General features: G+C 52.0%; 5 protein-coding genes across 5 annotated transcripts in view; 4 read left to right on the plus strand and 1 right to left on the minus strand.

Moving 5' to 3' along the window:
- The first annotated feature begins 6,968 nt into the window (after positions 1 to 6,968).
- ZNF862 (zinc finger protein 862) lies at positions 6,969 to 36,385 on the plus strand. The gene is made up of 8 exons (XM_065883614.1): positions 6,969 to 6,992; positions 13,055 to 13,166; positions 14,382 to 14,486; positions 15,984 to 16,681; positions 18,132 to 18,288; positions 31,524 to 31,628; positions 32,475 to 34,589; positions 36,195 to 36,385. Exons 1-8 carry the CDS (start codon positions 6,969 to 6,971, stop codon positions 36,383 to 36,385), a joined length of 3,507 nt encoding a protein of 1,168 aa, XP_065739686.1.
- Positions 36,386 to 39,884: 3,499 nt separating this feature from the next.
- On the plus strand, positions 39,885 to 42,954 carry ATP6V0E2 (ATPase H+ transporting V0 subunit e2). Its single transcript, XM_065884078.1, has 3 exons — positions 39,885 to 40,003; positions 41,786 to 41,833; positions 42,861 to 42,954. The coding sequence occupies exons 1-3, from the start codon at positions 39,900 to 39,902 to the stop codon at positions 42,952 to 42,954; spliced, it is 246 nt and encodes an 81-aa protein (XP_065740150.1). The 5' UTR covers positions 39,885 to 39,899.
- A 17,291-nt stretch (positions 42,955 to 60,245) lies between these two features.
- Positions 60,246 to 61,170, plus strand: LOC136127985 (putative protein ZBED10P). The gene is given in 3 exon segments (XM_065883615.1): positions 60,246 to 60,480; positions 60,483 to 60,941; positions 61,037 to 61,170. Coding segments are annotated over 3 exon segments (828 nt in total).
- Positions 61,171 to 66,128: 4,958 nt separating this feature from the next.
- LRRC61 (leucine rich repeat containing 61) lies at positions 66,129 to 66,905 on the plus strand. The gene has a single exon (XM_065884223.1). It carries the CDS (start codon positions 66,129 to 66,131, stop codon positions 66,903 to 66,905), a length of 777 nt encoding a protein of 258 aa, XP_065740295.1.
- Positions 66,906 to 67,764: 859 nt separating this feature from the next.
- The window catches only part of RARRES2 (retinoic acid receptor responder 2), a 3,195-nt gene continuing 2,386 nt past the window's right edge, over positions 67,765 to 68,573 (minus strand). Inside the window, exons 4-6 of the mRNA XM_065883973.1 lie at positions 68,349 to 68,444; positions 68,043 to 68,169; positions 67,765 to 67,845 (exon numbers count right to left, since the gene is read on the minus strand). Of these exons, the coding sequence (XP_065740045.1) occupies positions 68,053 to 68,169; positions 68,349 to 68,444 (213 nt within the window). The 3' untranslated portion in view covers positions 67,765 to 67,845; positions 68,043 to 68,052. The remainder of the gene's footprint in view (positions 67,846 to 68,042; positions 68,170 to 68,348; positions 68,445 to 68,573) is intronic.

Raw genomic sequence — 68,573 nt, forward strand, 5'->3', positions numbered from 1 at the left:
ATCAGTACCGTGTTTTTCTCCATCCTGAAGTCCCCACAGGGCGCACCATCGGGGTGTGGCTACAGTTGTTGATGCACTGATGACCGGCAACATTCCTTGTTACTAAAATAGCAGGCAACATTGTTTTGTCTACAGGTCCAAGAAGTAAACAGATTATCCTAAGTAATTTTAGGGTAAGGGTCTGGTAGGTATCTTGAGTTTCCGGCAGGTATTCTGGGCGACTTCATCAGGTCAAAAGATCAGATTCCATCCAGGCTGAGACATGAATAAGTCACACTTCCTTAATGGCCTCCTGGCTCCATTTTTTTTTTTTTTTTTTTTTGGCTGTGCCACGAGGCTTGCAGGATCTTAGTTCCCGGACCAGGGATTGAACCCTTGGCAGTGAAAGCGCGGAGCCCTAACCACTGGACCGCCAGGGAATCCGCCTGGCTCCATTTTCAAGAGCTCTCTTAGCAATACTGACTCCATTTTGATTTTCCTTTCACGCATCCATATTATAGAATGTCAGCAGCTCGTTCCCTTTTGTTGCTGAATAAGGAATCCATTGTGTGGATATACCATATTTTGTCTACCCATTCACCAGCTGATGGACATTTGAGTACTTTCTTGGTTTTGGTCTACTATGCATAAAACTGCTATAAACATTCATATACAAGTCTTTGTGTGGTCATGTTTACATTTCTCTTGGGTATATACCTAGGAGTGGAAATTGTTAGGCCATATAGTAAATTTATGTTTAACTTTTTAAGAAACTTTCAAACTGTTTCCCCGGTGGCTTGCACCCTTTTACATCTTCTTCCCATCCTTGCCCCTGCCCTGAAATGTACCAGGTTCGTTTCTCTACATCTTCTCCAACACTTGTTCTTATCTGTCCTTTTAAATTTTTTTATTAGCCATTCAGTGGGTGTGGTGTGGTGTCTCACTGCATTTTGATTTGTATTTCTTTAATGACTAATGACGCTGAGCATTCTGTTTCACGTGCTGCTTTGCCATTCAATATTTTCTTTTCAAGCTTCTTTTGCTTTCTGCCCCAGGGCTTTTCTGACCACAGAGAGTGTCCACTTGACCTTCCTACAAGCACAGCTAGAAGTACAAGTGTGAGGATGGAATGCAGTTAATGCCTCTTGGGGCAACCCTCACCTCCTGGGGATGGGAGCGGCTCAGCCGCCACCCCCCGCCACTGTTCAAATGGACTATTATTGGGGGGCATTCGGTATAATTCTTAGACGTGGAATGAGGCCCCAATGCCTACTCTAAAATGCACCCTTCCATCAGTTTTCTCTCCTCCCTGCTTCACTCTCCCAAGTCCCAAGGTCTGCTCTCTGGGGTCACTTTCCAGGACCAAGTCCTTGTCTCCAGCTCTGCTGCCAGGACGGGGTGGAGAGGGAGGAAGCCATGCTGGATGCTTCTGCTCCAGTGCCCAATGATTCTGTGTATTATCCTCCGTTCCTTCGTATTCCTCAGCCCGCCCCCACTCGTGAGAGTCCCATCCAGCGACAGTCCCATCCAGCAAAGGGGAGAGGGACATTCAGCTAATAAAGTGGGCCACAGGAAGGGGGACTGTGGCAGGAGCAACGAGAGCCTGAACTGTTCTGGGGGAGGCCCGAAGTGGGACCCCCTAGAGCGCCAAGGAAGTGGGATTCCTGAAAGGGGCTGCCAACAAGCAGATGCAGTTTCTGTGTGTTTCCTAGAAACTGTTCCTTCTCACACATCCTACTGTCTTACCCTGACTTCCTTCTCCTGCCCTTCCGGCTCTCACGTGTTCACCCACACCACTCTTGTGCCACCTCCCCTCTTCCTCCGGGATCTGAGTCCTCCCATTTTCTAAATCTATCAGCCCCTGCTTAGCCCCTCTTTCTTTCTTGAACAGTGTGGATGAGTATCTTCAATTCCTTCATAACTTCTCCCATTCTCTAGAAAAATCTAATTCCTAGGTCAATACTGAAATCTATCTATCTTCTCTCTCCTATACCTGGGTGTAATGTTTTGAAAGAGCATTCCCAGGGAATTCAGTGGTGTATCCCCCAGTGGGCCGGTGGAATGCCAGTGAAGAGCCTGGCAGGTATCTGGCTGTGTTAGGGGAACTACTGACTGAAACCACCTGTCCCGGCCAGGCACGATAATAACAATTTGCATGAGTTATCTTACAACAGGAGGTCCTGGTAAGGGACTTGGAACTAACAAGCTACCACCTACCAGAAGAATTCTGGAAAGGTCAAAAAGAGAGAGGAGACAGCAGTCCATATGTCCTACCAACCTCCCAGAATCCATCTTGGTTGAGCGATGCACACGCCAACAGGAAGGACCCTGAGTCAGAATGATTGTCCAGAGACAACCCAGAAACGAACCCCATTACCATAAAACCTGAGACTGCGGGCCATGTGGCAGAGCAGTTCTCCCGGGTTCCCTTACCCTGCTGCTCTCCGCCTGGGCACCCCTTCCCAATAACGTCTCTTGCTTTGTCAGCACGTGTGTCTCCTCAGACAATTCATTTCTGAGTGTTAGACAAAAGCCCACTCTAGAGCCCTGGAAGGGGTCTCCCTTCCTGCAACAGGTGCACCAGGGATCAACCATGGCAGAAGTGGTGACAGACCCCTAACATGAGACAACAGAGACCAATGGGCGTGGGCAACCCAATCAAAGCAGCATCTCTGTTGTCTCAGTTAGCTCCCGCTGTGTAACAAATCACAAACGTAAAACAACCTCTGTCTGTTACCTCACAGTTCTCTGCTTGAGGTCTGACAAGGCCAAAAGCAAGGTTTGGGCCAGACAAAGCTCTTATTTGGAGTCTTTAGGGGAGAGCCCACCTCCAAACTCATTCAGGTTGTTGGCTAGATTTGGTTTCTTGCGGTTGTAGGACTGAGGTCCCCATCGCCTTGCGGGCTGTCAGCTCTCTCTGTTCCTTCCCCTCCATTTTCAAGCCAGCTATAGCACGTCAATTCCCCCTTATGCCTCAAATCGTTTTTGCTTCCTTTCTGCCCCAAGACAGAGAAAACTCTCTGCTTTTCAAAGAGCTCAGGTGATTATACTGGGTTCACCCAGGTAGTTCAGGATAATCTTCCTATTTTAAGGTCAATTGTGCTGTATAGTGTAACACAATCAAGGAAGTGATATTTCATCATATCCACAGGTCCCAGGGGTTAGGGTGGAATGTGTTTGCGGGAAGGGCATCTAGAAATCCCTCCTCCAATAGTAGGGCTGCATGGCTAGTCAGGGTCTCAGTTTGGTTTCAAAGGCCGTGGGGGGTGGGTGCAGTCCCTACTTCATACCAGGTGGCAACAGGCAACCAATGATAATCATTCATTTTTTAAAAAAGATTTATTTTTTATTTTTGGCTGCGTCGGGTCTTAGTTGCGGTGCGCGGGCTCTTCCTTGTGGTGCGTGAGTTCCAGAGTGCGCGGGCTCTGTAGTTTGCAGCACGTTGGCTCTAGTTGAGGCGCGCAAGCTCAGTAGTTGTGGCATGCAGGCCTACTTGCCTCGTGGCATATGGGATCTTAGTTCCCTGACCAAGGATTGAACCCGCGTCCCCTGCATCAGAAGGTGGATTCTTTACCACTGAACCACCAGGGAAGTCCCAGTCATTCATTCTTAATCACATATATCCCTCAATGGGGAAGGACTGTCAGAAATATTGAGGAAAGGAAATGTGTAAAAGGATTGAAATTCCTGATAATAAAGCAGCTATTATAATTTGATTGTCCACGTGATTTCTGTCCTCGCAGATAGGTTACACTTGCTATGCACTTGTGCATTCAACTGCTCACTAGAACGTCAATTTGAATATCACTTAGATACTTAAAATCATCATGTCCCAAACTGTGCTCATCATCTTCCCACAACTCCACTCCTTCCAGTTACTCTACTTATGTAACCCCTGTTTTATCCACCCTCAAAGTCTGTGGAGCCAGAGAAAGCAGTTGGCCAGAAGCCACACTGCTGAGCTAGGCATTTGGGACAACACTTTTATTATTATTTTTAACATCTTTATTGGAGTATAATTGCTTTACAGTGTAGTGTTAGTTTCTGCTGTATAACAAAGTGAACCAGCTATATGTATACATATATCCCCATATCCCCTCCCTCTTGCATCTCCCTCCCACCCTCTCTATCCCACCCCTCTAGGTGGTCACAAAGCATCAAGCTGATCTCCCTGTGCTATGCGGCTGCTTCCCACCAGCTATCTGTTTTACATTTGGTAGTGTATATATGTCAATGACACTCTCTCACTTCTTCCCAGCTTACCATTCCCCCTCCCCGTGTCCTCAAGTCCATTCTCTAGGTCTGCGTCTTTATTCCTGTCCTGCCCCTAGGTTCTTCAGAACCTTTTTTTTTTTTTAGATTCCATATATATGTGTTAGCATACAGTATTTGTTTTTCTCTTTCTGACTTACTTCACTCTGTATGGCAGATTCTAGGTCCATCCACCTCACTACAAATAACTCAATTTCATTTCTTTTTACGGCTGAGTAATATTCCATTGTATATATTTGTCACATCTTCTCTATCCATTCATCTGTCGATGGACACTTAGGTTGCTTCCATGTCCTGGCTATTGTAAATAGTGCTGCAATGAACATTGTGGTACATGACTCTTTTTGAGTTCTGGTTTTCTCAAGGTATATGCCCAGTAGTGGGATTGCTGGGTCATATGGTAGTTCTAATTTTAGATTTTTAAGGACCTCCATACTGTTCTCCATGGTGGCTGTATCAATTTACATTCCCACCAACAGTGCAAGAGGGTTCCCTTTTCTCCACACCCTCTCCAGCATTTATTGTTTGTAGATTTTTTGATGATGGCCATTCTGACCCGTGTGAGGTGAAACCTCATTGTAGTTTTGATTTGCATTTCTCTAATGATTAATGATGTTGAGCATTCTTTCATGTGTTTGTTGGCAATCTGTATATCTTCTTTGGAGAAATGTCTATTTAGGTCTTCTGCCCATTTTCGGGTTGGGTTGTTTGTTTTTTTGTTATTGAGCTGCATGAGCTGCTTGTATAATTTGGAGATTAATCCTTTGTCAGTTGCTTCGTTTGCAAATATTTTCTCCCATTCTGAGGGTTGTCTTTGCATCTTGTTTACGGTTTCCTTTGCTGTGCAAAAGTGGGACAACACTTTTATGAAGGTCATTTCCTTACTTTCTGTAGTTTTACCCCTATGTATACATAATGGGAGGGCCACAAGGAAACTTTCTGGAGTTCTGGAAATTTTTTATATTTGATCTGGGTATTGACTACATGGTACACATGTAAAAATACATTGAACTTAAGATTTCTGCACTTTACTGTCCTTTATTTGTATTATTATTGTGCCTATTACATCCATATATATTACAAGCGAAACAACACATTGTTACTATTACTTTATATAATTTTACAACCTTTAAAGAAGATGAGAGAAGAATGGAGAGTAAATATATGTATTTAGAGTTTGGTTTTCTCTCTTCTATCTTTTCCCCTTTATATTCACCTTCTACTCTGCAATAACTAAAGTGCAATTTGCCCACACCAGTCACCAGCTAAAAACTTACTTCCAGCCCTTAAAGGCAGCACGCAATGCCTTACACATCCATCCCTCGTGTCTCTCCAGCGTCATTTCCCACCACTCCCTGTCTTACACACCTTCCCTACACACACTGTTTGCTCACCTCCCTGACTTTGCTGAGGCTGTTTCTCATGCCCAATTGCTCTTCCTAGCAACACTCCTCTTCTCCTCCCGTTTTAGTTGGCTCAGGTTGCCATAACAAAATACCATAGACCAGGTGACTTAAACAACAGAAATTTATTTTCTCACTGTTCTGGAAGCTGGAAGTCCAAGATCAAGGTGCCAGTATGGTCGGGTTCTGGTGAGAACTTTATTCCTGGCTTACAGACAGCTGCCTTCTCTCTGTGTCCTTACATGGCAGAGAGAGAGAGAGGGCAAGCTCTCTGGTGTCTCGTCTTATAAGGACACTGATCCCATCATGAGAGCCCCACCCTCATGATCTCATATAAACCTAATTACCTCCCAAAGGCTCCACATCTAAACACCATCGCATAGGGGTTAACACATGAATCTAGAGGGGACAGCATAGCACCTTCTTTACATGGCTAACTCCTACCTCGTTTTAATTCAACTCAGGCAGCACTTCCTCAGGAAATCCTTGACTAACTACCCCATATCGTCCCACCACCGCACCCTAAGGTGACAAAGTGTGCTTTAATAGAGTCTCGTGTTTACGTCTTTCGTTGCACTGTCTCTTCATTTTGTAGTTACGTTTATGGTCTGTTTCCTCAGTAGACTACGAATTCCTCGGGGGCAAAGTTTCTGTTTGACTCAACTGCGCATTCCCAAACCTTTGCACAGCGCCTGGCAACATGACAGGCAACCAATGATGTTTTTTGAACGAATGCTACAAAAAGTATTTACCTCCTGGATTAGATACAGTCTGGAATCTTCAAGGTTGACATTCGCCCTAAAAATGCGAGGGAATAGACGCAAGCACGAGCAATCTTATAGCCCAATCAGAGTACTTTGCCCTTCCTATAGGGCCTGGGAGAGCGTCGTGGGTACGCTACCTAGTAACCATCGCCGGGGGAGGGAGGTGGGAAGGGCGGAGAGCTAGCTGCTTCGTCCAATCGGGACCCCGTATTCCCGGAGCAATAGCAGCCTCGGGAGCCGCTTACCGAGCCTGGACCGCGCTTCCCATGATGCCCCGCCGCCTCGGGCTAGGCTGCTGCCGTAAAGCGGCTCGCTCGGCGCGACGCAAGTACCAGCTGCGCGCCTCTCCTGGCTCCGCGAGCGCCACCGCGCCCTCTGACCAGGGACAGCTGGTTCCGGGCCGTGCTCCCTCCCCGCCGGGGCGCCCTCCCTTCCGGGGGTCCCGGTCCCCAAGGTGGTCGCGGCTACGGCATCCTCAGGCCAGGCCGCGGGGGGAGTGGGCGGCCCGGAGGCCGTGGCGGGGTCAGCACGGGCCACCGAAAGCAGGGCCATGGAGCCTAGGGAGTCGGGGAAGGTAGGCCTGGAAGGGCCCTGGGGCCGCCCACTCCCCTCCCGTAGATCCCTGATCTGGGCGAGGCGGGCGGTACGGGCGGAGTCCTCGCAGATGAGCCAGCCTTGCAGGGAAGGACTCGCCCGCTCGCCCGCCTTTTCCTCTGCACTTGGGCGGCCGACTCCGGGCGAGTCCCGCGCAGCCTTCCGCTCCCTCCCCACGCGGCTGGCCTAGCAGCCCTCCGCCAAGCCGCCGCCCGGTTGACGCTGGGTGGGTGACCCGCTCAGTGTAGTAGTGCGAAAGTGCTTCCTATTTTCCCACACCACCACTGGCGTTTGGAAGAGGCCCAGCGTGTTTTAAGGCTTTGAGGCTGGATCGGACCCCACTGGGAGCCAGGCATAGGGTTCACCGAGAGGCAGGATGAGGGCTTGGCCCTGCCTGGATCCCCCTTCCCAAGAAAGGGCTGAGAAGAAAAAGACAAGGCATCTGGCATATTTCTTGCCGATTTCTGTTTCTAGCTTATCTACTTCGTGGAGTTTCTGAGTATTGCTTAGAAGCATATTTCATAAACTTGCTTCAGGCTTTGAGCCAGAGGCTGTGAATTGGAAGAAAAGGTGGGGAAAGGTGCTTGAAGGTAGAGTTAAGTGGGTTTGACAGGACTGCTAGAGCTCGGAGTCGGTGTCAGCAAAGACGAGCGTGGTCGCACGTACTTGATTCGGAGACATTGGCAGCCTTTGGGGACCGAGATCTTTCTGGATATTATTTGATACCAGTTCTTGAGGATTGTTTCTTCTTTGGCACAAAGGGAACCTCCTCAACAAACGTTTTCGAGTGCATACTGAGTCTCTCCTTTAAAAAAAAATTGCTCTTTTAATAAACATTTGTGATCCGTGATTTAAGTTGACAGAGATGCTGGAAGTACATATGAAATGACTACTTTCCTCCAGGAGCTTTCCCGCAGTTTTCACTTCAATAACATGGACAAGCCTGGAAGGGTTGTCCAACAGACAAAAGACAGAAAAGATAGTGAGGTTATTTTGATGCTGTACTTTTTCCTGGAAAGACTGGGAAGGACTCTGAATTACAAAAGTTACTCCTTGCTTAATCATCTCTTCTGTACTCCATCCTCTCCACAAGCTACCGTGATGCATTTTCCAGATGAAACAACCTATAAACAGTCCAAGACAATAAAGCTCAACAGAACCTAACCAGAGAAAGATTGAAGGTGAACTGCATGCCAGCCTCGTGCCAAGCACTTTAGGGGATACCAAAAAAGTAAAGGAAATGGCTCACACCCTCAGGTAATATCCTGAGGTTTAGTTTAGCCTGAACCTGAATTTGGACAGAGGGAGAGCAAAATGCAGTAGAAGAAGGGCTGTACACAATTGGCACTGAAAAGTGGAATTAGTGATTTGAGGTTGATTTCAAGGGATTCTGTTCAGTTGTAGGATTTCTTAGCCTTTGGTGTGAGAAGAGTGAAATACAAATATTTGGGGAGGTGGAGGAGAAATTTTATGTCCTTTTCAGGCCCAACCACTAATTGAAAACAGTGGGGACTGGAAATTTCACCCTTGATTCTAATCGTGATTGTAAGGTGTCTCAAGAGGACACCCTTCCCAGGTACATCAGTTTTTTAACCTAGGGAATGAGGATGTTATCCAAAGATGAAATAAAGTAATTGCAAAACAAACCAGCAGTGCAAGAGGTATTGCAGATGAGTGACAATAACTAAGGCCTGGGTGCAATAGCTGTGCTGTTCTAAAGTTCCATTCTGAATATCACTTTTTTCTCTCAAAGCTGGAAGACTGGGGGTCCACCTGAGGTAGTGGCTTGGTGTATTATTAGAATCTTCCTTAGATGCTATTTTGTGATATTTATTAACTAAAAGCAGTCTTAGCCTATTGGATTAAGTGGGGGGTATCTTGGCTTGCCATTGGCAGAATAATGGATAGAGGACAAAGACCTTTCCCCGTCACTCTAACCCATTATCCTGTTTTATTTTCTTCGCAGCCCTGTCACTATATAAAATTCTCACATTTATTTGTTTGCTGACTTCACTGTCTGCTCTATCCCCAGCTAGACTAGTGGAGCAGTATCTGGCATGTAATAGGTTCTCAGTATTTTCTGAATGAATGACTCAAGATAGCATCTCATACAGGAGCCCTTTTGCTGTAGGTTTGGGTGCTGTGAAGAGCACTGCAGTCTTGACACCTCATGTGCCCTCTGGGAGACTATTGTCGTTGCTGCCAAGTAGGAGTATTTACTGTGTATGTATTTATTGCCTCAACATCCCTGGTTCCTAGCCACCACCGGCACCCCACCCCCCAGTTTTATTATTGCACTTATATCACAGTTGTCTGTCACCTCCTGATGGGTTTTTCTCCTTGACAAATAGAGATAGTGTCTTTTATATCTTAGGATCTCCAAGCACACAGAAACAAGTAGAATATGTTGAATGAAAAAATGAATTAAATGCCTATGAAATATTTTCTGTATAATGTGGTGGTGGGGAAAGGGGTGGTGATGGTGAAGGGGGTTATAAAATACGATGATCAGCATAGGCTTCCTGTGGACCAGGCACCACGAGGGGCATAAAGCCTTCCTTGTTCGGGAGAAGTAGAAGTGCTTGGGCTAGGTGGGCAGGAAGTCCCTTGCGAGAAAGAGATGGAATGTGAGTAGGAACTTGATGAGTGAGTGTGAGGAAGTAGGCAGAGTCAGGGAATGTAAAGACTGGGTGTGAAGAGGGAGGAAAGGTACAAGATAGGTGGAGTGGCTGTAATTTAATCTTTTATTTTTTTTATTTTATTTTTGGCCGCGTCGGGTGTTAGTTGCAGCACACGGAGGATCTTCATTGAGGCATGTGGGATCTTCCGTTGCGGTGCACCGACTTCTCTCTAGTTGTGGCACGTGGGCTCCAGAGCGTGTGGGCTCTAGTTTTTGGCACACAGGCTCTCTGGTTGAGGCGCGCCAGCTCAGTAGTTGTGGCACGCTATCTTAGTTGCCCCTTGGCATGTGGAATCTTAACGTGCCGACCAGGGATCGAACCTGCGTCCCCTGCATTGGAAAGCGGATTCTTTACCACTGGACCACCAGGGAAGTGTCCGAGTGATTGCAATTATACTAATCTGGCTGTAGTAGAGATTCCAGGTGGGGCAATACCTAGAGCTGAGGTTAGGAAGGTAAGTTAGGTTCAGATCCAGGGGACTTGGTGCTGGGCTGAGAGCTCGGAGCTCTGCCTTATAGACAGTGGGAATCAGTAAAGTTGAACATCCAGAGATAGTCCTTGCTTTCTATGTAAGAAGTTCCTCTTATTCAAGCAGATTTGTGTTTCCTTTACATTGCAGTTGTCTGAAGGCTCTTGCCATAATACTCGTTAAAAGAGAGGTTCAAGGCCTAGCGTAGTTACTCGTTGGGAAGACAGTTCTTCATTATCTAAACATTCAGCCCTGGCCATACTCTTCATCCTTGTGGCTCTCATAAAGTGATGGGTCTGTTGGCTTTCATTATGCCCACCTGTTCCCTCAGGAAGACAGGGTGGGTGGGAATGAATAGGGAACCCTGCTTGCCCTTGGTCACAAACTCTAACCTGCCCTGATCGGAACAGCTTGCCCTGTAGTCCTGGTATACAGTCATCCTGCTAGGATCTGCCTTCAGTATAATCTCGAGGGTTTTCTTCCCCGCTCCCCACAATGGCTCTCCTTAGGCCATATGTTGTGTGTACCTCTTTCCTGTCCACCCGCCTGCTCTTAGTGGAGCCCATCCTGCAGCAGGTTTTTGCAATTATAATCATATTTTGCTTTGGAAGACACTCTGAGAGCAAATAGTTATTTAAAATACACATTGGCAGTACAATTCCATGTTTGTTTTTAAGACTGTTCATTTATACATATTCATAGACAAAAGACTGGAAGGTTACATACCAAATGTCAATAGTAGTTGTTTTTCAGTAAGGAGATTGGGGGTGATCTTAAAACATCTTTTCTGCTTATTGTCTAAATTTTCTGCAGTAAACATATATTGACTCATAAGAAAAATACTCAACTTACTTTAAAATATACAAATCAATAGTGACTGATAAGAATTATCTGTACTGTTTTTCTCAAGAAGCTTCTGTGTTGAAGTTGATATTTCACGTGCTTTGAGTATAAAATTACAGGCGATTTTAAACAAATGTACTAGAACTTGTTACAAATGGAAGTGACTGTGTCCCCTCCAGAGTTGTCACTTTGGAAGGACTTATACTTACTCCAAGGATACTATTTCCCAAAATATTATTTTGGGGGGTTCGGGGATTTCCTTTTTTTTTGCAGTACGCAGGCCTCTCACTGCTGTGGCCTCTCCCGTTGCAGAGCACAGGCTCCAGCCGCTCTGTGGCATGTGGGATCTTCCTGGACCGGGGCACGGACCCGTGTCCCCTGCATCGGCAGGCGGACTCTCTACCACTGCGCCACCAGGGAAGCCCGGGGATTTCCTTTTTGTTGATAGTTTTATTTATTTTTTAATTTCTTTGACTAGCTGATAAATGTTGGTGGTATGAAATTTAAAAGGGTAAACAGCAACAGATTCTGTTTTCCGATTATTTCTTTTATAACCGCTTTTTTCATGGCTGCAATATCTTACCTCTGAGGCTATTGATGATAGTTTTGTTTTTTAAAGGTTTTTTGCTCCATGCCCCACTTCCATTTCCTCAGTTCCTCCTCACCCTCTCTCATCTCCTGTCTGTTTTGATCTCTATCAGACCTGTTAGAGCCTTTCCTCAGATGTCTGGTGGTCCAGTTGTTTGCTGACGCTTAACAGTGGAAAAGCAGAATTCTAACTGGACGCTCTGAGCACGTGGAAGGGAGGGACTTGCCAACTTGGAGCCTGTGTAGGGGATCTGGGCAGGCATTTGTTCCGAACGGCTTCCCCCAAATTCTTATTATTTTAAGCTCACTGCGTTCACTCCCAGGCCAGAGGTTCCTGGGGCTGCCAGATCCTGAGTCTTTTGAGGATTTAGCAAATGTAAATTGGGTTGTTTCTCCATTTGCCCACTGCTGGCTGAGGGTATGATTTTCTTGGATCTGCTCAGTTATTACTTTTTCATCTGCTTTTCAGTTAACAAAATTGTATTGCTATTGTCCCTTTGTTGTGTTGTCCATCCCAGAGGGTGTTTTTTTTTTTTTAACAATTTTTAAAAACATTTATTTATTTATTTATTTGCATTGGGTCTTAGTTGCGGCACGCAGGATCTTTCGCTGTGGTGTATGGGCTCTTCGTTGCGGTGCGTGGTTGTGGTGTGCAGGCTCAGTAGTTGTAGCTCACGGGCTTAGTTGCTGCGCGGCATGTGGGATCTTAGCTCCCTGATCAGGGATCAAACCGGCGTTCCCTGCATTGCCAGACAGATTCTCAACCAGTGGACCATCAGGGAAGTCCTTAGAGGGTGTTTTGTTTGGAGTTTTTTTCGGGGGGAGAGTGTCTTTTTAAACTCACAGGAGGAAGCAAAATTCAGTGTACGTGTTCAATCTGCCATCTTAATCCAGAACTTCCTGAAACGTTTTCTGAATTTCCTCGCCCTTTTTTGGTGGAACAGAGAGAGCTCCTTTATAAGCCCCATGGAATACAGTTCTCAGCTCTAAAGCTTTGCCTATCTTGATAACTGACCACATTCACAGACATAGTTCTCAGTGACGGTTGACTACTTCCAGAAATCAGATACCTCTTCCTAAGTGAGGATTTACCACGTTGAAGATTTTGCAAAAGAAGTGCTGTTGGTTGTTGCTGACGCACTGGCTGAGAAGTAATGGATCCCGCGCGAAGGCTGGTGAGGGGTGTGCAGGGGGACGCGTGCGAGAGTCCAGAGCTGGCCTTCGTTATGGCACTTCTGTTGCCGTGTGTGGCTGTTCCTAGAAGAATGGGTCTTATTCCTGCTGTGACTTGCACCCAGGGGGTGAGAGTAATGCGGTATACGTCTTGTATGTGGATTGATAACGCCCCCTCCCCCAGTCTGATCTGTTCCCAGAGCAGGGGTGTCCTCAGGTGGCTGTGAGCTCAGGTGTGGAAGATGAAGGAAGAAGTTGGCGCTTAGCTGGTGTCATTTTTCCTTGCAGGCTCCTGTGACGTTTGATGACATCACGGTGTATTTGCTTCAGGAGGAGTGGACGCTGCTGAGCCAGCAGCAGGAGGAGATCTGTGGTTCTGATGAGCTGGTGGCACCACTGGGTATGGGCTCCTGTTCACTTCCCCACTGCCTGAATCTAGGTCAGCATTCCCAACCATGTCCGACTATGACATACTTGAGAACTTTCTGGAATCCGCCCATTTTTTTCCAGTCATCTTTATGCTGTTTATCCACTCAGTCCCATATCTGACTTAACTGCACGCGGACTCACACCTCACCCTTTCCCTTTTCCACTTAAATTAGCCAAGAGAAGTGGGGAGATTGGGCGTGTCAAGGCTAGACCTGGATGCTTCAGAATATCCCAGCGTGCCAGAAGGGAAGCCCCACCTGTGGACTGTGGCACTGCAGGGTGGATTTTGTTTCAGTGCCCAGAGGACATCGGAGGTGGTGGGGTGGTGGTGGAACGAGCATCAGATCTGCAGCCTGGAAATCTGGTCTCCGTCCCAGCTCTGCCACATGGTACTGACCAAGCCCATTAGCCTTTTCAGGCCTTGGCTTCTTTCTTCACAGGCTTGTCATAGAGGTTCAATGAAATAAAACAGCTTGAAACTTAGTGCCCATGTAGGTAGTCTTCATCTTTTCTAGTTTCTGAATGTCCTTTCTCTGCTTCTGTGGGTAGACTTCCTAGACCATGGACAGAGAGGAATGTATTTCATCATGCGTACATGCGCACGTACTCTTTTCGGATTTCAATTTGATGGCCATGCGCCATGCCTTTCTCTGCTTCTTTTCTTCTTGACCCCTCAGGGTTCTGGGGGCAACAGTCTCAGCTCTCTGTGGATGGAGGGGTTGTGGTCTTACTGTCTACTAAAAATGGTTTGAAAACCAATGATTCTTTTAAACCAGAAGTTGCAAAGTAGCAGCTGTGGGCCAGATTTGGCCTACACCTTTTTTTTCTTTCTTTCTTTCATCTCTTTTCTTTGGCTTTAAAATATTTAAATAAGTTGTCAATATTTCGCCATGGGGGGGGTTTTCATATAGAAATATGATTTCTGGCTTCTGTTGGAAACTGGGATGGTCTAGAGGCCATGCTGACCCTGTATTCAGCTGGCGGCCCCTCCTGGACTTGAGTAGCTACCCCACACCCGGGTTCAAATCCACAGCTTCCCACACCCTGCCTGGTTTCCTCAGAGTATTGTCTGGTCCCGCTCCGCATTTGAGTTTGAGCCTCTGTTCTGGACCAATAGTTTTCATACCTTCTTAGCCTGTGTGACCTGGATCCGACCTCACAGTGCATCTCTCTGTTCCTGACTCAGGACCAACTATTGCCAACCCAGAGCTGTTCTATAAATTTGAGCGAGGGCCAGAGCAGTGGCTAGCCAATGTCCAGGGCCAGAGGAGTCTCCTGAGCCTCCACCGAGGTGAGTGCGGACCTGCCCCCCGGAGGAGGGGTCCTTAGCTGGAGGGAGGGAGCAGGAAGCTGGGTCCCAAGGCTCCAGTCTCATCCTCTGCCTCTCCCTGTTCCCCACCAATTACACACGAATGCTGTTCTTCCCCCAACTGTCACCCCGTCTAAGATATACACACCTCCCCCAATGTTGTTCTCCAAACTCTCATCTCCCTTTATTTTATTTCTACCTGAGAGTAGATGTTTACGAATAATTATATATTCTAAGTTCCATGGAGGCATGACTTGGTCTTACTTACTATTGTAGTCCCAGTACCAAGAACAAGGCCTGGCACGTGGTTGCGTAGTAGACAATCATGGAATGAATGGGTGAATAAACAGATGGCTGCTAAGTCCTGGGGACTGATGTTTGCTTTCCTCCTTTGATAAGCATGTCCTGTTCAGGGATTGGCTTGCCCAGAGCCAGGCCAGATGGCCTCTGTCACTGTGTAAGATGAGCGCGTTAACCCAGCCCCTTCTACAGGAGAAAAGGGAGGTGGAACGAGTTCCCCGACGGATCGAATTGTGGACGTTTGCTCTCCCATGTGATTTATCTCAGATGGACCACAAGGAGCCCTAGACTTCACAGATACTAATTTGTTTCGGTTTGTTTCTGCTGTGCTTGGCTCTTAACTTTGAGCCCATTGACTCTTTACTCGTAGCTTTGTGCTTCCGGGGTTGGCTACAGTTTCGTAGACTGACTGGTCCATTGGCCGGGAGAAAGTACTGTTGAGTCCTTGCCCACTGGGCATCTGAACTTGTTGGTGCATAATAAATGGCTCCAGAGGAGTTAGAGTTGTCTAAGCTGCATTTCAACCAAGGAGTGAATAAAGGAACTGCTGGTTTAGCTTAAAGAAGAAAAGTCTTAGTGATGTCATGGGATTTTTCACTTCTTGGAAGGGTTGTGGTGTGGGAGAGGGCTGAAGTAGCACTCCTGAGGGGAAGGTACTCAAAGATGGATTGCAGCTCAAGGAAGACTCTGGGGACCAAACTGTCTGCCCGGAAGGTAGATTGCTCTCTTGCTCTAAAGGTACGTGAGCAAAGTGCAGACGCCTGTCTGGCAGGGGTACCAAGGAGGGGGGTTCCTGCCAAGTGTGCAGTGGCAGTGTTTGCTTTAATTACCTTTTTAACCCTACCTTCTCTTAGTTCGGTGTTCTTATCCATAAATAAGTCTGCTCTCCTGAAGACTGTGCCACTGTTTTAGGTTGCAGAGATCTCTTTTTTGCCAGGTATATCTGTCCTTTCTATTAAAAAAAAAAAACTGTTTTCTTAAAGCCCATTTGGTTTCTTCTGGGTTAGGCAAGGTAGACCTGGGGATTGGGGGCCGGAGAGAAGAGAACACGGGTGCAGGCTGTCACGTTGTGGGTGTGGTTGCAGCTTTGATAGTCCATGGTCTAAGCACCTCTGTGAGTTGCAGTGACTCGACCTATAGGATTTCAGAGAAAATTCCATGTGTTTCTTTTTTCTAAAGGAAAAAACAAGATGGGCTTCATGGAAGAAATGGACATGCAAGGTCCCGCCAGAGAAGCTGGACTCTACCTGCCTCCTCAGAAGAAAGCCTGTCCTTCCCATTTCAGCTCAGAGGGTGGCAGCCTCCAGGGAGACTGCACAGGAAGAAGCAGAAAACCATTGAGACCCCGGTCCATCCAGAAGGCGTGGTTTGCGCAGTTCCCGTGGTTGGTCATGAATGAGGAGCGGACGGCTCTCTTTTGCTCGGCTTGCCGGGAGTACCCATCCGTCAGAGACAAACGGTCAAGGTTAATAGAAGGTTACACAGGACCATTCAAGGTGGAGACTCTCAAATACCACGCCAAGAGCAAGGCCCATGTGCTCTGTGTCAAGGCCTTGGCAGCTCGGGACCCCAGCTGGGCAGCCCGTTTCCGGAGCATCCACGATGTGTCTAGAGAGGTACTGGCCAGTCCGGGACACCTCTTCACTGCAGATTATCCCATATGTTACCCCCCAGGGCCTCAGGGGATCTATGATAACATGGTCCAGCTCCTGCCCAGCTCAAGAGCTGCACTGGAGGACCCTGGAGGGAGTGGAGCAATTCCTGCACTGTACCTAGACTGCATTCCTGATTTCAGGCAAAAAGAAATTGCTGATGACATCCGCAGCTCCTCAGACGTTAACATTTTGTGTAATGACTCACCTGAACCCCGTGGCCAGGTAATATGTTTATAATGATTGCTCAAGGGGAAGGATTCTGTATAATGTTACCGTAGCTGACATGCTTGTAATGTGCTGGGTGTTGTTTTAAGTGCTTTGCGTGTATTAATTATCTCCTTTATTTGTGACAGCAGCCCTACTCTCATCATCTCCTTTTGGCAGATGACAGAACATAATTAGTGGACCAGAATATTCTAACTTCTCATATAAAGAGAACACCTAAATTCAGAACAGTAATCTTTATCCAGAATCCAGAACGACCACAGAACTCAAGAAATAATCCACAGCCACAAAACAGCCACAGAGCTCTTAAATAATCAATGTAAACAAATTTTTTAACGTTAACTTCAAAATCATGTAGCACTTTTAAACACTGCAAAGTTTCTTCAGATGTGTCCTTTTATGTAGTGTTTTTAATGCTGCTATGAGGTGGGTGGAGCAAACCTAGTTAAACTCATCTTGTTGGGGAACAACTGAGACTTAGGGGGGAGTGACGTAGGCAGAGAACAAGGGCTCTTGCGGCAGTGACCTCCCCTCAGAGCCCTTGACCGCCAGCCCAGTGCTTTCCTTCTACTCCCTGCAGCACTGGTGGGCCCTCAGAGACTCTAGTTCTCACCTCAGGTTTATTTTGTAAAATAAAATAGGTTTATTTTCTAATTCTTTGGAAAATTGTCCTGCAAAGAAACTGTATTAATTGGAATCCTTGAGTAACCAGATCTGGCCCCTTTTCTCACCTCTTCCATGTAAGCGGGATTTTGCTACAAATCACTTTGAGCAACCCCTCTAGTATTCCGATGAGAAGAGCTCAGACATTCCGCGTGCCTAACATCATACGTAAAGTTAGTAAGCTCGAATTTTTATGGAATCCAGAAAAGTGACAAAGCTCATTTCCCTTCATGTTCATGTTCCTTCTAGTTTTTAGTATTCGAAGCTAATAAACAGGTCTAACCTTTTACAATCTGAATTCCTTTAGCAGTAAAGTGTGTGTTAACCTAGTCACTGAATATGAGCATCTTTAGTTCTTTTTCACTGCTTCTTCCTTCCCATCCTGGTGGGGAACCTTAGCAGGGGCTGCTAGAGGCAGCTGGCTACCTTTGCAGTCGTAGATGAGTAGAAGGTGCCTCTTGGGGCTGTAAAGGACAGGGTGCAGCCATGAGGTTCTGCAAGACCCCTGTTCCTCAGTGCATTTTCCTTTCCTTCCAGGAAAGAAGAGGAAGGATCATTCCTTCCTTCTAGAATAACACTGAGGTTCGTTTGGTTTTTACCTGCTAATTCTGGGCCACACACATTTGCTTCTTTGACTTTTGGTGGATAAATGAATTCCTCAGAGTGCATCGGGGCCTCTTGGCAGGCTTCCCAGGAGAAAAATGCCTTGAGCAGGACCCCGGAAGGATCACGCTGGGTGTCTGACGTGAGAGGAGTATTGAGTGACTGCTACTCTTTGTTGCAGGATCCTTCTGAAGAGGGGCTGTTTGAGGAGGTTCCCGTGGTGTTTGAGGATGTGGCGGTGTATTTCACCCGGGAGGAGTGGGGCACGCTAGACAAGCGGCAGAAGGAGCTGTACAGAGACGTGATGCGGATGAATTATGAGCTGTTGGCATCCCTGGGTAAAGATCCGTGTAGACCTTTGTTTGCCACCTTCACTTGACGTGGGGACCCACGAGGGCAGCAGTGGCTTGTAGTCGTGTTCCCATTTCTGCCCTCTCACTGTGCATAGGCAGAGTGCTTATATCTCTGCGTCTCAGAACTCTCCCTGCTTTGGGGTACTGTGCTTTATCTCCTCTTCATCCACCCACCCATCATCCATCTTCCACCAAACATTATTGAGTACCTACTACGTGCTGGATGGACGTGAACGAGTCACGGTCTCTGCTTTCAAGGGGCTGGCAGGTTTGTGGGAGAGACAGACACTATAATAAGAAACTATGCAACAACACCAGCTCCATTAGAGATTCAGGAAGAGTGTCCTGGGGCTGCTGAAAAGATTGACTTAATTTGGCCAGGCATCCGAGGGAGGGATAAGGGCTGTCTTTACAGAGTATGAAATATTTTAACTGAGTTGAAAGCCAGGTGCACAGGGACGGGCATCTAGACATGTCAGAGGTGGGGACAGCGTGAGCAAAGGCAGGGAGGCGAGAAAGGGCCTCCGGGAGGATTCCTGGATTCCGCCCTCTACTTTGTGCTGGGGCTGCTTCATCAGGGGCCAGCATGGTGGGCGGTCTCGGCCTGGGTGTCACTAGGTTATAGGCACTGGAGAATGAAGAACAGCACGTGCTGTTCATTACTTTCCCAGAAGAGGCTCCTCTCCTGTATCTGCTTCTTGTTCTTGTCTTTGCCTCCTTTTTCCATCAGACACCCAGGATTTTCATGTGGCACCAAAAAGACAACTTTTCATCTTATGCAGCTGTTATTTACTATTTTTTTACTAGCGTATATTGTAACAGAAACCTTGCAGAACAGGCTGCTGTACATAACTTAGGAATTCGACAGCGACCTGTATCGTGACTTCTACGGAATAGGAAATTGGGGTGTTTGTGGCTTACCTGATGTCATACCCCCAGCTTACACACTGCCCTTTCATGCGCAGCTGAGATACGGATTATTTTCTGAACATACTTGACCTATAGACTACCTGTTTTTATCACTGTTCACAATTTTTAAATGGCTCCCCAAACATTCAGAAAGGCTGTGAAAAATTGATTCTTTTATGAGGAGAGAGGTGCTGTAATCGTGTTCTGGGCCAGGGCACTTGTACCAAGTGCACCTTCAAAGAGCATCACTACCACTGACAGCGTTTAAAAGAGAGAGAGAGGGACTTCCCTGGTGGTCCAGTGGTTAAGACTCCACACTTCCAATACAGGGGCCCCGGCTTTTCTCCCTGGTTGGGGAACTAGGATCACACATGCCATGAGGCACGGCCAAAAATAAATAAATAAATAAAAATAAAAATAGAGAGCGAGAGGGAAATTCGTTTTTAAGGAATACATACCCACTTACAAGAAGTTGGTTTTCCTTTGAAGGAGTGAGCAGCAGTGATGCCCTTTGCCCTTTGGACCCCTGTGGAAAGTCATGGGGAAGGTGGTGGGTGACCAGTGGTGTAACAGTGTCTCCCACAACCTGGGCCTGACTTGGATTGTTCAGCCAGACAGCAGCGTTTTCTTTTCAACGTGCGTATGTTAGGAAGTGGGGAAATCTTAACGAACTGGGGAAATTAAGGGACAGTTCAGCCTCATTTAAGTGTTGTTTGGATGAACAATAAGTATAACCGGGGGAGGGGTAATTAATTGTGCTTGAGGGTTGAGGGCAGGAATCAGGGAAGGCTTTATAGAGGATGGGGCTGTCCTCTTCAGTTGTCTGTGGAATTAAAATGGGTCCAGGGGTCTAGGAACGGAATTGCATGTGTGTGAGTCCTTCTCGCTACTTTAATTAGGTCTCCAGCTTTTATCCTTCAGCTGTCCTCCAGTTGAGATGATTTTTCATGCTTGAGATATAAAAGCATTTTAAAGAGCCTTGAGGATATAACTGGGGCCAAAAGTAAATGATTTTCATGTTTAAAAATAACCTTTTAAAGGGCCTCAAGCTGATAATTGGGATGTAAAACAGTGTTGAAATATAGTGGACCTAATTATTATTTTTGCTTTGACAAGGTTTTTTGCCTCCAATACTTTATCCTCCTGTGACAAGTATTTTAAAAATAGAAAACCTAATATTATTTGGCATTATCTTTTTTTTTTTTTTTTTTTTTGCGGTACACGGGCCTCTCACCGTTGTGGCCTCTCCCGTTGCGGAGCACAGGCTCCGGACGTGCAGGCTCAGCGGCCGTGGCTCACGGGCCCAGCCGCTCCGTGGCATGTGGGATCTTCCCGGACCAGGGCACGAACCCGTGTCCCCTGCCTCGGCAGGCGGACTCTCAACCACTGCGCCACCAGGGAAGCCCCTCCCATCCATTTTTTTTTTTATATCTTTGTTTGTTTGTTTGGTTTGGTTTGGTTTTTCAATTTCCTTCCTATTTATTTATTTATTTATTTTGGCTGTGTCGGGTCTTAGTTGCGGCACGTGGGTCTTTCGTTGTGGCAGGCGAGCTCTTCGTTGCAGCACACAGGCTTCTCTCTAATTGTGGCGGCGCAAGCTCAGTAGTTGCAGCACACAGGCTCTCTAGTTGTGGCACAGGGGCTCCAGAGCATGTGGGCTCAGTAGTTGCAGTGTGTGGGCTCTCTAGTCATGGCTGCGGGCTCCAAAGTGCATGGGCCCTGTAGTCGCGGCACACGGGCTTTCTAGTTGTGGCGCATGGGCTCAGTAGTGGCAGCTCACAGGCTCTCTAGTTGTGGTGCCCAGGCTCCAGGGCACACGGGCTCAGTAGTTGCAGTGTGTGGGCTCTCTAATCGTGGCCGTGGGCTCCAGAGCATGTGGGCTCTGTGGTTGTGGCACACGAGCTCTCTAGTTGTGGCGTGTGGGCTCAGTAGTTGCAGCAGACAGGCTCTCTGGTTGTGGCACACGGGCTCCAGAGTGCGCGGGTTCAGTAGTTGTGGTGTGTGGGCTCTCTAGTCGTGGCCACAGGCTCCAGAGCACGTGGGCCCTGTAGTTGTGGCACACAGGCTCTCTAGTTGTGGCACGTGGGTTCAGTAGTTGAGGTGCGCGGGCTTAGTTGCCTGCGGTACGTGGGATCTTAGTTCCCCGACCAGGGATCGAACCCCCATACCCTGCATTGGAAGGTGGATTCTTAACCACTGGAACACCAGGAAAGTCCACTCCCATCCATTTTTAATGTTTATTATCTTTTAATTGAAGTACTGTGATCTGCTTCTATTGGGTGTTACAGGAAGCCTTTATGTTTTCTTTTATTCTTATGTCTGGAAATAATAATAGGTGCTTTTGCTGTTGACTGAACACCTACCAAAGGCTATGTTGAGTGTCTTGCGTATCTGCTCTCTAATCCTTAAACCAAACCTGTAAAGCAGGTAGTAGTAGTATTTTCAGGCGAGAAAACAGCCCCAATGGCTTTGAGAATCCCACCTATTTGGCTGGAAAATGGCTAAACTGAAATTCTTACTATTCCACCCACTGCATGTGCATTAGACCAGGCTAAAATTCCTGCCTCGTATATGTTTATTACCAGTTGGACTCCAGTTCTTTTAGTTTCAAGATTTGTGCTAATCATTGTTAATATTAAAATAACCATAGCACCAAGGGTAATATAAGATTATTTAAAAATTCAAGCAGTATTAGAATTTTTTAGAAGTCTCCACTCCTGTCCCCAGTCCCCCTAGCAAGAGGGTTAGTAGTTTGGTCTGGCTGTCTCAGACCTTCTCTGTAGGTCCCTGTTAGTGCTCTTGCCTCCGCCTCCATGAGAACTGAGGTGCAGAAAGGGGCCGATGCCCTGGGGTGAGAGGCCGTGGTCGCTTCAGCCCAGCTCAGGTCAGGTCACGGGTCTCTGTGGTCCGGTGTTCATCATGCTGCCTTGTGGCACGTTCACGCCGTTGATTTCCTTTCGCTCTTATCATTTGAGGAAACGCAGCTAATTCTTCCGTTGCTCTTATTAGGATTTACAACTAGTAGATTTGTTCTTTTAGGTTTTATAATTTTTGTACCTGTTTTTAAAAAGACAGTCTCAATTTGATGCAGTCAAATTTAATATTAATTTGTTGGTTGTGTGGCAGTTAAATTGCATCGACTAAAGCTTTTCAACTGATGGTAGTTTCCAGGTTAGGTCCACTCACCTGTCAACAGCGTCCTTGGCCTCACCAGCTCTCTTATCAATGGGACTGAACTTGCAGAGGACGGTCATTTTGATTATGGATAAAAGAGGTTTATGTTGTTTTTAATGCTTTCCTGTGTCAACCTCTACTTTTGTGGACTTGCTTTTGCTTAGAACTATTTATCACTCTGTAGAGTTCCAACTGTTCTTTTATTTCTGTACTTTAAATTCTGGTTTCAAACTTTGGCCATATTTGGTGATGTCTCTTGCTTCCCCTGCAAAAAAAGAAAACTGTTATATTCCACTGTTAAGAAACTAATATTTGTCAGTAACAGAAACAGAAAAGCCAGTATAGGGACTATGTGGTAACCCTCGTTTTTACTAGGAAAGGTGTCATCATATGCTGAGTGGCAGGTCACTCACTTCAGGTGGGCAGTGTCTTTTCTCCATGTGAGGTCATCAGCTACAGCTAGACCTCACATAGCTGGGGGAAGAAGTCATGTCACTAAGTGGAAAGCAAAACTAAGCGGGAGAGCCCTCAATGAGATGAGCAGGAGTTAGAATGGCTCATATGATGCCTAGGAGGCCAGCTGCTGTATGGTGGGCCATATACGGCCTCCAAGTGGGGGCCGTGCTGAGCTAGAGAGAGAAGAACCAAGGCAAGGTGCCAGAGTGGCCGTCTCCAAACTGATTTGTTGGCAGGCCTGCCAACCTTGGGCTGAAGTTAGCCTGGAAGGATCAGAATCTGTCTTTGTAGGCCAAGCCATTTTTATGGGTTTTTATGGAGTGTGTGTGTGTGTGTGTGTGTGTGTGTGTGTGTGTGGTCATGCTATAGTTATGTCTTCTTAGTCACTTTTCCATTACTAAGACATAGGAAAATCTGTTTGAAAATTCCCTTCTGTTTCACTTGTTCTGAAGAGAACAAAAAGGAAAGGTTTCTGGCAGCATTTCAGCGTAGCTTCAGAGAGCTGTGATTGGGGTACAGCACTTCTGGGGCCAGTGTGGTGCGCTAGGGGCAATCAGAGGTGACAGTCCCCAGGGTAATATAACTTAGACAGACACATCCAGGGATACTCAGTATCATGAAAGTTTTCAGTAAATCTTTTAAAAATATTTCTTCATAATTATGTTTCTTTAATCAAAGTAGTTCTCATGAGACATATAACAAAAAATGACAGTTCCCTGTCCTACCATTGTCTGTTGCCAGGTCCTCCTGCCCAAATTTTTTAGCTGTTTCTTCCAGTACTTGTTTCATTATTTCTGAGTAACACCTGTAGACATTATTTTTAAAAGCATGAACTTCAGTAGGAGGCACTCATAAAACAGCTTCATTCTTTTCCATCAGCACTTGTTTGGATCAGCTCTTTGGGGATTTTCCTTCTCACCCTTTGGGTTGCCAAAAGAAAATTCAAAGAGCTTTACTTGCTATGAATATTTTTTTGAGCAAGGAACAAACTGTTCATGAACTGGGAGACTTCAAACCCAAAGTGGTTAAAAACTTGGCTCTCAGCAGTTAAAGCTCAATTTGTAAAGCATGAATGAAGAAGCACATTGTTTTTTAACTGTGATTATATTCTCTTTAGGGTCGTAGCACTGTGTACCTTTTCTTGTGTGTAGCTGACTGGCTTGGAAGCTGTAAGGTCACACTGACATGAAGGAAACTTCAATTTTGTTTAAGACCAGAGTCAGCATTTTGAGGAAATCAGGACAGCTTAAGATTTGGTTATGTGACTATGAGTGTTTGGTCCAGGGGTCTGTTCAGATTGTGGCCTCCGTTTTGGTTTCTCTTTACAGGGTGAAACCTGGGGCAGGGCGCATGACTTGTCACACTCAGGTAAACAGAAAGTCCTCCAGTCACTTTTTATTCACATTAATGATCTAATTTCAATTAATAAAATGTCCAGCACGGTACTCTTCAAAACTGTCCTGATTAGGAGGAGGACTCTGGGACGGTGGTGGAGCTCCAGGAATCTGTCTCCTCAGGTAGACAACAATGGCACTGGTAGAATCCGTCTGATGTGACTATTTTGGAACTCTGAAATCTGTCAAAGGCTTGCAACAACTTACAGGAGAAGAGTTGGAAAGTAAATTGTGGTGAAGTTCGGTCAATTTCAGCTCTTAGCACATTAGCAGCTGCCCATCCCCCACCCCTACCATGGTGCAGGCAGCTGTGCCATGTTCCTGGAGCGGCTTGCACACAGATTGCAGGAATTAGGGTGGGCAAAAAGGATGCTGTCCTCTAAGTATCAGGGATCAGTGCTGTGATCACCCGATCGCTGCTTCTCATCTCAGAGGTGCAGACAAAGAAGTAAGCAGCCAGTGTTGTTGCACCTCCCCCATTTTTGCAAGTTCCTCCCCCGCCTCTTAATTTTTCTCTTTTCCCTCTTTTGAAAACCAGACATTAAAGACTAGGACATTCAGAAACATCTAGGAGGAAAATTAGAAAGTGATTTTGCATACCCAGGGAAAGACTCCAAAAGACCTGAGAAGACTTTAAGTTTACACCTCAGGCTGATCCTTGGCACAGAGTAGCCTATGATGATGAAAAATTTTTAAATAATAACAATAATCGAAAACAATAAAAACAGCAAACCTTGGGGATCGGGGAGAATCTGATTTCCAGAGTTACCACATTATTAGATTCAGAGATCCAGTGTTCAACAAAAAATCACAAGGCATACAAATAAATAGGAGAGTATGACCCATTCAGAGGAAGAAACTAAATCAATAAAAACTGTCCCTGAAGAAGACCTGATGGCAGGTATACTAGATAAATACTTTAAAGCAACTGTCTTAAAAATGCTAAAAGAAATTTAGGAAGATGTGGAGAAAGCCAAGACAGCAATGTATGAATAAAATGGAAATACAAATAAAGAGAGGAAACCTAAGAAGGATCTAGAAAGAAGACTGAGAGCTGAAAACTACAATAACTGAAATGAAGAATTAACTAGAGGAATACAAAAACATTTGAGCAGGCAGAATAAAGAATCAGCAAGCTTGAAGATAGGACAATGGAAATTATGGAGCCTGTGAAACAGAAACAAAGAAGGTCAAAGAAGAGTGAACAGAGCCCAAGGGACATGCAGGAAACCATCAAGTGGACCAGCATACACATTGTGGGAGCCCCAGAGGGAAAAGAGAGAAAGGGAAAGACATAATGGCTAAAATCTCTACAAATTTGATTGAAGACATGAATATAAACATCCAAGAAGCTCAACAAACTCCAGGTAAGATGAATTCAGACACCCACACTGAGACACACTATAATCAGAATTTCAAAAACAAAGGCAGGATCTTGGAAGCAGCAAGAGAGAAGTGAATCAACTAGAGAAAGCCCGCATGCAGCAATGAAGACCCAACACAGCCAAAAATAATAAATAAATAAAAATAAATTTACTAAAAAATAAAACAAGGAAGATCTCAAATCAACAACTTAATTTTACAACTTAAGGAACTAGAAAGAGAAGAATAAACGAAACCCAAAGCTAGCAGAAGGAAGGAAATGATAAAGATGAGAGCAGAGATAAATAGAGAATAGAAAAACTAGAGAAAAATCAATGGAACCAAAAGTTGGTTCTTTGAAAAGATCAACAAAATTGACAAACCTTTAGCTAGATGGACTAAGAGGCACAGGCAAGAAAGGAAAAAATAGACAAGTTGGGCTTCATGAAAATTGTAAAATTTTGTGAATCAAAAGACATACGTGGGGCTTCCCTGGTGGCGCGGTGGTTGAGAGTCCGCCTGCCGATGCAGGGGACACGGGTTTGTGTCCCGGTCAGGGAAGATCCCACATGCCGCGGAGCGGCTGGGCCCGTGAGCCATGGCTGCTGAGCCTGTGCGTCCAGAGCCTGTGCTCCGCAATGGGAGAGGCCACAACAGTGAGAGGCCCACATACCGCAAAAAAAAAAAAAAAAAAAGACATACATATAAATATAATAAAAAGACAGCATACAGAATAGGAGAAAGTATTTGCAAATCATATATCAGATAAGGGTTTACTATCCAGAATATATAAAGAACTCCTAAAACTCAGCAACAACAAAAAACCTGATTAAAAAATGTACAAAGGACTTGAATAGGCATTTCTTCAAAGAAGATGTACAAATGGCCAATAAGCATATGAAAAGATACTTTATCACAATCATTAGGGAAACGTAAATCAATACTACAATAAGATACCACCTCACACCCATAAGGATGCCTACTATCAAAAAAATAGAAAACAACTATTGCTGAGGATAGAACCTTTATGCCCTGTTGGTGGGAATATAAAATGGTAAGTCACTGTGGAAAACAGTATGGTGGATTAAATTATAGTGTTATATCAATGTTAAATTTTCTGATTTTGATCATTATACTTTGACTCTATAAGACATATTAGTTTTCAGTTGCCGCATAACAAATTATCACAAATTTAGTGGCTAAAAAACACCCATTTATTATCTCACAGTTCTGGAGTTCAGAAGTCCAGGTGGGCTTAGCTGGGTTCTTTGCTTAGGGTCTAACATGGCTGAAATTAAGTGTGCCAGACTGGCCTCTTATCAAGAGGCTCTGGGAAGGAAGAATCACTGGGTTGTTGAGTTGTTGGCAGGATCAAGTTCCTTGTGGTTGTAGGACTGAGGTCCCCATTTTCTTTCTGGCTGCCGACCATTCTCAGCTCCTAGGGCCTGCTCCCAGGTCCTTTCCGCATGGCCTTCTCCATCCTTAGGCCAGCAATAATACATTGAATTTTTTTGGTGTTTTGATTCTCTGACTTCCTCTGCTTTTAAGCGGCTAGTGTGATTACATTAAGTAATCACCCAGACAACATCTCTTTTGCTATGTAATGTAATTACGGGTGTGATATCAGTTCACACATTTCAGTCACACTCCAAGGGGCAGGGATTAGGCAAGGGTTAGGGTCATGGAGCTCGTGTTAGAATTTTGCAAACCCGATAAGAGAATGTCTCTTTTCTCGAGTACTACACACGGAAGTATTTAGGGATAAAGGGAGGAATGAAAACAATTTAGTCTCAAATGGTCCAGAAAAATATTATATATATATATATTACTTACATATTTTAAAGCTTTCCAGGTAACTCCAGTGTGCAGCCTGCACATATACATATATATGTATTTATATATTATACATGTAGAGAGAGGAAGAGGAGAGAGGGAGAGAGGGCACATGGGCATGGTAAAGCAAATGGAACAAAATGCAAATGATTGGAGTTCCTTGTTTTATTATCAAAACTTTTCTGTAGGTTTTAAATATCAAAAATTGACCAAAAACAAAAAATCAGGAAACAAAAGTCCAGTCCTTGTGTAGTGGTTAAAAATCTGGACTTCATTTAAAGCTGAAGTTTCTTGCCTCTCCCACCTCGACCTGCTTTAGGTCTAGAATCCGGAATCTTGTGATAGGAAGAAAGAAGTTCTCCTCCTACCTCCCAGCTTGTTCCAGGATTTCTGCTGCATCCTGGCTGGGAATGGTGGTGTGTAGGTGGGGGGGAGAGGTACAAGAATTACATCCATGTAATCTGATACCAGTTACATGTAGCTGGGATAATTGAAAGGTGATTCTCCAAGTGTGTTTATGGGTTCTGCACTCCCCCAAACCCCCGTTACTGGAGATCTCTCACTACAGTGGGTAATGTCTGCTTTGGCAGTCTGCCCCATATGGGCTCCTTAGGGGAGCATCACTAATAGGCAGACGGGGGCAGCCCCTTTAAGTGGCTCTGGGCCTCTTCTCTTTCCCTCCAGGGCTCACATCTGGACCATGCAAAACACTTATATATCCTTTGCTCTGACAAGCCCTGTGAATGTAGGCTCTTCCCAACATGGCCACCACCAAGGAACCATTGGTCAGTTTATGCCTTTAGTCTTTTCCAGGCCTGGATTCCTGAGCAGCCCCACAGCTCCAGGAAATACAGGTCAGGATGTCATTCCCATTAGGCTTAAGGTCAGAGGAAAGTAGCCCAGTCCACCCCACCCCTCCCCATGGGAGTGTGGAGGGCTCACAGTACACTTGACAGCTCTTTCCAAAGCATCTCTAATATCCAACTTCCTGACCTCCTCACTCCCAGTGCTTTGACTCCCTCTTAGTGGCAAGTGCTTGGGTTACAGCCCAGTGTTTCAGCCACTCTTTCCAAGTTGGCTTCGGTGGTCTAGCTTTGGAATGGGGGAGAGTTGGCTCCTATTTTGGGGGGGCCTTCAGCCAAAACAGGCAGACAGAATCACACTTTAATATCCTGTTGCATATGTTTATTGCTATTCCTGATTTATTGATTTTAGATATTATCTATTGATTCCTACTGTGGAGGATGAAGATATGGCCCTCTTACATCACCCCAGGCCCCCACTTCTCTTCCCTCCATCCTCTCAGAACAGGTATATCATACTTTTTTGGTTAATTCAATGTAAATTATTTGCCTAATAATGATCATGTATTATTTACTTCTAATCAAAGTGACATACTATGATGATGTTTCCTTTGTTGTAGGATTTTTCCCCCCTAGGAGTTGAAATTTTTTCTTATTTTTTTACTTTGCTAGCTTTCTGTACTATCACCAATTCTTCTCAAACTCTCCATGGAATTATATAACTCCTTTGAAGAGTCTTTTCCACATCATCAAACATCCTGTGACCTATCCGTTTCACTTTTTTTTCTGGAAACTTCTGTCACTGGGCCTTCCATTCCTCTGCTCTATCTAAACTAGTTATACTTTAGGCCTGCTGCACAGCTGTGGGCTTAGACTTTCCTTCATCTCTCTCCTATTTCCTGGATCTTTTGCTTCTTTTAGGTTTATGTCTTCATTTTGTTGGAGCACATCCTTCAGTAACTTCCTAAGAAAGGGTTCATGGGAGGAAATTTTTTAAAGACTGTATATCTGAAAATGCCCTTATTCTGCTCTCACAATTGATAATGTGGTTTGGGTATAGAATTCCAGGTTGGAAATGTTTTTCCTCAGCATTTTGAAAGCATTGATTTTAGGTTTTACAGGTGCTGTTGAGCAGTCTAAATACCTTTTTATTCCTAAATCTTTGAACGCAGCCTGTTTTTCCACTCTGAAAAGTTTTAAGGCCTATTCCAGTGTTTTGAAGTACTTAGTGCTTAATGATACGGATTTTTTTTCATCTTTTGTTCTGGATATCTGGTGCTTCCCTTCCATGTGGAAACTCACAGTTTCCATTTTGGGGAAACATTCTTGTATTATTTCTTCCTTTATATTTTCTCTTTTCTTTCTTCCAAAAAAGTCCTATTAGTTGGATATTAGACTTCTTAAATTAAGCCTCTGGTTTTGTTTTATTTTTTTCTTTTTCTCCTATTTCCTGCTTCTGTCTTTTTTGTTCTACTTTCCTGGAGTTTTCCTCCATTTTATTTTCTAACAATTCTATTTAAGTTAAAACATTTTTTTCTATCATATTTTAAACTAAGAGCCCTTATTGCTCTTTTCATGGATAACTATCATGACTTTTCTCTGTGGGAATGTTCTAGTTTTGAGGGGAGGGGGTTGAAATTTTGTTTTGCTTCCTGCAGTATCTCTAGTTCCTTCAATCCTTTTTCCTACTTGTTAGCAGTTTGTCTTAAATAAATATCTTTAGGTTCATTCACATTTAAGAGTAAAGCCATAAAAACTGGCTGGAAGCTCTGTGTGCATGGCTGAGACTCAAGGGGTAGGTTACATTGTAGGGTGACCAGCTGTGAACCTGGATGTTTCATTGAAGAGCCCGGCAAGGTCTGGATCCGTAGGTCTTTGGGGGAGGAGGCTTGGGGAGGGGCAATTCCATTTCTCCAAAGAAAACTTCCAGTCTCCTGCTTGGCTGTACCCCAAACTGGTGTTCTCAGAGCCGGGTAACGCAGCTTCTGGTCTGTAGACTGTCTCCATCTGTTTGCATCACAGCTCTTCCTCATCTTTCACTCACCCCACCATCCCAGGGCCCGGAACCTTTCTGGTTAAGTTTTTCTGTAGACCAACCTCTCTCTCCTCCTTGGGGGAGGGTGGTGGTATTTTCTGGCTTCCCGGAATAGGTGAGCGGACCTGGCCTTGAACCGGTCTCTCCTTACCCACCACCTTCTGCTGCACCTGGTGCCTCCAGGGACTGGCTCTTTTGGGGATTCTGGGGTCAAGTTCACTTCTTTGTCCTTATTACCCACTCTGCTGGCATTTGGTGTCCAGCTCTGTTAGTTCTTCTCTTTTATCTCCTTTCCTTCATCTAAAAATGTATTAACATTTCTAGTACAATGTTTCTCTTAGGCTTACGCTTCTTTTTATTATTATCCCTTTGCCCTCATTTTAGAGACGTTTGAAGATGAATAAGTGTTCAATCTACCACAGATTAATAATGTATTATATTTTTATTAGTAGTAAATATGTGGATACATACACACACATGAACATATAAATACATTTGAATGATCCAAAGATGAATAGTGAAAATAATCTCATAATCTCCCTTTTACCTTGTCCTTCAGTCCCTCCACAGAAGTGCCCGCAGTTACCAGTGGCTTGTATATGTCTTTCCAAAGAAAGGTTATACACCCTTTCATGTAGATACATAAAAAGCATGTAAGTAGAGATTAATGGATTTTACTTTAAATCAAGAAAGCAATTTCTTTGCATAGCCCTGCAGAATATTCATATTTTCAGTAAAGGGCAGTGCTTAACCCAAAGACACGAATCTCTTCTAGTCGGATTTCAGGTTCCATTGCAGGTGGCAGACAGCGCTAAGGGGCTTTCCAGGTGCCCCGTGTAGTTAGCTACCTGTACCAACGCCAGCTGTGGGTGTTGCTGAGGGCCACGTGCAAGGGGCAGTTGTTGGTGGCCCTCTCCCACTTCTTGTGTGGCTTTCTTTATCATCCCTGTCCTCTCTCCTTCTATTTTGTCCTCCGTATTTCTTCCTGTTTTCACCCTTTCCCCTCCAGATTCGTTTAGCTGAGTCATGCTCCCATGGGTGAGCCATGGAGCTAAGGGATGCACCCTAATTTGGTGCCTCTATGGGTTTTAAAAATAAATTGGCACCCTAGATGGGTATGCTTTCATCGCGCCCCTGGTGGGAAAGGTTTTATTAGGAAATGCACCCAGAGGCCTCCCTGGATCTTTCAGATGGGCTGCTTGACTTGACAGTCCAGAGCTGTGATGTCGCTGTGACTCTTCGTCCCTGCAACAGGGCCTGCTGCTGCCAAACCAGACTTGATCTCAAAACTGGAGCGGAGAGCTGCACCCTGGATCAAGGACCCAAACGGGCCAAAGTGGGGGAAAGGCCGTCCTCCAGGTGGGTCTTGACCTGCTGGGTTCTGAAGGGTTGTCCGGGGGCCCAGGCAGCCCTGGCAAGTCACACAGTGCTAGTTCCGCCATCCTCCTGCTGGACCTGTTGTGCACCAGGCCCTGTATTGGTAGAAAAACGTGAATAAGAAACTAACTGTGCCTTCACAGTGTAGAAGAATCTGAGAAACTGGGACGGTTTGGGAAAAATAAGGAGCTTTGATGAGCAGAAGTGAAACGGGGAGACTGTGGTAGAGCTGACGGGGGTGGTGCGTGGTGGACACTGGCCATGAGGAGCCCCGTGACCCACGGCTGGGAGCCTCTGCTGCCTTCTCCCCGCTCCTCTGGTGTTTAGTGACAACACTGTTGGTCTGTGAGAGTTAGCAATTCGTGTATCTTTGTCAGTAACTTACTGGCTAATAGCTACTGTGTATACTTCTGTGCCTCCCTTGTTTCCAAGACTCATAAGAAGACTTTTGGATGTTTAACCTCATTTCTTTGTGGTGCCTCGAAAGAGGATTAAAACCATCTAATAGCATCTGTGGCCAAGGTGCTAAGTAAGCTTATTAGCATCTGATGTCACATGATCTCAGGGTAGATATGTGGACAGGGAGGGGGAGGCTGGCTAAAGAACCCACAAGGATTAGCAGACAACTCTTGGGGAGACAGACTGGCTTTCAGAGAAACTAGTGGGAAAGGGTTTAAATAGAAGCCACTACTGATTTCTAGAAAGGTGGATGACATTCATCCTCTCTGCTTTGCATAAGGGGTACTTACTGAATTGGGGTGTCTTAGCTGATAGGAGGCTGCAGAGTTCTGGGCAGCAAAACCGAGCACAGTTTGACTTGCTCCAAAGGGAAGAAGACGACGGTAGCCATTAGAGAGGCACACACGCAGGCCTCGGCTGTAGAATCTGCAGTGCTCCCAGCTCCTGCCATGGAGACGTGCATCTCCTACTGCAACCCCAGCCTTTGTGACGTAGAAGCAGATGGACGGAGGAAAATCAAGAGGACTTACAGACCCCGCTCAATTCAGAGGTCGTGGTTTGGGCAGTTCCCATGGTTAGTAATTGACCCCAAAGAGACCAAGCTCTTCTGCTCAGCTTGCAAAGAAAGACCTAGTCTCCACGACAGATCATCCCGGTTAGTCCGAGGTTACACGGGTCCCTTTAAAGTGGAGACTTTAAAGTACCATGAAGTCAGCAAAGCACACAAGCTCTGTGTCAACACCCTGGAAGTCAAGGAAGACACCCCGCAGGCCGCCCTCGTCCCCGAGATCTCCAGCGACCTGATGGCCGACATGGAGCACTTTTTCAATGCCGCCTATTCCATCGCGTACCACTCGAGGCCCCTGAACGACTTTGAGAAGATCCTGCAACTCCTCCAAAGCACTGGGACCGTGATTTTGGGCAAGTACCGAAATCGCACCGCCTGCACTCAGTTCATCAAATACATCTCCGAGACTCTGAAGAAGGAGATCCTTGAGGATGTCCGGAACTCCCCATGTGTGAGCGTGTTGCTGGACAGCGCCACAGACACCTCCGACCAGTCCTGTGTGGGCATTTACATCCGCTACTTTAAGGGGATGGAGGTGAAGGAGTCTTACATCACTCTGGCCCCACTCTACAGCGAGACGGTGGATGGATACTTTGAGACCATCATCTCTGCCCTGGACGAACTGGACATCCCCTTCCGGAAGCCTGGCTGGGTAGTGGGCCTGGGAACCGATGGCTCAACCATGCTGAGCTGCAGAGGAGGTCTGGTGGAGAAGCTCCAGGAGATCGTCCCCCAGCTGCTGCCGGTGCATTGTGTGGCCCACCGGCTACACCTGGCCGTGGTTGACGCCTGTGGAGGCATCGACCTGGTCAAGAAGTGTGACCGGCACATCCGAACCGTCTTCAAGTTCTATCAGTCCTCAAACAAAAGGCTGAATGAGCTGCAGGAAGGCGCGGCCCCGCTGGAGCAGGAAATCATCCGCCTGAAGGACCTGAACGCCGTCAGGTGGGTGGCCAGCAAGAGGCGCACGCTGAGCGCGCTCATCGTGAGCTGGCCCGCCCTGGCCAGGCACCTGCAGAGCGTGGCGGAAGCAGGTGGCCAGGTCGGGCACAGGGCCAAGGGCGTGCTGAAGCTGGTAAAGGGCTTCCATTTCGTCAAGTTCTGCCACTTCCTCTTGGACTTCCTGAGCATCTACAGGCCTTTGTCCGAAGTGTGCCAGAAGGAGATCGTGCTGATTACGGAGGTGAACTCCACGCTGGGACGGGCCTATGTAGCACTGGAGACCCTCCGTCACCAGGCAGGACCCAAAGAGGAAGAGTTCAATACCGGCTTCAGGGATGGGCGGCTCCACGGCATCTTCTTGGACAGAATGGAGATGGCAGAACAGCGGTTCCAGGCGGACAGGGAGAGAATGATCCTGACTGGGATTGAATACCTCCAGCAAAGGTTTGACGTGGACCGTCCCCCTCAGCTCAAGAACATGGAGGTGTTTGACGCCATGGCCTGGCCAAGTGGGATGGAACTGGCCGGTTTTGGGAATGATGATATTCTTGCCCTGGCCAGATATTTTGAACTCTCACTGCCCCCAGGATACAGCGAGGAAGCACTGCTGGAGGAGTGGCTGGGCCTGAAAGCCATCGCCAAGAACCTGCCATTCTCCATGCTGTGCAGGAACGCCCTGGCCCAGGACTGCCGCTTCCCCTTGCTCAGCAGGCTCGTGGCGGTGGTGGTCTGTGTGCCCGTCTCCACCTCCTGCTGTGAGCGCGGATTCAGTGCCATGAACCGGATCAGGACTGATGAGCGGACCAAGCTCTCCAACGAGGTGATCAACACGCTTATGATGGCAGCGGTGAATGGCGTGGCGGCCACAGAGTACAACCCCCAGCCCGCCATCCGGCACTGGTACCTGACCTCCTCAGGTCGGCGTTTCAGCCACGTCTACACCTGTGCCCAAGTGCCGCCCCGCTCCCACACAAGTAAGTATGCGTGGCAGAGTTCCTGGACGTGGGGAAGCAAAGGAAGAGAATCTTAGCTTCCCAACCCCATGCTGAGCTCCCAGCCCGGTAGAGTCTGCTCAAGTCAGCTGTCACAGTGGGCTTGCCCTAAGGTGTCACGTGCCCTACCATTTGCTAGACCAGTGGGTGCTCAGGACGGGACACCTACCCTCCAGGAGATTATGATCCAGCTAGAAGGCAGGACGCCCACACTGCAGGGCACAGGGCATAGAGCTAAGAGCAGGAATTTCCAGAGCAAGGCTGCCCAGGTTCAAATTCTCGTCCTGCCGCTGACTAGCACGTGACCTGGGGCAGCTTAATCTCTCTGTGCTATGGTTTTTCATCTGTAAAGCGGATTAATAGACGTGAAGGGCTTGGAACAGCGTCTGGCCAGTAGTGCCCACGGCAGTCTTTAGAGGTGCAGACTAGTACCAGAAATCACTCGGGGACTGGACCAGCGAGGGCAGAGACACCACATCCCCGTGGGGCTGTGCGGACCGTTTGCAGAGGGAAGAGCTCGGTGCAGGTCACAGGGGCTGTGAGGACGGCGCTGTGCGGAGGAGAAGGTTGGGGGTTTCAGGCAGGGGAGGGGTCCGTGAGGAAAGCCTCCCACCTAGCCTGGAAGGCCAGGTGGGGACTGGGCTTGAGGGGGAGGTGACATTATCCTGGAGGCCAAGTTACTGGAAGTCTTAAGTAAGAAGTTTTCCTCTTTTCAAGTAGTCGCCGAACACCAGAGAAAACCAGAGCTTCTCCAGGCTGCTCGTGTGTCACTGAACAGTGACAGAGCCGTGGTTTTTCTCCCTTGGCGTCTTCCTATAGCGGGTCTCCGTCCTCTTGATTCTGCTGTCATCTTACCTCAGGGTCTGTGATCAGCAGCAGTGGACTGGCCTCAGGGTTGACGGACGCTCTGTAGGAAGCATGGTGGCCCTGGACCTGCAGCGGGGGGCGGGTGCAGGGAGCGGGCAGTAGAAGTGGAGAGAAGGAAAGAGGGTGATTCCAACATGGGAGTCCTTCACCCACGCATTTGGTGAGTGAGTTGCTCTCAGTGCCCGATCTGTGAGGGTGAAGGAGAAGACGCCATCAGCTGTGCGCTTCTGCAAGTTGTAATCATAGGGCGATGGGACTAGTATGTCTGAAGCAAACAGAGAACACGGCCAGATTGTATATGATAAAGCCTTCTTTCCCAGGCAGTTTCTCAGCCTCAGCACCGCTGACGTTTAGGGCCAGGTAGTTCTTCGCTGTGGGTGCCTGTCCTGCGCCTGGCCACCCCTGGCCTTTCCCACTACACACACACTGGGTACCAGTAGCACCCTCCCCGTTGCAGCAAGCAAAAAGGTCTCCGGACTCTGCCAGATGTCCCCTGGGAGCAAAATTGCCCCCCCCCGCATGAGCTCCGCTGCCCCAGGGTGAAAGTCAGCAGAGTGGGACTCCATCGGGCCTACAGAGAGCAGCCCTTGTCCGTCTCCAGGGGTTCTGCCAGGGGTTCTTCACCAAACATACCTTGGGGCGCAGTTGGTTGTGGGGAGGGAATTATCATCTGATCTGTTTTCTCTGTCTGACTGTACCCTCCCTTTCCTCCCGCACGAGGGGCGGGGCTCAGGAAGGAGAAGATGGGAGTGCTCCGTGTGGAGGAGGCCGTGACCCAGAAGCCGCCCATCCCGTCCTACAGGGAACCCATGGAGGTCCTGACGGACTGCGTCCTAGAGCCGCGCCACGGACTCCTGTGTCCCCACCCCAGCCAAGAGGCCCTGGGCTGTCCTGATAAAGCGCTCCCATAAGAGCAGGACCCTGAGGGGTTGCCTTGGAGTCCCCTGCTGCCCTGGCCCTCGTGATCATGGTGACAGGCCCTGGCATTCTAGGCTGCCCTAGAGTCTTCGCTTGGTGGGGACTCCCTAAGCACTGGGAAGCGGCAGTGACAAGATAATTCAGCCCACATCCCAGGGAGGCGGGGCGGGGGTCAGGAGGCGCACAGCCTGCTTACCGAGGCCCCGCCTAGGCTGGGCACGACCTCCAGCACTTGAGTATACAGGAGGGTTCGCATCTCAAGCTCATTTTAAAGGTGCTTCAGGAGACGATTCCATCATGAAAGATTTCACCCCATGTTTTGGTGGCAGGAGGACTTTTCTGAAGTGGGAGAGACGGTTGGGGGTAGGGGGCTTAAAGGAGCCCTCCAGCCCCTGGGTAGCTGGGGAGCATCCCAGCGGGCTGCCCACAGCCTGAGTGGCGTGGGGTAGACACGTGGTGAGGGGCCTGGGATGAGCAGGTCTAGGGACAGCGGCCTGGCTCTGGGATCTATCCCCCTGGCTCCATGGCAGAAGCAGGGAAGCCTCAACTTCAAATGGGAGACTCGCATCAGAGACTTTCTCTGTCTCCTCCCAGGGCCTTCCTTTAGGATGAGGCAAGCAGAACCCCTTGGCACAGAGCGATCAAGAAAGGTTATCCTGCAGCTCCCAGACAGGGGAGGAGTGTTTCCCTGGAGGGGGCCTGGCGTTCCCACCAGTCACAGCCCTTGTGTTGTGCTGAGCCCGGGTCTTCTACGGAGCAGAGCGGACAGGACAGGTTTGCACTGGGGGGGCTTGGGCTCCTGTCCCAACTCTGCTGCAGGCAGTAGAGAACTGTCCTCTCCCAACTGTCCTGTCCCAACTCTGCTGCAGGCAGTAGAGAAGCCAAGTGCCTGCTGGTGCCCCAACTGCCACAGGACTGATGGATGACAGCGTCTCCAGCTCTGAAAGATGGCCCTCAGGCTGCAGAGTGGACTTGGCTGCATTCAGCCCTTGTCCTTGTCCCTTGCCACCCAAGTCCTTATTACGGGAAGAGGTGCTCTCTCAACATGCCCTCAGCATAATGGTCTAGTCCACTCTTCCCAAAGTTGCTCTGGGGACCAGCTTGGGAATCACTAGGGGTGTCTGTTTAAATCTGTTTCACCCCAGACCCACCTGATCAGATCCCCGGGACTGTTTCCAGCAAGGCCCCCCAGGAACTTCGTGGGCTCACTCAAGCATGAGAACCACCACCCTGGTGGCACAGAAGGGTGTCCCACGCTATTTGGTTCCCGTTGCCCTCCCCCCATCAGCCCAGCTCCTCTTCCACCCTGAAGTAAAGCACTTTTCCTTCCAGGGCAGCTGCTTTGGGCAGGTTCCTAGGCTGCTCATCCGGCTGAGATGATGTAGTGTCTGGGTCCCGCCTTCCTAACCACAGGTGGGAAACGAGGGGAGGTTAGACGGAAGGGCTTCTTTGCCGCTGCCTTTCTCTTGTTTTAGACGGGCAGGAAGTAGTGCTCCATCCTGGCCATGCTGCCTGGCCCTAGGTGGGGTCCCTGCTCTGTGACGCAGGTCCAAGTGGCCTGGCTCTCAAGCAGCCATCTGTCCACTTCCCACTCCTAGAAGGTGCCGAGAGCCCCTGAGATGCTGGTAGCGAGTGTCTCACTGTCTGGCAGAACCCCTGGTTCCCAGTGTCCCTGACTCTCCCTTCCCAGCGCCCCACCCTTAGCACTTAGCCTTAGCGCCATCGCTTTCCTGTTTTCTTCAGCTTCGAGCCAGGAATTCCGTTTTCGCTTTCTGCCGTTTCACCTGTGGCACTGTCTCCCTGACAGCCCCGTGTTCTGGGGGCTGAGGTGTACCACGGGCCCTTAGAGCTTGAACCCTGGTGGTGTTACTGCCCACATGGCCAAGATGGAGCCCAGGCCTCCCTCCCCCATTCGCATAGGTCACCGTGGGGAGTTCAGGAATCTGCACTAGGCCAGGCACCGCGGGTATGAGTTGGTGGGATGGAAGGGAGGAGGGCCCGTTAAAGTGGGCCCCCCCACCCTATCCATAGCGATTCAGATTGAGGTGGCTTTCTCGTAGGCATCCTCCCCATGGCACCTTCTATCCTTTAAGAATCCTCAGAGCAAGAGGCCAGTCCTGCGAGCAGCGCCGTGCCTGAGTGCCACACGCACGATTCCCTGTGCGAGTCTAGTCGTGGAGGTGGAGGCCAGCTAGGGACGCCCCTGCCTCTCCACATCTGTGCTCTGAGGAAGCCTCCGATGCCAGCTCGTGAGAAACTTGGGCCCCTTGGCGGGGGCGGGGGGGGGCGACTGAAAATGCTATTTGTCACAGGGATTTGCACTACCCACTTTCTCGAGGGGCACAGGCATGCCCTGGGTCCCCTCTGTTCGCTAATGGCAGAGAGGACGCTGACCATTTTGTGCAGGACCCCAGGCTGAAGATGGGTGAGACCCCTTGCCCAAGCTGACCTCTCGTTTTGTTTCAAGAGACTTGCAGCATTTCAGACCCCAGGGCCTGGAGACCCTGTTGTTGGAGAGCCTTCCTATTTTTGCCTCACAAAAAAACAAGCTGAAGGGCATTGGGGATGGAAGGAGCAAGCTCTCTGCCTTTGGCCAGAGTCCTAGCCATGCCTCCACCCTCGTTCCCTACCTGTGATCTCCATAGACATGCCCACAGGGCCGACATTCTGAGTGACCAGCATTTTAACGGACAGTTTGAGTTCAGTAGCCATAGAGACCAGGTGGGAAGGAGGGGTCCCGATCCCCCATTCTAGCCAGACACGTTGGAGTGTAATCTACTCCAGACACTTTGCTTCCCTCGAAGCGCAGGTTCAGTTCCTAGGGTGCTAAGTATTTAGCAGGACAGTGTGAAGATGGGCCGTTTCCCTCATCCAAGTGGCTGACGAGGTCACCCCAGGTAATTGGCCCAGGGATGTTCTCTCCTCCTCTGGTTTCAAAGATGTGCAAAACGTGGTTTAAAAAACCATGTCTGGGTCTTCCCTGGTGGCGCAGTGATTGAGAGTCCGCCTGCCGATGCAGGGGACGCGGGTTCGTGCCCCGGTCCGGGAAGATCCCACATGCGGCGGAGCGGCTGGGCCCGTGAGTCGTGGCCGCTGAGCCTGCGCGTCCGGAGCCTGTGCTCCGCAACGGGAGAGGCCACAACAGTGAGAGGCCCGCTTACCGCAAAAAAAAAACAAACCATGTCTGATTCTCAACCTTTTTCTATTTGAATAAAGCAGAGTTTATTTCGACACATGCCTCAGTCCTGTTAATCCCGTAACCAAAACTAGCAAACTGGAGGAGCTGCTCAAAGCTAATTATCTCTGGCTCAGAGCAAAGCCCGCCCACGCCCCCACCCCGAGTGACGCGCTGAAGCGCCTGCGCGGGTCGGGCTGGCTGAAAGGGCTTTCTTAGGCGGCCGGGTCCTGCTGCGCATGCTCGGCGCCCACTGCCTGGGCCGGACCTCCGCGCACCGGAGCATCTGCAATTCTGACTCGCATCCTGGCCTGGGCATCCCGCGCCGGGCCATGACGGCGCACTCCTTCGCCCTCCCGGTCATCATCTTCACCACGTTCTGGGGCCTCATCGGCATCGCCGGGCCCTGGTTCGTGCCGAAAGGACCCAACCGCGGGTAAGGATCGCGCGGCCCAGCCTCCCTGTGGACACCTTCGCGGCCGCGCGCTCCCCCTTCCTCGGCGGCTGCGCGGGCGGCGGCGGCGGCTGCGGCGGCCCGCGGTGCAGCGAGCACTGTCCAGCCGCGCGCACGGCGCCCCACTCCTCCTCTCAGGTCTGTGCTGGGCCGCGTTCAGCAGGGAATAGGCAGGCGGTCGGGGCCAAAGGGCAGAGATGCTCGTGCTTTAGAAAGGTGGAGACAGTTACGGGTCACCCTCTCCAGCCTGTAAAGGTAAAGGCTGTGGCTAGACACTGTTGCAGTTTGTCCACTCCTGCCCAGCTGTGACCTTGAGTGTCTCTCACACCTTCAAGCCTCATTTCTTCTTAGGTAATTGGGGGTGATGATGATACCTGCCTTTTAAGGTTGCTGTGAGGATTACACAAAATAATGTATATAAGACTCTTAGTGCATGGCACATATTATATTGAATAATTTTTAGCCAGTATCTTTTTTTTTTTTTTTTTTTTTGTGGTATGCGGGCCTCTCACCGCTGTGGCCTCTCCCGTTGCGGAGCACAGGCTCCGGACGCGCAGGCTCAGCGGCCATGGCTCACGGGCCCAGCTGCTTCGCGGCATGTGGGATCTTCCCGGACCGGGGCACGAACCCCTGTCCCCTGCATCGGCAGGCGGACTCTCAACCACTGTGCCACCAAGCCCAGTATCATTATTTTTTGAAGGTCCGCTAGCAGGTTTCTCTACCTCTTGCACCATTTACCAGTTTCTGCTTCATACCATCTTCAGCTGTAAAGCACTCTCTCCCCTTGATTACAAGTTCCTCGAGGTGGAAGATGTCCTGTTCACCACTGTAGACCCCATTGCCCAGTACAGGACTGGCCCACGGTGCTTGGTAATGTTGAAAGAACGGATCAAATGCTAATTGCTCTGGCACCAACTTAAAGTACTTTAGATCAGAGGTCCTAGGGCCTGGTTTGGGTTAGATTTAGCTTTGGCTGGAGGCTGCATTTGGGTGTTGCCTCTGTTCTTAAAGATCTGCAGAGCTAGAGACTTCCCTGGTGGTCCAGTGGTTAGTACTCCAGGCTTCCATTGCAGGGGGCACGGGTTCGATCCCTGGTTGGGGGACTAAGATCCTGCATGCCGCGCGGAGTGGCAAAAAAAAAAAGGACCTGCAGGGCTGAGGTCCCATGGCCTCACTTTGTAAGCCATTTTAGTGCCTCGCCTCCCTTGCAGACCTTGGTGAGTTCTTCCTTCTGAAGTTTTCCTCCTGCATTTAAAGCCTCTGTCTCCAGCGTTTGAGTAGATTCAAGGTAGCCAGTTGCTATTGTCATTATAACTGCCCATTGTGCCTCAGAGATGGCTCACGGTCTCCTTGCCTCCTGCCCTGTCTTCTGGTCTTCTGTCTTCCTTCCCTTTGCCCGATGAGCTTTGGATTCCAGAGGCCACTCCATGGTGGGTGGCTGCAAGTGCAGCTCTGTGCAGTGTCTTTTCCCAACATGTTTGCATTAAGATGGAGAAACAGTGGGATTGAGAAGGCAGGTAGGTGAAGGGAAAGATGCATAATGTAACTTGGATGTGATCAAGGTTGGCCTCCCCAAGAGGTGACACTTGGCGTTTTTATTTTCCATCTAGCAATTCTTACCCTGAGTAGAACTCAGCCTCCCTGTGTTCAGGTGGCATCAGACGGGAAAGGGGCTGGCACCAGGAGCTCTTTCTCTGGCCTCGGCCAGGCCTCCTGGGGGCAATGCTTCCATCCGTCCTGACCTGACGTCCTCTTCCATTGCAGAGTGACCATCACCATGCTGGTGGCCACCGCTGTCTGCTGTTACCTCTTGTAAGTACTGCTCTCCCAGCTCAAGTCAGCTGGGGCCTTTGTGCCCCCTTCTTTCCTCCTTTCCCAGCCCTGCTCTCCCCTCTGTCCTGGTACTGGTACATTCAGCTCTTGAAAGGCTGAGGCTGTAAAGCACAGAAGAGGAGGCAGTTGGAGAGGCAAAGAGAGCGATGGGCTGGAAGTCATGAACTCTGGGTTCTGGTTCTGAATGTAGCACCTGGACAAGCTCTGTCATGTTCATAGACTACAGTTTTCTCATCCACAAAATAAGTGAGTTGGGCCGGCTCAGTGCCTTTTGTACCTGATGGGACATCAGAATCACCTGGAGAGATTGTAAAAACACAGCTTTTAGGGCTCCACCCTGGACCCACTAAAGCCCAGTTCTCATGATCTGCACTTGGGAGTCCGTATTTTCAATGCATGCCCCTGGGTGATTGTGACGCAGCCGGTTTAGACCACTGGATGAGCAGTAGTCTTCAAACTTGGAAAAGGTCCCTGGGATATAGGAAACATTCCAAGAGATGCGAGTGCCTGGACAGTGTGAGGGAATCAATTTCCAGGTCCTTCATGTCTAGAGGTTCTCTTTCTAAAACTGCCATTCCTGGTAGCCCCTCCCCTTTTACAAAAAAGGCACTCTGCTATCCCTCCCCAATCCTCCTCTGTTAGGTTGCTCCGTGTTAAATCACCCTGGCTGCCAAACTGAGGAATAAATCCAAGCTCTGGTTTTGAGGGAGGCCTCCCTTTGTGCCCCTGGAGACTGTCTTACCTCTTCCCTAATCCCAGGGTCCAGCCCCAGCGCAGGGATCTTACAAATCTGCAGAACATCAGATCGAACCAAACCTAAACCCAAACCCACACGCCCCAGACTGAGCCCCCGTGCCGGCCGCAGTGTGGATGGCTCCATGAGACGCTTCCCTCCAAAACCCAGACCCTGCTGCTGGGTCGGTCATGTGACCAAAGGCGTGGTGTGAGGTGTGCACGGCAGAGTTCCTTGTGTCCGGGCTCACCCTCACTGTGCTGTCCCTGGCAGCTGGCTCATCGCCATCCTGGCTCAGCTGAACCCCCTGTTCGGGCCCCAGCTGAAGAATGAGACGATCTGGTATGTGCACTTCCTGTGGGAGTGACCACTGCCGCCTCCTTGGCCCCAGGTACTGCTGGGCAGGCGGGCAGGGGTGGGGAAGGGCCCGGGGCTGGGGGAGGACAAGGTCAGGCAGGATTATAAGACTTTGCATGTGGATTCAGGCATTCATTTATTAAGAAACAAAAAAGAATGCTGAGCACCTGCTCCCTTCCTGCCCAGTGGTGCACTGGGCGGCAGGGACGGACGGAAGACCCAGGGTCCTGGGGGGGAGCATGTGGGCCCAGCCTTGTTTGCGGGTTTGCAGGCCCCAGAGGAGGCGGCCGGCTGCAGAATCTGTTCTGAGTGAGGAGAGGGTGGGGGCAGGGGGCTGTCTGAGGTGAGCTGGGTGATGGGCACAGGCTCTCCAGGGCGGGGCTGGGGGAGAAGGGTCTCCACAGCGAGGCCGTGACTTGTTCTGTGATGTGCTTTTCAGGTGCCCCAGCTCTCTGGATGACCTTGGCTCCGCTGTCCCTGATGACCCTTCTGTCACCCCTACGACTGTGTCCCAGTCCCTCCGTGCTCCCTCCTCCAAGGCCTGCCTGGTTCTGGAAAGTACCACCCTCCCCAGCCAGTCTGGGCCTCAGGAAGCCCCGAGCTCAGAGCCAGGCCGGAGCAGATGTCCAGTCCTCAAGTTCCCGCTGCCCGCTCCCGAGTAGGTCCAGGCCAGGAGCTCACAAGGGTGGGGCTGCGCCTTTTACACAGTGGGGCAGCCAGAGAAGCCTTCGCGTCCTGTTCAGCCCGGGATGCTCTGAGCCTCAGGTGGGCCGGGCCGGGGAGGAAGCCCTGGGGGAAGAGGCAGAGCCCCGCCACTGTCCTCCTGTGTGACCCCAGGAAGGGTCTGCCTGTGTGGGCCTCCTCCCCTGTGAGATGGAGGAGCTTGGTCAGGTGTGGCAAAGGCCTTTCTTGGAATTCTCCTTTAAATTTTGACACGTTTCGATGTGAAATTTCTGGAATTGTTGACGAAATGGAAAAACAGTCCCACAAAACATTACGATCTAAAGCATCATAGTAATGTGGATCAAGGTTGAAACATGTATGTTTAGCATCCTTTATAGTCACGAAGTCACTTACGTTGGCTTGCTCAGGAAGTGGTATCTCCTCAGAACATCCTCTTCCCCCTTCCTCCCCACCTGGATCACCTCCCTCCCTTCACAGAGGCTCAGCCCGAGCACAGCAGGAGCTGAAGAAACTGGAGGCAGCTCCTGCTGAGGCCGGGCCCAGGCTCTGGCAGCGGTGAGGGTGGATTTCGGAGCCCCTCACAGCAGCACGTAGGTCATCTGGAGCGAGGGAGGGCGCGGAGGGCCAGGTGTGGGCCAGGTGTGGGCTGGGCTCTGCTGAGATGCTGCCCGGCGGGGGAGCCCCTGGCCTGGTGACGCCTGGAGAGTTGGGGTGGAGACCTCAGACACTTGCCCGCAGCCCCGGAGCTAATTGGAGTCCCCCACGTCTGCTGTGCCACGTTGCCTCCCTGGGAAAGAAGCCAGTCTCTTGTATTTACTGACGGTTGAGTTGATTGGCATTCTGTTCAGTAGGCATCGTTTTTGGAGCGGTGGTAGAACGTGGTATGTCTCACCTGGATTTCTTGGTTCTGGGCTTGGCCTGTTGCTCAGATCGGGGCCTCGCTTGAACATCCCACCCACCCCCTTTCCCACTCCCTTCCTGTGCTGACCTCTGTGGCCCCCCTGGAGTGGGGCTGTTGAGTCTCAATTGGCGGCTAGAAGCCTGACCCGTGTCTAGTGATTAATGAGTGGTGAGGAAATTCCTGTTTGGTGGCAAAGTCCTGGCCGAGGCCAAGTTTGCTGGCTGCCGCTCCCCTGCCCACCTGATTCCCATTCCCTCGGTGGGTGGATTTGGGGCCCAGGAAAGGGACTGGCAGCTGCTTGGAGCTGAAGCTCTGGGATGTGGCCACTGAGACTACATTTTCCTGAGACCTGAGCGAGAATCCCGCTGTCCTGGATTTTGCCCAGAACCAGGCCGGGCAGGAGGAGGCAGACGGAGGACTCGTTCAAGTGGAACTTTGCCCCACCACCCATCTGTGCCCCAGATTACAGAGTGCATGGCCCCCCGGGGCTCTGCAATAAAGCCGGTCCCCAACATTCCAGAGCGTGGCCTGCATCCTTCCTAATACCCCTACATACGGGGCGGGGGGAGCCAGCAGGCTCCGTGCTTGGCCTGGGCGGGGATCAGCTTCCTGCCTGGGGCTGGGGGATGGAGTGAGTGGAGGGGAGAGCTCCTGGGAGGAGCTGCAGGAAGCTGGGGGTGGAAGGTGCTTGGAGGAGAGACCCTGAGCCCTGAGGAGTGCATCCAGAGAGAATGCAGAGCCACAGAGGGATGAAGCAGGGGAGTGAGTGACCCGACTTGGTTTCCAGGATGATCTCTACAGGGTGCATGATGGGCCTCAGATGAGATTGGTGGTGAGAATGGGGACGAGTGGGCGAATGGAAGGTCTAGTTAGGAGCTGAAGGGGGCCAGCGCCTTGGCCGTGGGGGGAGGGGGGAAGCGGGGTGGACCCTGTGGTGAGCAGTGGGCAAATGCGGTGCCCAGTACCTGGCGGCTGGAACCTCTCAGTGACAGGCCACAGAGGGCACGTGATGACCTGGGGTTTCCTGTGTGTCCTGGTGAGCTGGTTGTGTCCGGAGCATCTCCATGGAGATGCCCAGCTAGTGGTAGGATACGTGGGTTTGGTCTTCAGGAGGAAGATGTGGCCTGAAGACGTGCAGTGTATGTCTGTCCCTGAGTTCTCATGGAACCACTCGTGGCAGCCTCTGTTCCCCGAGTCCCAGGGCGCGCCCCCTGCTCTCTGGACAGCTTCTGCAACTCAGGGCTGGCAGACCCCCTCCCAGCACACTATCTTCCCGTCCTCCCTTTCTGCCTGTGCAGCCGTTCAGGGATGGGGAGCTTGGGACGCCCTCCCAGGATCTGTGCCCACCCGCTTTGCACGGATGGCGCTACTCTCAAAGCTCTTACCCCACTCCGAGGGGGACTGCAGGGTGAGCAGGTTTTGTCAGAAATGAACACAACCAGGCATTAGTTACAGAGGGGAAATCAGCTTTTATTCTGAAACAACTGACAGCAGGGAAATGTGAGCTCCGCGGGGTCCGTGCCCCTGCAGGGTGACTGGGCACTTTACCAGGAGAACGAGAGCGGAGGGGAGGGGTGAGCAGGGCCAAGTAGAGCCAGGAGAGTGAAAAGTCACAAAGGATGGGTTGGCGTAAGTGTGAGTAGGCCACAGAGACTGGGGGACAGAGGCCCGAGCCTTCCTGATTTCATCTCAGAGGAAGGGTCCTTGGGAGCCACTCCTGGGTTGCAGGAGATACATCTACATCCCAGAGGGACAGAGGAAAGATTCACGGTCGTAAATGCTCTCAGAAAGGGTGGAGGGGCTAGGCGTCAGAGGCCTATGGTCAGGTATTGGCTAGAACAAACAGTAAATTCTTCTGACAGCCCAGAGCTTGGTCAGACAGGAACTGGATGGGGCCAGGTCGTCCCAGGGTTACGGCCTTAGGCGGTCCGAAGCCAGGCCAGGCTGGACAAGTCTCTTAGTGCCTGGTGTGGACAGACTCGTTGTTTGTTTCAGGCAAGAAGTATCTCCCACCCCCCTTCCCCTGCCAAGTGGGAGGCACATCAGTAAATGTCAGCCTCCGACATAGATGCTCAGAGCAACTACAAGTAGCAAAAGATCCCTGAAGATGGGTAGTGGCTGGGGGTGGGGTACCCCTGCACCACCCCTAGTGGCAGAGCGGGAAGCAGCCTGGGAGACCGTCCTGGGACTGACCGGACAAGCCTGTGGAGAAGACAAGGCAGGTGAGGTTAGCTCAGCGGCACGTACAGAAGGTGGCCGACAGAGGGCAGTGCCGCCCAAGGGACGGAGACCTCCAGACCAGGTTGTGCTGACACTGGGAGTGCAACGCACTGCACAGATGTGAGAGGTTGTGGCCTTAGAGCGTGGCCCTTATTGGGAACAGGGATGATTTTCCAGGTGGTACCAGAGCCTGGATGAAACCTCCTTGAAGGATGTGTAATGACAACAGCAAGATGCCAGGTATTGCTCGGGGAATCCAAAGGGCAAGAGCTAAGGGGCCTTGCCAACTGGATGCTGCTCTGAGGCCAAGCTTCCCAACAGTCTGCCGCGACTTTTTCCCACCTCAGCAACCTAAGATCTGGTACATTGCAGCCTATAATAAGGACACCCGTCAGCCCAGATTCTCAATGGAGAGGAAAAGTTACATACAGAAGATGGCTGTTACTGCAGACCGCAGGGTCACCCCTCCCTGATAAAGCACCTAAAGCAAGGCCCTTGATGAGGGCCTTTGGGTTGCTTTGTACAGAAGTCGGTTCGTTGATAACATTGGAAATACGAGGAGCAGAGAAATAAAGTGGGGTTGGCCATGTGCTGGACGTGACGTCTGTTTAAAAACCTTGGGGTTTCCAGGAATGAAGTCACTTGGCAGCCACCACGGTTTTACTTGACTTGGACCCAGAAGAGTGAGGGCAGGTGACCAAAGTCTATGCTAATTCAGCCCACACTCCCATGTAACGAACCTGCGTAAGAATCACTCGGAACAAACAAACCCATAGAATGCTGGGACCAAAGCCACGCACGTCTGTTAGGACAGACGTTCCCTACCTCGGCACTGCTGACAGTTCGGGCTGGATAATTCTCTGTTGGGGACCATTGGGGGCGGGGCTGTCCTGTGCATTGTAGGGTGCTGAGCAGAACCCCTGACCTCTGCCCAGTGGATGCCAGCAGAACCGCTGTCCCTGCCCTTGGCTCTGACAATCACACATGTCTGTAGCCATTTTGAAATGTTCTCTGGGGGTCCAAGTCCCTCTCCCGCACCCCTACGTTGGGAATCACTACTCTAGAATCTCAACCCCTCACGTGACTGATAAAAATTTAATCAGTTTATCAACCCAGACAGGAGGTTGGAGAACCTTGAGGGAAGCTGGTATCCTGAATACCAGGGTTCCCCGTGAGCCATTCCCAGCAGGACCTGGAGCTTCTGACCTGGAGACCATGCCCTGGGAAGAAGGAAGCACCGAAGCTTTAGAGGATTATTGGGTGCCTGAGCGGGCTCTAATCCCAGCACCATGTGGTCCAGCAGAGGCCAGATGGCGGGGGCAGGGGTTGGGGGGGGCTCGGCCGGGGTGGGGGGGGAGCATCGCGCAAGCCCAGTAGAACTTTGGCTAACCCTGCAGGCATCTGCCCGGAAAGGGGCTGGGACAGATATTCTCAGAAACCCGCAGAAGCCCCACCTCAGCTTCCTAACCACAGGATTATGGGCCGGGATTGTAGCATGGCTTCCCCCCTGCTGCAAAGGTCAGCCTTTCTTCCCCTGACAAAGCCCGGCAGACATGAGGGAGATGATTCTCTGCGCCCACCCACTCTCCGTCTCCTAAGCAGGAATACGGGAGGCGGGAAGGGTTACTGCAGAGGCTGCAGCCTTGATCCGTCGTGATCCTGGGTGCAACGGCCGTGCCCTTGGTCTGCAGCAATTGATTTGGCAAACATATTTTTCTCTTTTTTCTTTCTGCCCAGCCTTCCAGGAGCTGTTGACTGAACAGCCTCAGCTCAGCTTCAAGGTCGAGATAGAGAATCGAGACCTGGGCTCCCTGGGTTCAAAGTCCGGCTCCTCCCGACTACTAGTTGAGTGAAAGTTAGTCTTTCTGAGCCTCAGTTTTATAATAGCACCAGTGCCTGCTTCGTAGAGGTTTTGACTGTGAGCTGAGGGAACGGATTAAAGTGCCTGCCTCTTCAAAAAAATGCCATCAGTAAATCACACGACTTTTACATAGTAACTCTTTACTTCTATGGCCTCCTTCATTCTGCCAGGATCTCAGCTTCCTTTACCTTTTCTTGTTCCCACCATGGACACCACACGGATCCACCCTGTGGAAAAGGAAGTGGCAAGCCCCCTGGGTACTTCGACCTGTGCGATAGGACCTGGGAAGTAAGCACCATGAAAAATACCTGGGGCCTGTGTATGCATCTGTGTTTCTGTGCTTCACGTCAAATGTCCTTAATGTAATCTATAAATGTAGTGTCCTCTTGTTGAAAACAATGCTTTGGGGGAGTGAGGGGAGAAGAGAGAATGGGTACTAGACTAGATCTGCTGAATTCTAAAGTTCTCAGGGAAAATAAACATGTAAGAAATAACCATGGGGACTTCCCTGGCGGTTCAGTGGTTAGGACTCCAAGCTTTCACTGCCGAGGGCCTAGGTTCGATCTCTGGTTGGGGAACAAAGATCCCGCAAGACTCGCTGCATGGCTGAAAAAAAAAGAAGAAGAAAGGAAGAAAAAGAAAGAAAGAAAGAAACAGGAAATTTCTGAAAAAAGCAGAGTATTTACAGGGACATTAGCCCTCCCAGATATTTAAAAGTATTATACAGTCACAGTATGAAAGGCTACAGAAATGAAGACAGTGGTGCTGGGACATGAATAGACACATCAATGGAAGAAAACGAGTCCAGAAATAAATTGATAAACATGGCAAAGCTAATCCGTGAGGAAAAGATGAATAAAGGCAATGAATAGTGTCGGGACTCTCTCCCTCCCGGCAACAAAATAAATGTCAGCTGGATCAGAGATTTAACAAATGCAAATGAAACTATAAATGTACCAGAAGAAAACACAGGGGAATTAAAAAGAAATTATCTTGGGGCTCGCGCCTGCGCGGTCTGCGCCAACCCGCGGGCTGCTCGGAGGGACGGAGGGACGCTCCTGCTGGGAATCCTCGGGACCAGCGTGTGGGGAGGTTCCCTCCCGCCCAGCCGTGAATGAGGGATTACCATCCCAAAGAGCTCATTTTTTTTTTCTTGAGGTGTTCAGAGTTAGTCCCACACCACAGATTTTCACTGTTTATTTTTATTTAGAAGCCAGCCTGTTCTCCTGATCAACTGTTAGCATAATTGCTAACCCTTAGACGCTGAATGATTTACGGTGATGAGAGTGGAGGAAAGGGTGAAAATTATGGTGAGAGCAAGGGGACCATGTACACTAATGTGATTAACAAGTATGTTAAAGTTTGCATTTTGTTTGCTTGTTGTTTGAGTCGAAGATACTGTGACAGATTGGACCCCTGAATTTTTAATCGTATAAACTGAATAAGGATACATGCGCTTTGGAGTCGGGTAAAATCTTCAATCCAGACCCTCCAACTTGCTGCATAACTGTGACTTTGGGTCACAGTTAAATAACTGCTCTGAACCTGTTCCTCCTTTGCTTAAAAAAAGAAAGAAAAAGAAAAGAAATTATCTTGTAATGGGGAAGATCTAACTAAGAGGGGCAAACAAGAAATCCAGCAGTGATGAAGATAAAGTTTGATAAATTTAAATTAAAATTTAGATTTTCTGCAAGGCAAAAAGAAAAAAATTAAATAAAAAAGATAAATGACAAACGGGAAACGATTTACAACTCATGACAGACACAGAGGTCATCAAGATAAAAAGGACAGAGTAGGTAAATAGAAAAGGAGTCAAGCAGACGGATCACAAAAGAAGTGGTAGAAATGACTTTTGAGCATGAAAAGATGCTTCCCATCATTTATAATCAAGGAAAGCAAATTGAAACAACAATGTAGCCCCATCAGTACCTATTATATTAGCAAAGATCAAAACTGATAATAGACTAGACATGTATATTAGTAGCCATAGTCAACGTACCCTGCATCTCCCCATGCTCTGAGTACTTCCATGCATACCAGCCAACTTCCAACTGCCAGCAGTCTTCATGTTCTGTGCCGAAGGCTGGAAGTGCCGTCAGGAAATTATTGCCATCGGCACACTCCTCAACCAATGGCTGATGGGACTTGTATGTACACGCTCCAGGGGTGTCTCCAGCTCCAGGCGCCCATAGAGCAGATGGCTTGCGCTTCTGCCTTCGCCATGAGAAATGCATGCCCTGGGCAGCCTACCCAGCGAAGAAACATGACTAATGTTTCTTTATTAGGGGATTAGGGGAACAGACTAATCCCAAAATGACCTGGAGCCAAGTCTGGCCAAACCTCAGCAGAAGCAGAGTCAAATGAGCAAAAAAACTAAATGCTTGTTGTTCCAAGTCAGGGTTTTCAGGTGTTTATTATGCAGGATTATGGTGACATAGCTGACTGATGCAGTGTTATGACAGATAGATCTAGCCCAGGGTGATATACATGTTATGTTTCTACTCCCTTGTTGATGACACTTGCATTACTCCAGGTCTTCCTGTTATAAACAATCAGCATCCCTAGATGTGTCTGTGCAAATGTGCTGGAACTTCCTTAGGATGTATGTCTCCATGTAAAGAGCAGAGTTCTGGGTGATGTTTACTTTCAGCATCACAAGATATTGCCCAATGGCCCTCCAAAGAGCTTGTTTACACTCCTACTAACATTATATGAACTCCTGGACTTCATCTGTTATTCAGCCTTTTTTATTTTTTCAATCAGATAATGTGTGTGAAATGGTATCTTGTTTTAACTTGCATTTCCCTAATAATCACTGGTGAGCCTGACTCTCTTTTCATCTGTTTGTTGACCATTTGGGTTTCCAATTCTCTAATGTGCCTGTTCATATTGATTGCTTTTCTATTATCTTTTTGGGGGGGGTATTTTTCCTATTGGTTTATAGAATTTCTTTATGTATTTTAGCTACAAGTCCCCCTAATCCTAGAGAATCTAGTGCCAGGAAGAGAGAGGGAAGAAGACGGTGTGTTTGGAGGGGATGGTGGTGAGATAAAAAACAGCCCCATCTTTTCTACTGCTCTTTGAAACCATTGTTAAAAAATTGAAAAGCTAATCACAAATTAAGAAAAAATATTTGCAACGCACATATTTGTCAAAGGACTTGTATCCTGAATATATAAAGGACTGAACAAAATATAAGTATATAAAGAATATAAAGAATTCAACAATAAGACAAACCCAGTTTTTAAAAGTGGGCAAATAATTTGAACCCACACTTCACAACAGTTTTTTCATTTTATTATTTGTATCTCCCAGTTTTGCAATCAAGTCATCCTTGGTTCTAGAGTGCCTCTGGGTTAACACTGCAAAGGGACCAGCTGATCCCATTTTATACAGACCCTCATGCGACAGTACAACTGTGAAATCATCTGTGGCTCCCTCCATCTCTTACTTTAACTCTCCGTGTGACTGAGTCTCGTTTCCTCATCTGTATAATGGAGAAACCAATACCTCCATCTCTGAGGCATGGAGAGAATCAAATAAGATTAAAAATAACTTTGATAAAGGGCAAAGATATATACTCTCATTGCAGGGGTCCTAGTTTTAGCTCAAGCTGGAGGACTGCACCAGCCTGGAGTTGATGGGCCCAGAGCGGGGGCGCTGGAAGGAGATGGAAAGAATTGAGATCAGCCCTGGGAAGGTGAGCAGGGAGGACTGCCCAAGGCCCGGTGGTGGCCAAGCCTAGGCCCTTGGATTTGTCTGACTCTGGCGGTGGAAAGAAGCTCAAGATAGCCTATGAAACAAGAGTTGGGTACTTTGGTGTCCAGGTGGGACCAGGTGAGGAGAGGCATTCTCCGCTCGGCCCAGGAAACGCGGCCTTTTTGGCCCCGGGATAATTCAGTTGGGGGGGGTGGCAGAGCACCTCAGTGGCGGCGCGCACGGACGACCCGTGGGTTGTCTGCGAGGCCTCCGCGGTGTCACCGGGAATTTGCCCCAGGAGATACCCTGGGTGGGTGTCATGAAATGCTGGGTGAGCCCTCAAGGCGGGAAGAGACTCCGACACACGGATCATTAGCATTACCGTGGTCCCTTCCGTCCGCACGTGCGCACAAACCCCGGGCTGCGCTCGGGCGGTCGGGCGACTGCTGCGGCGCAGAGCCGAGGATGGAAGGGGCCTTACGAATCCGCCAGTGGAGGAGGAAGACCAGGCCACCGTCGGCCCGGAGCGCCTGCGAGTGCTTCCTCCCAGGTCACACAGCTAAACTAGCACTATTAAACACAAACAAAGAAACAAAGCCTCCCCCCCACCCCCCCAAAAAAACACCTCCAGCACTGTTAAACGTGTGCAAACGAGGCCCGGTCAGGTGAGAAAAGCGCGCGACTTTCGGCGGAGGAGGCGGTGTAACACCACTGCTTCCGGCCGCTGCGCCTGCGCCTGCGCGTTGGGAAACTGCGCCTGCGCACTGGGAAGCTGCGCCTGCGCACTGCGCCTGCGCACTCGGTGCTGGCTGCCTGCCGGAGGAACGTACCGACGGCTGGAGAGGAGTGGGCGCGGAGGACCTGCTGACTGTCGCTCCCGGAGGTCGCCCCGGAACCTGGACCGCCCACCAAGCTCTGCAGGGCCCTTGGCGCCTCAAGGTAGGTCCCGCTGCGGTGCGGGGGTGGGAGCGAGCGGGGCGGCGGATGGCTTGTGCTTACTACCCGCCGCGGGGGCGCGGTCGGCCGCCGTGGGAGCTGCGCCGGCTTCACAGCTTCGCCAGCCCCACTAGCCAGCCAGACTTTTGGCCGTAGGTAAGCCGGGGAGGGGGCGTTGTGGTCACAGACGTAGACTTGGGGGCGAGGCGGCTTTCCCTGACCTGACCTGCCCATCGGGCGGCCCAGGTGTCCCCCTTCCAGCTTCCCTCCCCTTCCCAGTGCCCCGCACCTGAAACACCCGGTGAGGCCAGAACTGGACAGCGGCTCGTATCCATCACTCACTCCGTGCCAAGAAGTGTCTTTAAACACTGCTGCTGTATGCGTAGATTAACTCCGTTAATCTTTCACAAGCCAGCGAGGTGGATGCTTTTATCCCTGTTGTATAGGCTCGGAAACCGAGGCACGTAGCAGACGAATACAGCTGGTGGGTAGCAGCCAGAATTTAAACCCCCATAGACCGGCTCTGGACTTCATGCTCTCAATCCATTGTGGAGAGCAGCCTCGCAGAAAAGAGCAAAGGGTTCTCTGCTGGTGTGTAGTTTAAAACATCTCATTTTATGTCACCTTTGCATATTGTGAAACCTAATGAAGCTTGGTTATTTAAAATCTCTCCCTTAGGGTTTAAAAGTAGCCAAATTTGCATGTGGGACAAAACCCCAAAGTGTGTAGTGGTTTGCACTACTCTTTTTCTTCCACACATTCCTCTGGTCCCATGCTTTTCTTCGTCTTCCATCTCCTCATAGGTGAGCGGGTGGGGGAATGAGAAGCCGAGGACTTGTAGGCTCACCAAGTGCTTTGAAGTCTCCTGGGGTCTGGTGGATAGACAGGTACCACCTCCCCGCCCCCCGGCCCCAGTGCAGGGGCTGAGAGAAGAGGGGGCTGGTGGGACTGGGCAGAGTGAAAACTCGGAGAAAGGTCTGGCATAGGTATCGAATGCCCAGGGTGGACTGAGCTCTGCATGAGGCCCTAGGGTGAGGCAGGCCCAGGAGAAACAGAAAAGTGACCACTGTGCTTCTGGGCATGCGTGTGGGGAAAGGCCTGATGAGCGCAGTGAGGAGGAAATCTCTAATCCATGGAGCCAGCACACGTGTAAGTGCTGAGGTACGTCCTGTCTCAGGCTCAGCCAGCAGGTTGCTAACCCCTCGGGAATCTATAGGCTCTTGGACATAACTGCCTTGGGCCCTCCCCCTGCCCACACTCAAGGACCTGCCAGCCACCATAGCCGTCCTTCTTTGCTGTGTCAGGAAAAATAAAAAACTTCTGTTTCATGTGCAAGGATAAACCCACCCACCTGTGCCTTGAGTCCCTCTCCCTCAGGAACTCCTGCCAGCAATCCTCCCTTTCTTCCCACTGTACCTTTTCTCTCTTTTGAGACAGAGCCAAGCCTTTTCCCTCCCACCCCAGAGCGTGACCCTTTGACATTGCAAGTGCCTGCATCCCCTGCTTCTCATTGCATAACCCCGGGGCTCCACTTGCTTCATCTGCTGAAGGGACCCTGTCTGTCCTTTCTGGAAAGTCTTCCCTTGGCTTCCCTAACATTACTTAGGTTTTTCTGTGTCTCTGTCCTCTGCCTGTCAGGCATCTTTGGAGTCTGCTCATCCTCTACCCTGCCCGCAGTGTCAGTGTTGCCTGGGCAACCACCCTTCACTCTCTTCTCCCACCGGTGTTTCCCCTCAGTTTCTATGGAGACTTTTACACGGATCTGTATCTTTAGCTCAGACTTCTATCCCCTGACCCTGTATCTGTCACATCTACTCCTGAAGATTTGTTCCAGAAGAACCTCAAAATCACTATATCAGTAACTGAACTGTATTTAGCAGGGACTGGGGTGTCCCTCTGTATCCCCTCCTCCTCCACACCGCAGCCCAAGGATCATCTGCATGGCTCTCCAGACTGTCCCTTCCGCTCCAGTCCCACCTCTGTTACCTGCTCCTGCCCTCCTCCCCGCCTGCTTCCCAGGGCTGCACCTGCCGCCTGCCTTGTGTGGTCCCACCCGATGCGGCCCTGGAGTCTCCACCTTGTCGCTGTATCAGGTGCGTGTATCAGCTCTTATGAGAAGTGTCACAAACAACTTCTTACTAATAATCAAAGTCCTGGAGTCTGTGGGTGATTTTCTTTTTAAATTTTACATTTTAGATTCGTGTAGACTCCAGGCTGGCTCTCCACAGCATCCACCCTGCTGTCATCCTGGTGTGCTTCAGTGAAGAGCAAGCGGTGCCAGTCATTGCCCAAGATCCCAGACCTGCCCCGGGGACTGTCAGGGGATGAGGTTCCTCAAGCAGTAGCCTGGGGTAAGCGACCCTGCCACGGCAGAATCTAAACTGTGTCATAGACTCGATTTGCCTCTCGGTCAGCCCGTGGCCTGGCTCCACAGCACTTACCCTGCTTGCCTTGCCCTGGTGCCAGTAGCCGTTTCCGAGTTGTCTTCTCGTCCTGAGCCCCACGTGCCAGCCGGGCAGTGACTGTCCTGTGTTTGTATGTTCAGGGCACGGTGCTGGCTCCTGGTAGGTATTTGACGAAGTATTGTTAAATGGTCGAGTGGCTCAAGGGTACCTGCGGAGTACAGGTGGACTGGTGGGACAAGGCTGGTCGTTGGTGCCCTGGGTTCAATTAGTGCGTCCTCAGGTGAAGGCCTTGGGGTGTAGCCCAGGCTGCAGCCTAACTCACAGGTATTTTTTTTTTTCTCTGCCCTCATCAGTGAGAGCAGGTGGGACATAGGCCTGCTTTCAGTACCGTGTTCTGTGTTCTCGGGAGCAGTGAAGCCTATGGACTGCTCTGGTCCTCCGCTCTGCCACCAGGCATCACGTTGCTGCTCTGGGTTTCTGTTTCTTCGATCAAAATAAGAGCGAAGGTTAGTCCCCTCTGGCTCTGACATCTAGAGCCCTTGCCCTGGACCACGACGGTGTCTTGTACTTCATTTACACCTTGATCCAGCCCCTCCACCGCGTCACCTCCCGTGAGCTTCAGACCCCTGGTTTGGTGGTGGCTGACTGGGTCATCGAGTGATGGGCTTGGGTGGTTGCCTCTCGGTTCTTCCGAGGCCCCTGTGGCTGGAAGGGGCTCCTCGGTGTCGCGTCGTCCGCCCTGGTTCACAGCTGAGTCTCGCTTGAGCCGCCCAGCGGGCTCGTCCCCAGTAAAGGCCATCCTGCCATCCCTGGTGATCCTTCTGAATGTTTGACATCACTCAGTGTCAGAATGTTCTGGTGTAAACCTCCCCATTTAAGCCGCATCTCGCTCTGGTCTGAAGAGATGCTCACTCTCGGCTGTTTGGGGCAGGATCTACGCCGTCTCACTCTGAATCTTCTCCTTCCCAAGGAGACACAGCCTAGCTCACTGGGCTTTTCCTTCCCTCTCATTTTCTTTTCTTCTTTCCGCATGTTTCTTCTCTGACTTCTTCATGTGTCTTTTCTTTTGAGAGCCCTGGATTTGGCCTCACCTGCAGGACAATGAACGGGGTGGGGAAAGGAGTCGAGGACTGTGCTGAGGTTTGCGGTCTGAGCATCTGGGTGAGCAGGAGTCCTGTTTACTGAGCTCAAGTAGACTGTAGGCCGCGCAGGTGAGGGGAAGCCTGCGAGGGAGTCGTGAGCCGAGAGGGGCTGGCGGTGCTCAGCCGGTGAAGGTGGCCCTGGTCAGGGAGAGGGTGTGGGAGGAGAGACGAGGCCTGGAGACGAGGAAGCCCAGGAAACACCGTTAAGGGGCGGGCAGAGGAAGAGGGACTAGAACAGAGACTGAAAAGGAGTCGCAGGTGACAGGAAAGCTGAGGAGATGTGCTGTCCCGTAGCTGCGGGTAGCAGCATTCCAGGTGGGGGGCGTGGGCAGGTGCTGTAGTGCGGAGAAGCGCACTGAGGCGGGGCACCAGGGGTCCCTGGGGCCTCAGCGGGGGCACTTCAGGGAGCAGCAGGGGCCGGAGAGGAGTGGGCTTCGAGGGGAGGGGAGGGGGCGCCGGGGGCCTGCGTCACTGGCATCAGGAGCTGCCCCATACCGCGTGCTCTGACAGAGGCTCGGGAAGCCTCGGGCCGCGTTGCTCCCCGCTACCGAGCGACGTTGCCTGTTTATGAGGCCCTGCGGGTGCCAGGCATGGCCCCGGTGCCCAGGACGCAGAGACTGGCCTCCACACCCCCGTGGCCTGTGCTGACAGCGCCAGCGTCTGCAGCTCCTCCCGGGAAGCCTGCCTGACGTCTTGGTGAGGTCCCTCCCGCCGCGGTCCCCCAGCCCTGCGGCGCCACTGCAGCGCCCCTGCACGCCCTGCACCTCGGCTCTTGTCTTCCCTGCCGTGTGTGTGGGGGCATTTTACTCTCATCTGCCCCCCGCCAGCCTGGGGGCCACGTGCACACAGGGGCCTGGCCTACCTTATACTGTATCCATCACACAGGAAGACTGCCAATGTCTTCTAGGCTCTGGATAAACATTGAAGGAAAAAAGAGATGTGAGTTAACGTGGCAAAGAACATGGACACAGAAACCACTCCTGTGCAGAGGGCTGGGGGCTCCGGTCGAGGGCTGCTCCGTTGGGTCTGGAGGAGTGAATGTCAGGCTTCACCCAGGAGGTGGCATCTGGAGAGTTTTGTCCTGGGATTGATTTCATATGGTTACTACCCCTTACATCCTCTGCTCTCTTCTCTCCCCTCCGGCCTCACTGTCCCGTCAGTGGGCCCCGAAGTGAGTAGGCAGCTGGCTGAGAGCCATTCTCTTCATCTTGCCTTAGATCTTGCCTTGTCTTCTGTCACCTTGCCAGAGGACAGCCTGAGCCTGTCTTCTCATTGCCCCAAGCTCCCAGGCACGTCAGAAGTCGGAAAAGTCAAAAAGCCCCACAAGAAACACACTCAGGATCCATGGGGCAGGAGTCCCCTGTGTGTGCTGGCTCCTCCATGATCAGAGCCAAGACCCCACCTGCCACGCTGGCTTCTCCTGGCTCCATGTTCAACACCGGAGCTCTCAACACCCCTTCTGAACTTGGCCGGGGCGCCAGGGAGCATCTGCCAGAGGCTGAGGTCAGTCTGGAGTTTGTGTGCGAAGGGGAGGAGGCCGCAGTGGCCCCGGCAAAGTCAGAAGCCCCGGCTCCCAAAGGAGGATTGGGAGGGACCTGTCCCCGCGGGGGAAGAGACCAGCCCGCGCCTTGGCAGCAGCGTGCGGGTCCCAGCACCTGACCAGGCTTTCCTGGAGGAGCAGGAGGAAGGCCTCCTGGGGCTGCGTGTCCGCAGTGAGAAGAGAGCAGCCTGCCCTGGAGAGGCCCGGTCTTGGCCTGGCTGCCCCCTGTGCAGATGGCCACCCCGCTGCTGGGCAGGATAAGCCAGAGGGAGACTCCGGACCCTGTGGCCTCCAGCCCGTGCTGGGGCAGGAGCCCCCAGTGCAGCCTGAGAAGAAGGTGTCCAAGTGGAAGGCGAGAGGAGGGGGAGCTGGCAGGAAGGAAGTCGAGGGACCCAGTGTTCAGCTGCAGTCCGGTCCCCTCTGACTTCCTGCTGCTCCAGGCGGCCAGCCCGGACAGGCTGGAGGCGGGCCAGCCTGGCGAGGATGAAGTGGCGAGGCCAGCCGACATCCTCATAGCCCAGCTGGCCGGAGAGGCGCGTCACCTCAAGACGCGGAAGAAGAGGCGCTTGCTTCCTGGGGAGGACTGCGCAGGCTGAGGCCAAGGGCTGGGCCCCCGGGCACTCCCCGGGGCCCCTGGACACCCTGGGTCAGAGACCGTGCCTGACGTGAGACGCTTCTTTACCATCAACTGCAGGAGTGTCTGCCGTGTCACGTGCGCCGTGTGCCTCCGAGCTCAGACAGGGCAGAGTTAAGGGGCGGCCCCAGCCTGCAGCTCTGCTCTGTCTCTTGGCAGCTAAGCGCGGGCGGGAGGTGGGGCGGAAGCCAGCTGCAGCCGGCCCTGGGGGGGAGCGGGGAGGGGGGCCCGAAAAGAAGCAGAAGGACCTGCCCACGGGGGCCACCACCCGTGCCCCGAGGAGCTGCATTCACCACGCTGCCGCTGGGTGCTTCACCTCTGGAAGATGGTGACGGACGGGCGGGCCCGAGCAGCTGGTACAGGCTCGGCCTCCCCAGCCTACTCCCACCGACGGCAGCTGGGGAGGACTGAGGTGATGTGTGTGCCCCCAGCCAGCTCCGAGCACGGGCCTGGAGCCAGAGCGCTGCCGAGTTGCCCCGCAGCCCGGCGCTGCCCCTCTCCGTTGTCTTGGCCCCGCTCTTCAGGAGGTTTAGGGCCCAGGTGGACCATCGCTACCGCCTGCCGTCTCCAGCCTTCTTCTCCCGTGAAGCCCTGCCCCTGCTGCACGGGGCGATGGGCAAGCAGGTGCGTCAGGGGATGCAGTGGGCCGAGGGCGGCCGCGTCCACCTCACTGTTTCCGTGGCAGCCCGGGTCGCGGACGTGGACCACGCGGCTGTCACCGCCCACTGTGGGGTGACGCAGCTGCGTGGCCGGCAGGTGGCGTCAGGCAGCCCGAGGAGTCAGGCCATGCCTGGGTCCGACGCCTGCCCCTGGACAGGGCTGCGGAGACGGGCCGCGGGAGCTGCAGGGGCCGCTCAGCCTCTGTGGCTTGGCCACAGCGCTGCGCCTGGGCTTCCTGGTGTTGGGCGGCTGCCCGAGTCTGGAGCAGGCCGTGAGGACGGGGGGCTACACCCACGCCCCCCGCTTCGCCCACTGCCTCGACTCCCTGGTGGGAAACTTCTGTGTCACCAACATAGTGTTCAGATCATGCTAGGCACGGCTGGGGCCAGCTGCAGCCACTTCCAAGGCTCTGCGGAAGCCCGGCGGCTCCTCCCAGCTGCAGCGGCAGTGCGGCCTCCCGGCCCACCAGCCCTTCTTGGGGCTCTCGCATCCCTGGGTGTCCGCCTACCACTTGCTGGAGTGGCTGGAGAAACGGCAGCTGGGGAAGGCAGGGGCAGCCCTGTCGGCCGTGTTGCGGAGCCTGACGGACAGTCTGGTCAAGCTCCCGCAGCCCTTCTGGATGGTGGTCCGGGAGGCAAGCGCCGCGCAGGCCGCCTTGAGCTTGGTGCTGCCCCAGCTGCGCTACCTGCACGTCTTCCTGGCGCAGGTTCGCGGGCGCTTTGAGGAGCGGAGCACCGGGGAGATGGGCGCGGCCGTGCCGTTGGCCGAGGGCCTGGCCCTGCAGCTCTCCACAGACCACCAGCTCCCTGAGCTCTTCCACCGTGAGGAGTTCGTGCTGGCGACCCTGCTGGACCCCGCTTCAAGGGCAGGATAGAGGCTGCCCTCCCCGAGGGGGCCGACATCAACCATTGGAAGCAAGTTCTCGCGTACGAGGTGAAGGAGCTTGTGGCGTCTGAGTACTGCTGCCGCCCTCCCCTTCCCTGCAGGGCCCCACTGCTGTGCGTGTGGACGCCCCTGAGCCGCGCAGGAGCCCTGGGGCCGAAGGGAAGGGCCGGGAAGCGCCCGAGCAGAGAAGTGGGACCTCTGGGTCCTTGCTGCTGGGCCGGGGGAGAGGAGCCTCCGGAGCAGGTGGAAAGCGGGGGGCTGCTGGTCTCGGAGAGGAGCAGCGCTTCCCTCTCCACGGAGAGCCACCTGGTCAGCATCATCCGCAAGAAGTACCTGCGTGAGAACGAGACAGTGGGTGCCCAGGAGGACCCCCTGCTTACTGGCAGAAGCGGCGGGACATCCGGCCAGACCTGGCGAGACTGGCCGCCATGTATCTATCCTGCGCCCTGACGGGCGCCTTCTCTGCAAGTGTCTTTGCGTCCCTGGGCGGCCCCACCATCGTGGAGCATGACTCCCCTCTCCCAGGGGAGACGGCTAAGCGTCTTCTCTTCTTGAAGACCAACCTGGAGCATCTCCCGAGCTACACCCGCGCCCCTTATCTTCCCCAGCAGGGACCTGGCCGAGGCGCGCAGGCCGGTGAGTCTGACCGCAGGGTCTGATGCCCTGAGAAGCTGCCTGTGGGAAGTCTGCGTAGATGACGGGAGGGGGCACAGTGTCACGTCCTAGGACATTAGACGGGGACAGCCAGGCTCCAAAACTTGTTTGAAAAGAATGAGGACAGTTTATCAGTTCTTGACAGATTGTCATTTTCGTTTTCGCGGAGATGTCGTCTTCCATCTGCCCACTGCTGGAGTCACTGCCGGCAGTACGTGGGCGGGAGGGCGGGCTCTGGTCATCGGTGACTGAGTTGTACCGCACAGCGTATGGACCGCGGTGCTCCTTGAAAGTGTCGCTGGGCGAGGGGCCCTACACGCGGCTTGTCCGTGTGTGTCAGGGTGGCAGGCCCTCAAAGTCTGCGTTCTCAGAGAGCAACCAGGCACTGTGCGGGATATCCTCAGCCACCTAGGGTCTGGGTAAGCCGTGGACACTCTTCCTGGAAAGGGAAGAAACCCTAATATGGTAGAGTAGCCACTTTAAGAGGGAGGTGCCCACATGCACACTGGTCTTCTTAGGGTCTGTACTTGGCTGTGGATCCCGGGGTTCCCAAGAGCCCTGGTGGAGGGCACCGCCCAGCTCCTGCGGGCGTGTGATCGAGGAGAGCTGGGACGCCCCGTCATCACGTGGCCGTTGTCGCCTGTAGTTTGTTTCCAGACTACTGGAAGCCTTGGGGTTTCTTCTTTCTACAGTGAAAGCAGTCTGAGGAAGCAAGAAAGGGCACGTATCCCAGTGACTGACCGGCCTGAGTTCCTTTAGGGTCGAGCGCAGGACCTGAGGGCAGGGGGCCCAGGCCCTGGTGGGATCAATGGGAAAAGAAGGAAGGGTGAGGCCGGGGCTCGTCACACCCAGAAGACACAAGTCCAGCTCCGCTGAGGCGCCGGGCCGCTGGGAGAGGGACTTTGAGAGGGAAGGGGGGGTGTAGAGGCACCAAGGCCTAACTTGCACTTTGGCCCTGGCTGTGCGGTTGAGCCCGGGAGCCTGTCCCCTCGCTTCCCCTGTGTCACTAATTCACGGTAGGACGTTCGGAAGTTACTGAGAACGTAAGGAAGCAGGAACCATTCACCATAGTCCTTTCACTCAGCCTCTATGGAAACTGACGTATTTCCTTTCCTCTCTTGAGGTCACGTCCTCTGTATTTTCAGTTTAACAGTGTAAATGGCGTTTTCTTGAATAAGGCTTTACACAGATGGTGTCCAGTGGTCGGAGCACCACGAGAGGAAGTGAAGTCTCACCTCCACACCGCTCAGGTCGTGTCTTCTTCCCCAGCTGCTGCAGGGCATGTCTGCACAGGCTCCCTGTGAGGAGAGGCCAGCGCGCCTGGGGGAGAGGCTGGGACTAGGGCTGCGCTCCCTGAATGTCTGGACTCTGCATCCAGTGCATTTGGGTGGTGAGATCAGGGCCCGGCCCTGGACCTCTCGCTGCCTCCCTGCCTCCCTTCCTTAAATTGCACGTGGGTCTCAGACTTCAACGAGAATCACCTGAGCGCATCTTAAAACAGAGGCGTCCTGTCCCTCCCTCACAGGTTCGGGTGTAGTAGGCCAGGTGGGGGCAGGGACGTCATGTGCCCTAACTAAAGCAGTCCAGGGGGCCGTGTATTGGTCAGTGCTGCCACCCCTCGAGCTCCTCCTGGGAGAGGCACTGTCCCCTTGCTGTGTGGCCTCCCCTCAGCGGCTCTCCTTGTTCTCGGAGAGGGGAGGCCTGGACCGGCGAGGCACCAGGGTGGGGGGCTGTGAGGAAGACGAGGGCAGTGAAAGGGAGGAGATGAGAAGCTTGACGGTCCCGAGCTTGGGGGCTTGGGCTCTGGAGAAGTGGTTCTCAACCGGGGGCAGTTTTGTCCCCCAGGGATCATTGGGCAACGCCTAGAGATGTTTTGGTTGTCACAGCTTGTGGGGGCATTGCCACTGTCCTCTCGTGGGTGGAAGACAGGGACGCACAGAGGAGCCTCCGCAGCAGAGACTTACCCTGGCCCCAGATGGCGGCAGTGCCGGGTCCGAGAACCCTGCGCCAGGTTGTGGTCGGGAGGGAATGGGGCGGAGGAAGGGGCCCTAGTTCCCCGAAGCGGCCAGGTGACTGTCCACCTGAGGCTGCTCCGAGTTGAACCATTTCTCCCCTAGACTTGGCGACTCACGGCATCCTCTTCTGGCCCATTCCCTACATAGGTAAACTGAGACTCAGAGCTGCTGGCTCTGAACAAGGGAAGATGGGCCTCCCCCCGGAGATCCAGAGTTACCTGTTTCAGTCATAGCCTTGTCCGTGTGACCGAGTCCTTTTCACAGACACACGTTGGGCCAGTGCCTCTGTTCGCTCATTTCCGTAAGAGGACCAGGGTGATTCTGGTTTTTTAGAGGAACGTTGACGCTGTTGCCTGTGGACGAGCCATTCTCGCATTGCGCGGAGCCTGCTGTCCGCTGCTGGCCTCTGCGTTGGCTGGGTTTGCACAGGCGTGTGGGCCCCGGCCTGGTTGAAGTGTGCAGATTTGGGGTAAAGCGGGGCACAGGAGCGGAGCAGAGGTCATGGACGCGCTGGAGAATCAGGGTTTGACTGCAGTGCTGTTCATCTAACTGCAGACAAGGGCGTGGGACCCAGGGCTGAGGGCACAGAGGGCGGGGCACGTGTCTCCTGCCAGATGGGACCTTGGGGGCACAGGAGGCCTGATGTCCAGTCCCAGTGCCATCTTCCCGCTCCCCTGTCCTCTTCCGCAGAACGTGGGCACGCACACACCATTCTCTGCCTGCTCCCTTGTTCTTTCTCTCCCTTTGCGCACCACCTCCATCCCCATCGCTGGCGGGGTTCCTCAGGGCACCGCTTCCCCCCCAGCCCGTCGCCCCGGCGGCGGCGGGGCATTTGGACATGGGGCTGGTGGCTCTTCCTTGGAGGCCTGGCGTGTTGTCCTCCCCACCCCCGGCTGCTCATCGGTGCCCTCCGTTCAGCCTCGAGGATGTGGGTGTTCGCCCGACTTCAGCCCCTGGCTGTACACCAGGGCTCCCTGACCGCTTTCACCCCCAACGTAGTGGCTGGGAGGATGTGCGCACCCCTGGAGAGAGGCCCGCAGATACTTGAAGAGGTGGTGTCCCCCCGAGGCTGGCCCGTTGCGCCTCGCTCTCACAGACGGTGCCTGGACCCCGTCATCCTGGACTCGCTGCTGCCTCCTGAGGCCAATGCCACAGGACACCCCAAGTGCAAGACGGGAGCCCGGCCTCCAGTCACATGGCCAGGTTCCGGGCACACGTTCTCCTCCCTCCTCGCCCTCGGGCGGGGTCCTCGTCTCTGGCTATCTGGCTAGTGCTTTTATGGCCCATCTCTGGTGCCCGGTGCCCTGTGGGCCAGAGCAGGTTTAACCAACGTGGAGGTGACTGCATCGCTCACTGCTTACAAACCCAGCAGATGCTTCCCCGGAGTGACCAGGTTTCTTAGCGGGTGCCTCCATGCCTTTTGGACGGAAACGTTGGTAGAAGTGAAGAAGGAGCTGGGCTGCTGAAGACTGGAGGGGGGCGGGGGAAAGATGTAGGGCCCCCTTCTCAGAGATGGGGTGGGGGTCAGATGTGTTAGCAGCCTCACCAGCATCCTGGGGCGTGTGGGAGGAGCTCTGGGTCTGATTTCCTTGGAGGGGGCCTGAGGAGTGGCGTTGCTATGGAAACGCAGCCTCGGGGCCTGGCGGAGGCTCTGGAGCCCCAGGTTTTGTAAACAGCAGAAGTGAATGGCTCCTTGTTTCTCTGCAGGCCTCGCCCATCGCCCAGCCTGGCCTGGTCCCGGCCAGAGCCTGTGGGGTTGGGGAGCTGCCACTTGGGGCAGAGGTCTGCTTGCTTTCCTCTCTTAGACCCTGAGCCTTCTGTGCTTGCTCCGCATCGCCGGCGTCCCTCCCCCTGGCCTCCTGCCTCGCGCTCTTGTCTTGCACTGACACCTGGGTTTCTGCCTCCCCACGGCCACTGGCGACTAGAAAGTCCCCTCCCTCCCCTTTTCTGGATCCAACATAGGTGCCACCCTGCCCCTCCCTCCAGGATGGCTTCCTTGACTGCCCGGCCTCCCCTCCCCCACCCCCCTTTGCCCGTGTTTGCAGCTGGAGCCATGCTATCTGGCTGGCAGCAATGGGCACTGTTCTGTTGGTGCCACAGTGAAGAGCTGGCCTTGACAGGCAGGTTCGGGGAGCAAAGGTGAGGGGCCTGGCAGTGCTGCCACTTACTCCCTGTGCCTCCGCTGTCCCTTCCCTCCCTCGACCTCAGTTTCCTCATCAAGGACTGAAGGCTGAGCCCTCAGGCCCCACAACTGCCACCAGAGGTCACAAGTTGGCCCATGGAACGTGGAAACCGCTTTGAATTCATTGCTGATTTTTAAAAAAATTGTCAAGGAGGCCCAGGTGCTCTCATTTGTGTTTGCCAATGCATGGCTCTCCCAGGAAGGAAACGAGATTGGCGATGATGGTGACCTGTTATCTCTTCAAAAATAAGTGTAAATGGTTAAAAGGAAACACCTCAGAGTTAATACAGGTAATCGTGAGCAGTTACGAGAAAGGAAAGTAACGAGATTGTGTCGCCGGAGCAGATCTGGGAGACGGGAAGAATTGGTGAAGGTGGGCCTGAATCCCATCCAGCATGGCCATAACCGCCAGGGCCGGGTCAGGACCCCCGTAGGCAAGGGCCTGTGCCTGGCCCACCTCCCTCGGAGGGGCTCTTGACCCACCTGCGCCCTGGACTCCCGTCCTCGGGTCCCGCCGGGCCGTCTAGGTCTCTGGCCCTGGCGGTGGGGGCTGGGCGGTCACTGAGGCACTCAGAGGCCCGCTTACTCTTTGACTGTTTCTCCTCAGGGACCTGCTGGCCCTTGAGCGGGGGTGTCGGAGACGCGTCCAGCCCAGGCCGAGTGGACGGGGCGTTCTTTGGGGTGAGCAGCCCGCTGACCGCCAGTGGCACCTGTGTCACCGTGACGGAGCTGCCGGGGCCCTGGCCACCTGGACCCACTTCGTCTCATGGAGCCTCGGGGTGAGAAGTCGGGAGAGGCCGACGGGGTGCGCGTCACCCCTCAGCTGCTCAAGGCGCGCTCAGGTGAGTTCGCCCTGGAGTCCATCCTGCTGCTGAAGCTGCAGGGCCTGGGGCTGGTGGACCTGGGCTGCCTGGGGGAGTGCTTGGGCCTCGAGTGGCTGGACCTTTCGGGCAACGCGCTCACCCAGCTGGGCCCGCTGGCCTCCCTGCGCCAGCTGGCCGTGCTCAACGTGGCCAACAACCGGCTGACGGGGCTGGAGCCCCTGGCTGCCTGTGAGAACCTGCAGAGTCTCAACGCCGCGGGCAACCTGCTGGCCGGCCCCGGGCAGCTGCAGTGTCTGGCGGCGCTGCCCGGCCTGGAGCGCCTGCGGCTCCGCGACCCCTCGGCCCGGCTCAGCAACCCGCTGTGCGCCAGCCCCTCCTACTGGGCCTCGGTCCGAGAGCTGCTGCCCGGCCTGAAGGTCATCGACGGCGAGCGCGTGAGCGGGCGCGGCAGTGACTTCTACCAGCTGTGCCGGGACCTGGACAGTTCCTTGCGCCCCGGCTCCAGCTCCGGCCCGCGAGCCGTGGAGGCCCAGCCCTGGGTGGAGCCCGGCTACTGGGAGTCTTGGCCCACGCGCAGCAGCTCCATCCTGGAGGAGGCCTGCCGCCAGTTCCAGGACACGCTGCAGGAGTGCCACGACCTGGACCGCCAGGCCAGGGACAGCCTGGCCCAGGCCGAGCAGGCGCTCAGCCCTGCCCGCGCCACCTCCTTTGTCTTTTGAATGCGCCCTGTGGCCGTGGCCCTTGGGGTTGGCACGCTGTGGCCTCCCTGCTTTTCTTCATGGTTTCATCATGCCGGCCACTGGCCCTGCACACGGGCGTCTTATGGGCCCCCTTGCCTAAGAGCAGCCCCCCTCCCTATCACACCTCCCTCAGAAAATTCCCCACCCATCCATCAGGGACACAGCTCCCTTAGACCCTCCTCAGGCAGCTGGCACCGTGTGAGGCTGTTCTGCACCTATGCTGTGCTCCTGGGAGGAGGCCTGGCCTCCTCGTGTCCATAGCTGCTGCCACTCCTGGCTGCCTGAGCCTGAGGCTTAGTGGAATAAAGCTGCTTGGTCCTAAGGCTAAAGGTGAGAGGCAGGGATGGCGAGCCTCCTGCCCAGCCCGTCCTGGGAGAGGACGCGGCAGAGCTCGGGGCGTGGAAGCCGCATCTTCCAGGTTGGCCTGTCCACGTGACCCTGTGCTGTGCCCCCCAGTCCCGGGTCTCCCTGAAGGCTCCACTGTCATGCCCACCCGTGCCAATCCCCATTAAATACTCGTGTTTTAATTTGCATCTCTGCCTGTCATTGCGTGTGGGCGTGCTTCGTTTTCCCCGGCGTGGGCCCCTGAAAACGAGCCTGGGTTCCCGCTGCCTCTGGCCTTTCCTGGGGAAGGAGGAGCACACAGCTTACTGGGTGTCCTTCTGATGGGAGGCATCGTGCTCGCCCTCGCCCTCACCCTCTCCGGGCTTTGCTTCCTCCCCGTGAGGCTGGAGCACTGGGGCCCTTTCCTCCCGCTGCTCTCAGGAGGGAGGGAGGGAATGCGAGGGGAGGAGAGAACGCAGCTCTAGAGCACTTTTATTAGGGACAATGGGACAGTCCTCCCTGGGCGCAGAGAAGGGAGGGCGGGCTTTCACTTGTTAACCTCCCTCACGCTGCTTCCAGGAAGCCGGGTGAAATTCTAGAGGGAAGGGAAGAGAAACTAAGACTGGGTATGTCGGGGGCTGTTTGGGCCCCGTCCCAGCTGTCTTCAGGCTCCCAGCCCCTCTCCTCCTGCCTCCCGCAGCCCAGCCGCAGCTCCAGCCTCCTCTCCATCCCTGCCCCACCTGGCTGTCCTCTGCCTCTTCCTTCCTCCCTCCTTCCTGGCAGGCCACCTACCAGTCAGGCCTCAGCTGGGGGGCAAGGCTTTGAAGAAGGCGAACTGCCCGGGGAAGTAGTGGCCGTGAGGGTCCTCGCCGGCGCGCTCCGCCCTCCTGCACTGGGCCTCCTGGCGCTCCTGCAGCTCCTGCAGCTCCTGCAGCAGCCGCACTGCTCAGGCTGTGCCCCCTCCACGCCCCCATCCCCCAGGCCCAGAGCCCTCCTCGCCCCTCCATGCAGGCTTCCGCCTCCGACCTCTCCCACAGGCCCAGTTTCTGTCCACCAGCTCCCTCCCCAACCTCTGCTCCCTCCTCCGAGCGCTCTTACCCGTTGAACCTGTGTTTCTATGGGGCAGTGGACCATCCGGCCCAGGACTTTATCTTCAGGGTCCAGCTTGATGCAGGCCAGGCATTTCCGCTTTCTCTGGCGAGGGGCGCATAGAGCCCAGAGAGGAAACGGGTGAGTGAGGGGAGGCCTGCGGCCCCGAGGGTGAGAGTGGGAGCTGGGGGGCAGTGTACAATGGGGGTTCCCCTGGCAGGCCAGGTGGTTCCA

This window comes from Phocoena phocoena, chromosome 9, assembly GCF_963924675.1.
Source record: "Phocoena phocoena chromosome 9, mPhoPho1.1, whole genome shotgun sequence".
Classification (NCBI taxonomy): domain Eukaryota; kingdom Metazoa; phylum Chordata; class Mammalia; order Artiodactyla; family Phocoenidae; genus Phocoena; species Phocoena phocoena.

Excerpts from the sequence above, each read along its gene's own strand:
- ZNF862 (XM_065883614.1), top strand. The coding sequence starts at position 6,969 with ATGGAGCCTAGGGAGTCGGGGAAG. Across the intron at positions 14,487-15,983 it reads TCTCCTGAGCCTCCACCGAG|GAAAAAACAAGATGGGCTTC; the intron begins GTGAGTGCGGAC and ends TTTTTTCTAAAG. Across the intron at positions 18,289-31,523 it reads TGAGCTGTTGGCATCCCTGG|GGCCTGCTGCTGCCAAACCA; the intron begins GTAAAGATCCGT and ends TCCCTGCAACAG.
- ATP6V0E2 (XM_065884078.1), top strand. The coding sequence starts at position 39,900 with ATGACGGCGCACTCCTTCGCCCTCCCGGTCATCATCTTCACCACGTTC. Across the intron at positions 40,004-41,785 it reads CCGAAAGGACCCAACCGCGG|AGTGACCATCACCATGCTGG; the intron begins GTAAGGATCGCG and ends CTTCCATTGCAG. Across the intron at positions 41,834-42,860 it reads GCTGTCTGCTGTTACCTCTT|CTGGCTCATCGCCATCCTGG; the intron begins GTAAGTACTGCT and ends TGTCCCTGGCAG.
- LRRC61 (XM_065884223.1), top strand. The coding sequence starts at position 66,129 with ATGGAGCCTCGGGGTGAGAAGTCGGGAGAGGCCGACGGGGTGCGCGTC.